Genomic DNA, 72089 nt, shown 5'->3' on the forward strand with positions numbered 1-72089 from the left:
TCGCTGCTGTCCGCTGGTGGAGAAAAGAAGTCTGGGGAAATCCAGGCTTTGTTCATCTTGATGAGTGTAAGCCTGTCGGCACTGTCAGTTGACAGGCGGGTACGCTTATCCGTGATGATTCCCCCAGCCGCACTAAACACCCTCTCTGACAAGACGCTAGCCGCAGGACAAGCAAGCACCTCCAGGGCATACAGCGCGAGTTCAGGCCACGTGTCCAGCTTCGACACCCAGTAGTTGTAGGGGGCAGAGGCGTCACCGAGGACGGTCGTGCGATCGGCTACGTACTCCCTCACCATCCTTTTACAGTGCTCCCGCCAACTCAGCCTTGACTGTGGAGCGGTGACACAGTCTTGCTGGGGAGCCATAAAGCTGGCAAAGGCCTTGGAGAATGTTTCCCTGCCTGCGCTGTACATGCTGCCTGATCTCTGCGCCTCCCCTGCTACCTGTCCCTCGGAACTGCACCTTCTGTCACTAGCGCTGTCGGATGGGAAGTTTACCATCAGTTTCTCTGCCATCTCCTGTGGTATAGCATCACTCTCGAACTCCTTTCCTCTTCGGGTAGTGGCCAGAATGCGTGTAACGCGAGGGTCTCGAGAAAGGCATCCTAACATGAAGTCAGCCATGTGTGCCAGGGTACCTGTACGCAACACATGGCTGTCCTCACTAGGAAGATCACTTTCAGGATCCTCCTCCTCCTCCTCCTCTGGCCATACACGCTGAAAGGATGACAGGCAAGCAGCATGGGTACCCTCAGCAGTGGGCCAAGCTGTCTCTTCCCCCTCCTCCTCATGCTCCTCCCCCTCCTCCTCAACGCGCTGAGATATAGACATGAAGGTGCTCTGAATATCCAGCAACATACTGTCTTCCCCCGCCTCCGTTTCCAAGCGCAAAGCGTCTGCCTTTATGCTTTGCAGGGAACTTCTCAAGAGGCATAGCAGAGGAATGGTGACGCTAATGATTGCAGCATCCCCGCTCACCATCTGGGTAGACTCCTCAAAGTTTCCAAGGACCTGGCAGATGGCTGCAAACCAGGCCCACTCTTCTGTAAAGAATTGAGGAGGCTGACTCCCACTACGCCGCCCATGTTGGAGTTGGTATTCCACTATAGCTCTACGCTGCTCATAGAGTCTGGCCAACATGAGGAGCGTAGAGTTCCACCGTGTGGGCACGTCGCACAGCAGTCGGTGCGCTGGCAGATTAAACCGATGTTCCAGGGTCCGCAGGGTGGCAGCGTCCGTCTTGGACTTGCGGAACTGTGCGCTGACCCGGCGCACCTTTCCGAGCAGGTATGACAAGTGTGGGTAGCTTTTCAGAAAGCGCTGAACCACCAAGTTAAAGACATGGGCCAGGCATGGCACGTGCGTGAGGCTGCCGAGCTGCAGAGCCACCACCAGGTTACGTCCGTTGTCACACACGAACATGCCCGGTTGGAGGCTCAGCGGCGAAAGCCAGCGGTCGGTCTGCTCTGTCAGACCCTGCAGCAGTTTGTGGCCCATGTGCCTCATCTCTCCTAAGCTGAGTAGTTTCAGCACGGCCTGCTGACGCTTGCCCACCGCTGTGCTGCCACGCCGCGCGACACCGACTGCTGGCGACGTGCTGCTGCTGCTGACACATCTTGATTGTGAGACAGAGGTTGCGTTGGAGGAGGAGGAGGGTGGTTTAGTGGAGGAAGCATACACCGCCGCAGATACCACCACCGAGCTGGGGCACGCAATTCTGGGGGTGGGTAGGACGTGAGCGGTCCCAGGCTCTGACTCTGTCCCAGCCTCCACTAAATTCACCCAATGTGCCGTCAGGGAGATATAGTGGCCCTGCCCGCCTGTGCTTGTCCACGTGTCCGTTGCTAAGTGGACCTTGGCAGTAATCGCGTTGGTGAGGGCGCGTACAATGTTGCGGGAGACGTGGTCGTGCAGGGCTGGGATGGCACATCGGGAAAAGTAGTGGCGACTGGGAACCGAGTAGCGCGGGGCCGCTGCCACCATCATGCTTTTGAAAGCCTCCGTTTCCACAAGCCTATACGGCAGCATCTCCAGGCTGATCAATTTGGCTATGTGCACGTTTAACACTTGAGCGTGCGGGTGCGTGGCGGCGTACTTGCGCTTGCGCTCAAACAGTTGCGCTAGCGACGTCTGGACGCTGCGCTGAGAGACATTGCTGGATGGGGCCGAGGACAGCGGAGGTGAGGGTGTGGGTGCAGGCCGGTAGGCACTCGTGCCTGTGTCCTCAGAGGGGGGTTGGATCTCAGTGGCAGGTTGGGGCACAGGGGGAGAGGCAGTGGTGCAAACCGGAGGCGGTGAACGGCCTTCGTCCCACCTTGTGGGGTGCTTGGCCATCATATGTCTGCACATGCTGGTGGTGGTGGCTCCCCAGCTGATCTTGGCGCGACAAAGGTTGCACACCACTGTTCGTCGGTCGTCAGGCGTCTCTGTGAAAAACTGCCACACCTTAGAGCTCCTTGGCCTCTGCAGGGTGGCATGGCGCGAGGGGGCGCTTTGGGAAACAGTTGGTGGATTATTCGGTCTGGCCCTGCCTCTACCCCTGGCCACCGCACTGGCTCGGCCTGTGCCCACACCCTGACTTGGGCCTCCGCGTCCTCGCCCGCGTCCACCTCCTCTAGGCCTACCCCTCAGCATGCTGTATTACCAGTAGTGCAGAAACAGAACGCTATAATTAAATGTGCCGCTTATTGGCCTGTGGTTGGAGGCTGACTTTGCTTACGGAACGCACAGCAGAGGCAGGAAAGAATTTTGCGCAAGCCTGCTGTAACACTTAGCTGGCTGCGTATGAATTAGGACAACTACCCCCAGCAGAGACCCAGTACACTGAGGACGGTCACAGGCAGCCCAAATAGATTTTTTTTCCCAAATGTTTTTGGAAAGGCCCACTGCCTATATACACTAAATATGTCTTCTGTCCCTGCCTCACCACTACTGGCCCTGGACAATGTAAAATTACTGCAGGACGCAATGCTCTGCACGACCAATATACAAAAAAAAAAAATGTGCAACACTGCAAAAAGCAGCCTCCACACTACTGCAAACGGTTAGATGTGGCCCTAAGAAGGACGGCTCCATTGAAAGCAATGGGCTGCAGGCGATCTCACGATGAATTTTCGGGAAGGGCTTAAAAATATAAGCCCTTCCCGGAAATTCATCCAGAAATGTGTAAAAATAAAAAAAATATATATACTCACCTGGTCCCGGCAGACGGAGTTCAGTCGCGGCGGCCGGCAGTTCTCCTGAACTGCTCTGAGTAGTATTCAGTAGCCGGGCCTTTAAAATCCCCGCCTGCTGAATGAGCTGCCTCTGATTGGTCAAAGCCTCACCAATCAGAGGCAGCTCTCACTCACACCCATTTATGAATTCATGAATGGGTGAGTGAGTGCTGCCTCTGATTGGCTAAGCGCTGTATTGCCGACTCCATTGAATTCAATGGGCAAACATCATTCTTCTCTGCCACAGCTGTTAAAGCTGTGGCAGAGGAGAATGATTTGTCTACTATATGTTCTCAATGGGGTCGGCGCTGCTGCCGCCGGCCCCATTGAGCACATATAGAGAAGAGAACAGGAATCGCAGATCGCAGATAAGAGCGATCTGCGATTTCTGTTCTATAATTTATCGGACGAGCGCATAAAAAGCGCTCATGTGTCCGATACCATTGCAAAGCAATGGTTTTATAAAATCGCCGGACGCATGCGCATGCGCAAATCGCGCAAAAAAACGCCCATCTGACTGAGCCCTTAAGGGGAAAAAGCTGAGGTTTTGACTTTCTTTTGTATTTTTTACTATTTTAAACCCTTTAAAAAGAGCTTTTTACTTTATTTCCACTAGGAGACTTAAACTTCACATCTTTAGATTTTTTATATAATGCACTATAATACTTCAGTATTGCAGTTTATGATATTGTCTATGAAGCTCAGCCAAAGGCTAAAGGCCCATTTACACGCAACATTTATCACTCAAAATTTGTTCAAACAATGGCAAATGAGCGATGATTGTTGCGTCTTAATGCGGCCATTATTCACTTTTCATCTGAATGATGATTTTAAGGTGAGTTTAAAATCCATTGTTCAGCCGGAGAGAGATAACACAGACCACACACTGTGCTCTGATAGGGTGCCACTGGATTACTTTGTATTCTGCCTACAGCTCGTGTGAGAACAATGCAGCTTTGTGCAGAGCCCAGCTCACATGCTGGGCTCTGCAAACAACTCCCGGAGGGCCTTTTACATGCAAATGAAGGTGATAAAGTGTTAATGGATATTAGTGTCCATTCACACTTTATGCAAAATGATCGCTAAAACTGTCAATCTTTCAATTGTTTGAAAGATTGCCTTTGCGTATAAATGGGCCTTAAGGCTCATAGGCCAACAGAGATGACCGATCCGCAGCCATCCTCAAGTTTCCAGGTGCCATAGCAACCCATCAGGACCCATGGGTGATAGAGGGAGCCCCTTTGTTTGTCAGCATTTTATATGCCACGGTCACCTTGACCAAGGCATTTAAAGGGTTAAATAGCTGGGATTGGTAGGTTTGCCAGTCCTCGCTGTTACAGCTGGACCCAGGCTGCAATCAAACAGCAAAATCCCTGCTTCCCCCTGGTTCGTGTCTTCCAATTTAGCACTCTATAAGGCCTCGGTCAGATGAGATTTTTTTCTGCTCACGAATAGGCGCGTGAAAAAGATTGCGTCTATTAGAATCCATGCCTTCCTATTAAAGTGTTCACATGTACGTTTTTTAGAGATGCAAAATACTCGCACCTGCCAAAGACAGGACCTGTCCTCTCTTTGGAGCATGCTTTTCATAGACTCCTATGGGAGCTGGAAAACACGCACCATACACCTCCGAATGTGTGAACAGGCTACTTCAAATAGCTGGAATTCACCTATTCACACAATTTTTTTCCAAATGCGAGAGGCGATCTTTTTGCGTGCCTATTCATGGGCAGAAAAAACGCTTGTCTGACCGAGGCCTCAAACAAAATAAAGTCCCCTAACGGTTATCATAAAAAGGCATATGAGCAGTTGTTAAGGTCTTAGGCCTCATGTCCACTAGCAAAATTGAATTGCGGATTTCCGCTGCGAAATCCGCATTCAATTTTGCCCATAGGGAATCATTGGCCATCCGCGGTCAATTAAATTGAATTTCGCACCCGCGGATGGCATTTTAATAGATTTGCATTTTTTATGCGAGAGAGAAAAAACGCGGCACGCTCCATTTTTCTGCGGATTCTGCTCGAATTGGCCACATTGCTATCCCAACGCCAGCAATAGGTACGGATATCCGCATTAAAAAAAATACCATTTAAAGCAAATCCGCGCGGAATCTGCTGCGGAAATCCACTGCAGATTCTGCTGCGGAAATCCGCTGCAGATTCTGCGCGAATTGTATCTTTCTAGTGGACATGAGGCCTTAAAGTGATGTGTGTGTGTATGTGTGTTTTTGAACATGAATATGTGTGCACTTGGGTGTGTGTCTACATATATGTAAATTTTTGCATATATAGGTCTTTTACTAATGTGTATGCGTGTATCTGTGTGTACACGTGTGTTTGTCTCGCTGTTCGGCTGTGTATTCCCATATACATTTATGAACATATCACAAATTTACAGCGCAATTTTTTTTGGTTATAAAACACGATAAATACAGTTCAACGGTGAAAGTTTTTCTCATTTCTAGAACTACTGCAGCAAAAGCCTATTTATTCACTGTATAGAAGTATTATAGACACCCTGATGCATTGGGACCACTGACAGTATCATATTATATCAGGAATTCTTTGTGCAATGATATAAACATGTTTACATAGTATTATCTATGTACCTTCCAATTCTTGTTCTGTAAAACAGTCTTTTGTCGCTTTTGCATGTATTCTGTCTTGTTTTCGTGGCCTCTATGACTCATGTACAATGCAATCTCCTAACATCGCGCAGCAATCTACAGGTCTCAGCCCTCTCATACAACCAGTTTATAATTTTCTACCCATAAAGGTTTGATCTCTATTCATTTGATTATTTAGAAAACCAAACACTTAAATCACAAAGAAATATAAAGATGCCTAATGTGTTTTTCAAGGCTGAGTCGCGGTATTGTTTTTCTGAATATATATTGGTGGTTTGGAAAGGGTCACACGAACAAATACATCCAGTTTGGAAGAAAGAACGCAATGTTCCTCTCTCTGTACGCATTTAAATGGAGGGAGACAATAACAAAGTAAAACTGATGTCATTTTGGCCACAAAAACCACATACATTACGTGACCAAGTAAGCTGAACTGAGTAAATGATGGAAGAATATGAACATCACAGTTAAAATGTAGTATATGTGCTACAGTCTACAGCTGTACGCGGGTTTTCGACTTTTTGTTAAACTAATCTTAACATATTCATCTGAGAATATTATATCAATGGTCATATGGTTTTACTGATGTAAGGTGGTAGACAATCCACTATCTTCAAGATGATGACTACCGGTATAGTTTTTATAGCCCCCGCGGTGATGTCAGGTTGGATGGAGTGGTGGTCGCACATGTGCAGTGCTGCTCCATTCATTTTAATAGGGCTGAATGAAATAGCAGAATACAAGTGCTTGGCTATCGCTATCAGTCCCATTGAAAATGAATGAAATAAGTACGCCGTTTCATTCAATCTCCTCCTCATTGCATGGGGTTCAGTGATCCAGCAGTGAGTTCTCAGGATCTGTGCTGGTCTCCTGGATGAAAGCCCTACTTATCAAACTTTTATTGCCTATCATATTGGTAGGTGACAGAAGTGATTTTGTGGTATAACTCCTTTAACTTAATAGCTGTAAGAGATAGCATAGAAAAGGATCTGAGAGCACTGAATGGTCAGTCAGCTAATGAGTTTGACACGGCTCAAGCTGTAGAGAAGTGGCAAAGACTGTTCTGAGGATAGGCACGGTGTAGGCTACATATGAAGCAGCATCCCTTGCCAAGGTTGTGGAAAGGTCTATCCCTGCGAATGCCTAGCAGGGTAAGAACAGAAAGAAGGTACTTTAATCCCTTAACGACTGCCCATACGCCTTTTGACAGCGACCGTGAAGTGGCCTTATTCTGATGCATATGCCTTTTTACGGTGCTGCATCAGAAGCCTGGCAAAGGTCTCCAATTCCAGGGGAAATTGGCGCTTGGCTGCCAGATGACAGCCTGGCTCTTGCTCTAACAGCAGGGACTGAAGAAACCACTAATCCCAGATTTTAATCTTTTACATGCTGTGCTCAATGTGAGCACTGCATGTAAAGGGCTGACAGAGGGAGCTCCCTCTGTCACCCATTGGAGCCCCACAATGTGATTGCAAGGTCCCAATGGGTTGCTATAGCACCCTGAGGCTTGAAGATGGCCTCCAGGTCTGCTTGGTATGATGGCCTATGAGGTTCCGACTCAAGCTGAGCTTTATAGGCTTCATAATACACTGCTATACTGAAGTATTGTTGTTTATTATAAGAACAATGAAAAGTGGTGACATTCAAATCCCTGAGTGGGGCAAAAGTAAAAATTAAAAAAAGGAAAAATAAAATAAAAAAAAATACATAAATCATCAAAACCCAGCCTTTTCCGCCTTAGTATATAAAAACACACACAATCATAATAAATGTGGTAAAGGATATTTTTCTTATACACTGAAGTCTCTGCTGGACATAGCAACCTAAGAAACCATATGTTTCAAGTGCATGCAAGTGCAGCTTGGTTGTTATGTTGTCTTGCCAGCACAAACTCTATCAGTGGCCTAATAGAGAACAGTAGGTCGTCTTTGAAATGGGTAAATTAATCTCAGCATAAGGGTGCCTTTCCACTTGCGATTGCGTTTTTTGTTAACGCGATTGTCAATGGGACTTTCTAATGTTAAAAACGCAACGCAATGCACCAAAAACGCAGTTGCGTTTTTTACAATAGAAAGTCCCATTGACAATTGCGTTAACAAAAAACGCAATCGCAAGTGGAAAGGAGCCCTAAGGGCGCCCACCCACTGGCGTTTTTTTTTCCCTGCGAAATTCGCAGCATTTTTTTTCTGCAGGGGTCTATGGGACTTGTAATGTTAAAATCGCGATCGCGCAAAATCGCAATTTACCGCGATTCGCGGTAAATTGCGATTTTGCGCGATCGCGATTTTAACATTACAAGTCCCATAGACCCCTGCAGAAAAAAAATGCTGCGAATTTCGCAGGGAAAAAAAAACGCCAGTGGGTGGGCGCCCTAAGGCTGGATTCACACGAACGTATATCTGCTCGGTTTTCACGCCGAGCCGATATACGTCGTCCTCATCTGCAGGGGGGGGGGGGATGGAAGAGCCAGGAGCAAGAACTGAGCTCCCACCCCCTCTCTGCCTCCTTTCCACCCCTCTGCACTATTTGCAATGAAAGGAGGCGAGGCTAATTTCTGGAAATTAGCCCCACCCCCGTCCCACCTCTCCCCATTGTAAATATTGCAGAGGGGCGGAGAAGAGGCAGAGAGGGGGCGGGAGCTCAGTTTCTGCTCCTGGCTCTTCCATCCCCCCCCCCCCCCCCCTGCAGATGAGGACGACGTATATCGGCTCGGTGTGAAAACCCAGCCGATATACGTTCGTGTGAATGCAGAATAATCTTGGAAGTTGTAGAGCTCCGTGGGATTAGTCGAAAACGTTTTTCATTTTTTGATAGGCGTTTCACCATAGACAGTTGCATATTGCATACCCAAGATGTAATATTTTAAGACGTGATATAGGTCAGGTTGCTATACTCTAACAGCTTCCAAAAAATAGAAGACACACTTTGTTTTTATTCAGAACATTTTTTTTTTTTGCATTTAGGGCATAGTTTTGTTTTTCTGTTTTCCAGATAGTTGTCAATTTCAAAACCCCACCCTAGGCCGGCATCACATGGGCGTATTTGTGCACACAAAATTTGCTGAGCAATAGGCAAAAATAGAAGCCTCTGATTTCATTGGGTTCATTTACATGACCAAATTTCAGAAAAAACCCAAATGCTATCTATTCTCCTGCGCATTTGTGCACCAAAAATCTCCATAGAAGTCAATGGCGATGCGCAAATGCACGCAAAACATGCTAGGTGAGGCGTAAAACACTGTGTAATTGTGGAGGAAAAACCAGCACATCTGAAACTCATTAGACTAATTAACCATTTCAATTGCTGTGTCTTTTTTGTCATGCTAAAATGCACATGCCTTGCATGCAGAAAAAGTACTGCAAAATAGGCCGATGCATGCGCAAGAAAACATTGGTCATTCCACAAAAATTCTGCGCTCATATGCTCGTGTAACACCGGCCTTAGGGCTTATTCACACGAGCGTATATCGGCCAGCGTTTTCACGGTCGGCCAATATTCGCTACCATCTGATGCATTGGATTCCAATGCATCAGATCACACAGGCATATTCCCGCGGTGTAAAAGCAACTGGCCAGGCGGTTTTACTTGAGGCAGGAAGCCATCTTTCTTGCCGGACTACGGCCACTGCCAATGACTCCTATGGGAGCCAATGAAAGCGACTGGAGAAGGGAGGTGAGAGGGTGTTTAGCAAATTCTGTTTAGTGACTTCTTTTTTCCTCTCGGGTCCTTGCCCCTGTTTGCAATGGAAGAGGGTCGGACAGGGGCGGAGCTAACCTCCACCACTTCGCCCCCTCCCGTTGCTGGCTGTGGACAAGGGGCTGGAGATTAGCTCCGCCCCTGCCCACTCCCATTGCAAACAGCTGAAGGGGGCGAGAGAGGAGGTGAGCCGGAGAGGGGGAGGGAAGGGGAAGACAGCTTAGCAGTGCTAAGCTGTCTACCTCCAACCCACGGCATATACGTTAAGCCCGTGCATTACATGCTAGTGTATATCAGACGACCGTGAAAGCGCCAGCCGATATACACTCATGTGAATAAGCCCTTAATATGTAAAAGAAAGCATAAAAAACCCACAAATTTGGTATTAATGTGTTCAGAATTTTTCCAAGTAAAAAAAGTTAGTTATTTAACCCACGCAGTGCAAACCACGAAATACAAGAAACATGAAGAAAATTGTTAATTTTGCCAGTTCACCTTACAAAAAAACAGAATAGAAAATGATCAAAAAGTCTTATTGATCAGAAAATGTTACTATTAATAAGTACAACTGGCCTACCAAGGAAAATGTATAGCACCTTTGATGTATTAGGCAAAAGAAAAAAGTGCACTTAAAATAAAAGGGTGAAAAATTGCAAAAAAAGCTATATAAATTTGGTATAGACATAATCATACAGACCCACAGAATTAATTGAACATATTATTTATACTGCAGAGTGTAAACCATAAACACCAAAAAATTGTCAGAACTACAGATTTTGTAATCTTCCCTCTAAAAAAATGGAATAAAAAATGAGTCAAAATGTTATATGTTTCCAAAAATGGCTAAATGAAGACTAGAGGTCATCCCTCACAAAACAAGCCTTCATAGAGCTCCATCTACGGAAAAATAAAAAATTTTATTGCTCTGGAATGCAGAGACACTAAAGCACATCTTAAAAAAACAAGTGTTTTTAGTGTACAAAAACAGAAAAACATAAAAACCTGTGTAAATCTAGTATCACTGGAATTGTGCTGACTCAGAGAATACTTACCACATTATTTCTTCTCTATGCCGAATGCTGTAAAATTGAAATCCAAAAAACAATGGCAGAGGTTTTTTTTTCAAATCCTTCTAAACAAAAATTAATAAAAGTAATACAATACATTATATGTATCCCAAAAAGTTATGCCTCTGTGATTTCAACAATGAGAAACAACTGAAAAATTGATTGCTCATTAGGGCACAAAATAGGCCTGTCAATAAGGGGTTACGAAAGGCCTACTGCTGTGGCAGAGGCCTGTAAGGAAAGCCAAAGGGGCCTCAAGAGGATGTGACCTGAGTGATGAGGTCTCAAGCAGACTTCTTTGGGGAGCATGTGATTCCCAGAGGACCAAGACGAAATTATGAGCACAGACGTATAAGTATCTAAAATGTTGATACTGGGCCCTAATTGGAGAACATGGCAGCCGCCCTAGAAGAAATGCCAAGTTCAAAGTTGGATACGTTTCAGAATATCTGTTGCAACTATTCTTGTTTTGCATGTACTTTACTTTTATTTATTAATCTGGCTTCTAGCACCAGTTTATATCTCCTCAGTTTAGTCTGCCTAAATTTGATGTGCCTTCACAAGTAAAAGGCTGCGGAAGCTGGATGTATTGTTGTCATTGTGGTACACTTGTGAGGTTCAGGCAGCCTGCTGGGCTGAATCTTGAGTGATGTCATGAATACGCTGTAGCCTCCATGGTGCACTACACGTATCAATCGGTCTGGCATCTTTTGTATGCCTTAGGCCTTAGTCAGACGGGCGTTTTGTCGCGTGATTTGCGCATGCGCATGCGTCCGGCGATTTTATAAAACCATTGCTTTGCAATGGTATCGGACACATGAGCGCTTTTTATGCGCTCATCCAATAAATTATAGAACAGAAATCGCAGATCGCACCTATCTGCGATCTGCGATTCCTGTTCTCTTCTCTATATGCGCTCAATGGGGCCGGCGGCAGCAGCGCCGACCCCATTGAGAACATATAGTAGACAAATCATTCTTCTCTGCCACAGCTGTAACAGCTATGGCAGAGAAGAACGATGTTTGCCCATTGAATTCAATGGAGTCGGCAATACAGCCGGCTCCATTGAAAGCAATGGGCTGCCGGTGATCGCGGGATGAATTTTCAGGAAGGGCTTAAATATATAAGCCCTTCCCTGCAATTCATCCAGAAATGTGTAAAAATAAAAAAAAATTATATACTCACCTTGTCCCAGCAGACGGAGTTCAGCCGCGGCCGGCGGCAGTTCTCCCGAACTGCTCTTTCTAGTATTCAGCAGCCGGGGATTTAAAATCCCCGCCTGCTGAATGAGCTGCCACTGATTGGTCACAGCCTGACCAATCAGAGGCAGCTCTCACTCACACCCATTGATGAATTCATGAATGGGTGAGTGAGTGCTGCCTCTGATTGGCTCAGCGCAGGGACCAATCAGGGGCAGCTCTCACTCACACCCATTCATGAATTCAAAAATTCATACGCAGCCAGCTAAGTGTTACAGCAGGCTTGCGCAAAATTATTTCCTGGCTCTGTGTTGGCTGTTACATCACCGCTGTATTCCAGTCCACAGTGCAACAGTCTGCAGTTATTTTACATACTCCAGGGCCAGTAGTGGTGACGCAGAGAGAGAAGACATATACAGTGTATATAGGCAGTGGGTCTTTCCAAAAACATTTGGGAAAAAAAATCTATTTGGGCTGCCTGTGACTGTCCTCAGTGTACTGGGTCTCTGCTGGGGGTAGTTGTCCTAATTCATACGCAGCCAGCTAAGTGTTACAGCAGGCTTGCGCAAAATTATTTCCTGGCTCTGTGTTGGCTGTTACATCACCGCTGTATTCCTGTCCACAGTGCAACAGTCTGCAGTTATTTTACATACTCCAGGGCCAGTAGTGGTGACGCAGAGAGAGAAGACATATACAGTGTATATAGGCAGTGGGCCTTTCCAAAAACATTTGGGAAAAAAATCTATTTGGGCTGCCTGTGACTGTCCTCAGTGTACTGGGTCTGTGCTGCGGGTAGTTGTCCTAATTCATACGCAGCCAGCTAAGTGTTACAGCAGGTTTGCGCAAAATTATTTCCCGGCTCTGTGTTGGCTGTTACATCACCGCTGTATTCCAGTCCACAGTGCAACAGTCTGCAGTTATTTTACATACTCCAGGGCCAGTAGTGGTGACGCAGAGAGAGAAGACATATACAGTGTTTATAGGCAGTGGGCCTTTCCAAAAACATTTGGGAAAAAAAATCTATTTGGGCTGCCTGTGACTGTCCTCAGTGTACTGGGTCTGTGCTGGGGATACTTGTCCTAATTCATACACAGCCAGCTAAGTGTTACAGCAGGCTTGCGCAAAATTATTTCCAGGCTCTGCTGTGCGTTCCGTAAGCGAAGTCAGCCTCCAACCACAGGCCAATAAGCGGCACATTTAATTACAGCGTTCTGTTTCTGCACTACTGGTAATACACCATGCTGAGGGGTAGGGGTAGGCCTATAGGACGTGGACGCGGGCAAGGACGCGGAGGCCCAAGTCAGGGTGTGGGCACAGGCCGAGCCAGTGCGGTGGCCAGGGGTAGAGGCAGGGCCAGACCGAATAATCCACCAACTGTTTCCCAAAGCGCCCCCTCGCGCCATGTCACCCTGCAGAGGCCAAGGTGCTCTAAGGTGTGGCAGTTTTTCACAGAGACGCCTGACGACCGACGAACAGTGGTGTGCAACCTTTGTCGCGCCAAGATCAGCTGGGGAGCCACCACCACCAGCATGCGCAGGCATATGATGGCCAAGCACCCCACAAGGTGGGACGAAGGCTGTTCACCGCCTCCGGTTTGCACCACTGCCTCTCCCCCTGTGCCCTAACCTGCCACTGAGATCCAACCCCCCTCTGAGGACACAGGCACTACCGTCTCCTGGCCTGCACCCACACCCTCACCTCCGCTGTCCTCGGCCCCATCCAGCAATGTCTCTCAGCGCAGCGTCCAGACGTCGCTAGCGCCACTGTTTGAGCGCAAGCGCAAGTACGCCACCACGCACCCGCACGCTCAAGCGTTAAACGTGCACATTGCCAAATTGATCAACCTGGAGATGCTGCCGTATAGGCTTGTGGAAACGGAGGCTTTCAAAAGCATGATGGTGGCGGCGGCCCCGCGCTACTCGGTTCCCAGTTGCCACTACTTTTCCTGATGTGCCGTCCCAGCCCTGCACGACCACGTCTCCCGCAACATTGTATGTGCCCTCAGCAACGCGGTTACTGCCAAGGTCCACTTAACAATGGACACGTGGACAAGCACAGGCGGGCAGGGCCACTATATCTCCCTGACGGCACATTGGGTGAATTTAGTGGAGGCTGGGACAGAGTCAGAGCCTGGGACCGCTCACGTCCTACCCACCCCCAGAATTGCGGGCCCCAGCTCGGTGCTGGTATCTGCGGCGGTGTATGCTTCCTCCACTAAACCACCCTCCTCCTCCTCCTCCTCCAACGCAACCTCTGTCTCACAATCAAGATGTGTCAGCAGCAGCAGCACGTCGCCAGCAGTCGCTGTCGCGCGGCGTGGCAGCACAGCGGTGGGCAAGCGTCAGCAGGCCGTGCTGAAACTACTCAGCTTAGGAGAGAAGAGGCACACGGCCCACGAACTGCTGCAGGGTCTGACAGAGCAGACCGACCGCTGGCTTTCGCCGCTGAGCCTCCAACCGGGCATGGTCGTGTGTGACAACGGCTGTAACCTGGTGGCGGCTCTGCAGCTCGGCAGCCTCACGCACGTGCCATGCCTGGCCCATGTCTTTAATTTGGTGGTTCAGCGCTTTCTGAAAAGCTACCCACACTTGTCATACCTACTCGGAAAGTTGCGCCGGGTCCGCGCACATTTCCGCAACTCCAAGACGGACGCTGCCACCCTGCGGACCCTGCAACATCGGTTTAATCTGCCAGTGCACCGACTGCTGTGCGACGTGCCCACATGGTGGAACTCTACGCTCCACATGTTGGCCAGACTCTATGAGCAGCGTAGAGCTATGGTGGAATACCAACTCCAACATGGGCGGCGTAGTGGGAGTCAGCCTCCTCAATTCTTTACAGAAGAGTGGGCCTGGTTGGCAGACATCTGCCAGGTCCTTGGAAACTTTGAGGAGTCTACCCAGATGGTGAGCGGCGATGCTGCAATCATTAGCGTCCCCTTTTCCTCTGCTATGCCTCTTGAGAAGTTCCCTGCAAAGCATAAAGGCAGACGCTTTGCACTCGGAAGCGGAGGCGGGGGAAGACAGTATGTCGCTGGATAGTCAGAGCACCCTCATGTCTATATCTCAGCACGTTGAGGAGGAGGGGGAGGAGCATGAGGAGGAGGGGGAAGACAGCTTGGCCCACTGCTGAGGGTACCCATGCTGCTTGCCTGTCATCCTTTCAGCGTGTATGGCCGGAGGAGGAGGAGGAGGAGGATCCTGAAAGTGATCTTCCTAGTGAGGACAGCCATGTGTTGCGTACAGGTACCCTGGCACACATGGCTGACTTCATGTTAGGATGCCTTTCTCGTGACCCTCGCGTTACACGCATTATGGCCACTACGGATTACTGGGTGTACACACTGCTCGACCCACGGTATAAGGAGAACCTTTCCACTCTCATTCCCGAAGAGGAAAAGGGTTCGAGAATGATGCTATACCACAGGGCCCTGGTGGACAAACTGATGGTAAACTTCCCATCCGACAGCGCTAGTGGCAGAAGGCGCGGTTCCGAGGGCCAGATAGCAGGGGAGGCGCAGAGATCAGGCAGCATGTACAGCGCAGGCATTCTCCAAGGCCTTTGCCAGCTTTCTGGCTCCCCAGCAAGACTGTGTCACCGGTCCCCAGTCAAGGCTGAGTTGGCGGGAGCACTGTAAAAGGATGGTGAGGGAGTACGTAGCCGATCGCACGACCGTCCTCGGTGACGCCTCTGCCCCCTACAACTACTGGGTGTCGAAGCTGGACACGTGGCCTGAACTCGCGCTGTATGCCCTGGAGGTGCTTGCTTGTCCTGCGGCTAGCGTCTTGTCAGAGAGGGTGTTTAGTGCGGCTGGGGGAATCATCACGGATAAGCGTACCCGCCTGTCAACCGACAGTGCCGACAGGCTTACACTCATCAAGATGAACAAAGCCTGGATTTCCCCAGACTTCTCTTCTTCACCAGCGGACAGCAGCGATACCTAAGCAATACATAGGCTGCACCCGTGGATGGAAGCATCGTTCTCTATCACCATCAAAAACGGGGACATTTTTGCTTCATCAATCTGTGTATAATATTCCTCCTCCTCCTCCTGCTCCTCCTCCTGAAACCTCACGTAATCACGCCGAACGGGCAATTTTTCTTAGGCCCACAAGGCTCAGTCATATAATTTTTCTAAACAATTTTTATACATTCAATGCTCATTAAAGCGTTGAAACTTGCACCTGAACCAATTTTTATTTTAACTGGGCTGCCTCCAGGCCTAGTTACCAACTAAGCCACATTAACCAAAGCGATTAATGGGTTTCACCTGCCCTCTTGGTTGCGCATGGGCAATTTTTCTGAGGTACATTAGTACTGTTGGTACACCAATTTTTTGGGGCCCTCGCCTACAGTGTAATCCAATTAATTTTTTGCCCACCTGTATTACAGCTGACGTTACATCAGCTGTGCTGGGCACTGCGATGGGATATATTTATGTACCGCCGGTGGGTTCCAGGGAGCCACCCATGCTTTCGGTCCACACGGAGTTGTAACTACATTTGTCCACTTCTAAAGAACCCCAGTCTGACTGGGGCATGCAGTGTGGGCTGAAGCCCACCTGCATTAAACATGACATTACCTCAGCTGTGATGGGCAATGCTATGGCATATATTTATGTGCCGCCGGTGGCTTCCTGGCACCCACCCATGCTGTCGGTCCACAGGGACTTCACAATAGGGAGTTGTACCTGCCTGTGTCTATGAATTAAAAAGCCCGGTCAGGTTGGGGCATGCAATGTGGGCCGAAGCCCACTTGCATTTAATCTGACGTTAGCTCTGCTGTCCAGGGCACTGCAATGGGATACATTTATGTACAGCCGGTGGGTTCCAGGGAGCCACCTATGCTTTGGGTGCACACGGAATTCCCATTGCGGAGTTGGGGATTCCCAGTTCTACCCGCCTGTGACTATTTATAAAAAAACGCGGTCTGACTGGGGCATGCAGACACCTTGACAGAATGAATAGTGTGTGTGACACATAGGTTCCCCATTGCTATGCCCACGTGTGCAGCTCCTGATGGCGGTGGCACAGGATTATATTTCTCATTGCTTCTGTACAGCATTGTGGGCTATCGCCCCGCCCCTTTTAAAGAGGGTCGCTGCCTGGCCGTGCCAACCCTCTGCAGTGTGTGCCTGCGGTTCCTCCTCATGGCAGACGCACTTATAAATAGACATGAGTGTGGCGTGGCATGAGGGCAGCTGAAGGCGGCGCAGGGACAATTTGGTGTGCGCTGTGGACACTGGGTCGTGCAGGGGGGGGGGTTGGGCAGCATGTAACCCAGGAGAAGTGGCAGCGGAGTGTCATGCAGGCAGTGATTGTGCTTTGTTGGAGGTAGTGTGGTGCTTAGCTAAGGTATGCATTGCTAATGAGGGTTTTTCAGAAGTAAAAGTTGTTGGGGGGGGGGCACTCTTGCCGCTATTGTGCCTTAATAGTGGGACCTGGGAACTTGAGATGCAGCCCAACATGTAGCCCCTCGCCTGCCCTATCCGTTGCTGTGTCGTTCCCATCACTTTCTTAAATTGCCCAGATTTTCACAAATGGAAACCTTAGCGAGCATCGGCGATATACAAAAATGCTCGGGTCGCCCATTGACTTCAATGGGGTTCGTTATTCTAAACGAACCCTCGAGCATCGCGAAATTTTTGTCCCGAATAACGAGCACCCGAGCATTTTGGTGCTCGCTCATCTCTAGACATGTCCTATCTTTGCGCACACCTCGGAGCCGACATGTAAATTTGCACTCGCATGTCCTATCTTTGTTAGTTGCATGGAGTTTCGTGCACCCAACAATCCTCCATGTGAACGCTTCTATAGGAACCTTGAAGCTTGTTCTGGGAGCTGCTGACAGCATGAAAACTACGTTCATCCGAATGAGCCCATATTAATATTCATAAATATGTTTCCAGTAAGCAGTCTGGTTTTAAAATGCTAGGGGAGCCCAGGGTGTCAGTGCCCGTGTAGTTGACTTGTAAGCTGTAGGGCAGTCCACCAGGCTGAATCACATATGGCTTCAGTAATAGTCTTTAAGTCTCCATGATGCGCCACACGTATCATTGGAATTGGCACCAATTGTATGCCTTATCTATGTACAAGTGTAATCCTAAGCAGCCAGTCCTTTAATATGTGGTAAGTGTGTAAGTGGTTGTTCATCAGTATCTTGCACATGTGTAATGCTCCTCCATATAGCAATTTGCCTGTCTTCATTCTGTTGGGAAGTGGCTTAGAGCTGCTCTTGTGCATCTTTGTTTAAGTATATTGGTAAGTATGGCTGTTGTCAGTAATCTTTGTCTTCACAAGTAATTTCAATTCAACTTTTCTGAGGTCCAAACTTACCATGATTCATATCTATTGTTGAGTTTATGCCAAATTTCAGCTGTAATTGCAGGTTATAAAGTCACGTCTAAAAGTGTACACATTTTTGGCCCAAAATTTGTCTTTTTCCAAAAAAAAAGGTGAGAAAAGTGGGTGTCGGGAGCTTTAATTTGGTATCCCATGCCATATTCATTAACAAGGCATGAACCTTGCTGTAGAACATAGTTACACTGAGGAAGAGACCAGTGCAGTGCTTGGATGGTGCAGCAGCTTTATTAAATATCCTCTAGTGTACTGTACATTTTTGTATTTTTTTTTTACGTTTATGTTACATTATATACTATGATATTATATCTAACATTATTTTGTCAAAAATATATAAAGCGCCTTCTTACGTTCCTTGAAGTTGAACACCTGTATGTTTCCGAATATTGCTACTATTTACTTAAAATGTTTCTCTAAATATCTAAATGTTCCTATTTGTTTATGTTATCAACCCAATGAATGAGATAATTAAAACAGTCATAATTTACAATTAAAAACAAAGACAGTTACATTTTCAAAGACTTTCCCTATCTTTTCTTAATCTTTTCCCAGACTCAGAATATGCATTTTTAGATTAAAGCTTTAAAGTTGCTAATTATGTTCTTAGAATTAACAATTATTTCTCTACCCTTTTACTACCTTCTTCTGGCAACAAAAAATGTCAGCACTGATTTAATTTTTTGTTATTATAGGATTAAAAGAAGTTTTGAAAATGCAATTATATATGCCCTATAGCTATAGTAACTTTCCTTGCTGGATCTTCATTTCTTTGCTAAAACAACAGTATAAAATGAAATTATATACACTTTCTGGAACAAGTTTTATAATCAGTCATTACATCTGTGCACAAACAAGCTATAGCGTTAGTATCCAGAACAATGGAATTTTAATATTGATGCAGTATTATTGACAGAATTCACAAAGCCATCAATAGAAAAGGTATTCATTATGGGGTCACTTGTGTTTTAGAATAAATTATGTGTTTTTGTGCATTTGGGTAAAGCACATATGGTTAATGAGAGTGAGTAAATTGCAAAATTTGAAGGTTTGAAAAGAACAAGTAGTTAAACGTATACCGCATACAGTTTACCTTTAGGCATAATATTGCACGTAAAACAAAAGCAATAGTCCATAATTTCCAATGAGACAGATGTGTATTTTCCCAGATTCTTTTAGTTTGGTTCTTTGTTCTTTGTAGCTTTAGAGAAGTGACAATCATGTTATGAAAACTCAACACCTAAGGATATTTTTTTTTTACATCTTACAAGACAGTACATATATGAATGCACCCTAATTCACTTTTATTTAGTATTTTTGTAAGTTAATATTTTCACGAAGACATTAGAGGGGCTTTCAGAGGCACCCGCTGTCAGTGCTGTGACTGCTGTAGCCCCTGTGTAGTGGAGAGAACTTGTAATCTCAAGTGCAGCTCCCACTGATTTCAATGAGAGCTGTACCTGTAGTTACGAGCGACGGCCACTACATAGGGGTCGGAGAGCAGCTTTCACTCTGACACCTCCTTGTCCTGGCACTGACAGAAGGCACTGCCTGGAAAATCACTTTAAAGAAGACCCCTGAAGGACACAAAACTCTTTAGATTCTACTGTAGAGTAGCCCTTCAACATCGCAACCTACTGAAAGTGAAAGCTGTTCTTGCTGAGACTGTGACCTGACAATTACAAAAAATCCTGCTGGATTTCTTATGAGCATTGGGATGCAGGAACATGTCAGTCACAAAGTGACCACATTAATTTAGATGTGATGTGACGCTGGCGAACCAAGCAGCTAGACACGCCTGAGCCCTGACAGTGGCGGAGAGGTAAGTATATGTTTTTTTTACACAAACCAGGGATGATTTTCAGGGAAGGTCTTATATTTAAAGCCCTTCCCCGAAAAATCACAGCAGGAGTTGCCGGCAGCCCATGGCTTTCAATGGAGAGGCAGGCAGCAGCAGCACCCTTATTGAATTCAATGGGAGAACATTGCAATCCTCTGCCACAGCTGTCAAAGCTGTGACAGCTGTGGCAGGGGATTCTTTACTCCCTGTGGGAAGTCCCCTCGTCACTGAACACTGTGACAGCGCTGTCACAGTGTTCAGTGACAAGCGGACTCCCCGTGGGGAATATTGACATGCACCATGGACCTATGCCTGCAAGCATGTCCTATGTTTTGCAGGTACGTGCGTTTGCACACCTGTAAAACATGGGCATGTGAACACAGCATAGGGAACCAATGGTTCTAAATAGATGCATGGTTTTATACCCACGTATGTACGCACATAAACATGCTCATGTGAATCAGGCCTTAGTTTGCAATGGCAATCATCATAGAAGTCTTCTAGAGAGACTGTGTTGAGCAGTCCATGGGTTAGTTGAGCAGAACTGTGTAATCAAGTGTTGGTGATTATGTATGTTCTGGAGTAGCATAAATATATCCCATTGTCTCAAGAGGAGACAGTGTCCCCGAATCCTAATTTTAGCTTTTGGTCTGCAACACTGTGCCTCCAGTGTTGTGGATTTTTCAGATGCCTTTATATTATGATTCAAGGGCCTACATGTTATCATTGGTGCATTAGTCACTCATACCATACTTGGCATGTTCTCTTCACAAGCAGATTAAATTTGTGATGCAAAATTCCCCACACAGATACATCACTTCCCACCAGAAGCCTACTTGATTAGAACATAATTTTTTGAACTAGCAAATTTGTCGGGCCACATGTCACATGATCACCGGTGATCGTATTACAGTCAATAGGAAGTTAAAAAAAAGTTAAAGTTTCAGCTCCCCTTACGGATCAAATCCGTCAGATTTCCAAAATTTGGCAAGGTCATTAAAGCGCAAACAGACTTGGTCAGTGAGGGGTTAATATTCAGGATCAATGATGGATGCACTCACAGTACCTTTAATGTGACCATTATATGGATGTTGCATCTCTCTAGATATATGATTTCATGGTTTGGGACTCAGATCACTTTGGCCTAACATCAGAAGATTCATACATAATTTGTAAGAATTGAGAAACTTTTTCCATACTAAAAAGTAGATGTATCTGTAAAGTTTGTGTTATCTTAAAAGTGTGAGAATCCATAATTGGCTCTGTGCTATTTCGCCTTTGAATGCACATTTTCTGTAAGCTTCTCCGTGTTTTACTATATTTTTGCTAGTGTTCTACAGGTATACTATTTGGAATTATCATAGATGTTACTTGGCAGTACCACTCTTTGGGGTTCACAATCACAATGTTCTGCTAGAGCAAATACTTAGATGTTTCTCTCATCTTTGCCTCTACTTGCAGAAATATTTTGCTTTGATTGAAACAGTTATTAGAAAATCTAAAGCAGCAGCAAAAATTCTAATTACGGGAAAAAACACAAAACACTGCGTTAGGGCTTGTGCAAGCAAGCCCTAACGCAGCTAGCAGCCAAAAAAGCTCACTGCTAACAGCGCTGTGAAGATCGGGCTGCTTCAAGCTCCATAGGGGCATATGGAAAGCACGCAGCAAAGATATGCCATGTCCTATCCTTGCCTGCACCTCACATGTCCTATCTTTTGTTAGGTGCGCAGAGTTTCACGCACCTAAGAACTGCCATGTGAACTCCTCAATAGGAACCTATTGGTTCCTATTAGAGATGAGCGAGCATACTCGTCCGAGCTTGATGCTCGTTCAAGTATTAGGGTGCTCGAGATGCTCATTACTCGAGACGAGCACCACGCGGTACTCATCTCGATTAAACGAGCACTGAACATTGAATTCAATGGAGCCGGCAATACAGCCGGCTCCATTGAAAGCAATGGGCTGCCAGCGATCGCGGAATGAATTGTCAAGAAGGGCTTAAATATATAAGCCCTTCCCTGCAATTCATCCAGAAATGTGTAAAAATAACAAACTATATATACTAACCTTGTCCCGGCAGAACGATGTTAGCCCATTGAATTCAATGGAGCCAGCAATACAGCCGGCTCCATTGAAAGCAATGGGCTGCCGGCGATCGCGGGATGAATTGTCGGGAAGGGCTTAAATATATAAGCCATTCCCTGCAATTCATCCAGAAATGTGTAAAAATAAAAAATATATATATAGTCTAGCAATTACACAAGCTTTGGTATGCCGATCTTAAAATGAGCTTGATTTATCACAGTGAGGCCTCTCACAAAGGCGATACGTTTTTACGCTGGCCGTATCGTGGTTGAAAAACACGTGCATGAAAAAATCCACGGCATAAATCCACAGAACTTCTTCTGATAGTTAAATAAAGCAAGCTGTCATATTTTCGCAACATTGGACACTGCTGAAGCCCCTCCCCCTCCCTTTTTCGGCAGCTCCAATAGAAGCCTACGGGAGCTGCCAGTGTCTATTGGCTCAAAAATAGGGCAAGGCCTATCTTTTTCAGCTGCATACAAAATCAGCTGACGATTTCGGTCGTAGATGTTCTATCTTTTACGTGGGTAAAAATCGCTCATCTGAATGAATGCATTAAATCCAATGCTTCAAATAATCACCATTTTTTATGCGGATAAATTAGCCACTTAAAGATGCTCATGTGAATAAGGTCCAACTCATGCTTAAATAAAATGGTATTAACTCTTTTCAGTCCAATTTTGGATTCAGGGCTTCCTAAAAGGATTTCTCTTTTTGCTGTTATATAACGGTGCCATCTGCTGGCTAAATCCAGTGTGTGTGCATAAGAGAGGCTCCGACAGCGAAGTGGCTGGCAATAGACGGTAAGAATACCCTGTCGGACGTCTTCTGACATTGGAGCTGTGCAAGCTTCAATCAGATTGGAAAGGGTTAATATGACCACAATAGTTGTATGAATTCGATTTTTAGTTTGCATTTGCTTCATATTTAATTTTTTTTCTATTTTCTATTTGAGGATGTATAACTTCGTGATTTAAAATACTAAAATTACTAAATTAAAACAATAGAGCAAATAAGATTGTTTGCTTTCATTCTGCTTTAATTGCTGTCAAATGTCAAAATATTTCCAAATTGTTTTACTAACATTCTCCCTCAAATAGTTTAATCTACTCCGAATAGGGATCTAAATTTTGCTATTTACATAAATGAACATGCATGGTGTTCGGAGCCGTCTCTATATAATATTATGGCTGGAATTACACAACTATGTGTACAACCCTCTTTTAATTGAAAAAAAAATGAAACGCGCATCTCGTTTGCCAGTTAGATGTAATCTTTGCATCCAAGCCTTCTAATATTGTATTAACATAAAAATTACTGGTTTAAATCAAGATGATTATGCACGGAAGCAGAAATTAAAAATAGTATGTGCCAGAAATGTGTAAAATGCAGGATTGTATTCTACTATTTATTTTATGTTTTCGTCTTAAGCATATTGAGATTGGCTGAGGTGAAATTGAAAAGATTTCATGCACTTTTTCCAAAGTGATTGAGTGGTTATTTTTTAGGACACTTCTGAAGGGCATAGTTTTCCTTGAAGGCTCATCATGTTAGATGTTGTCAGAGATTCTAAGCAATTAAACCCATCTTCTTTAGACAAGCCCCCCCACTGTGTCACTGCAAAATATGTAATAAACTTGGAGGATTAGAAAGCGAAATCCTTACATTAAACATATCGCTCTCTTTTATTTGTATTTTGTATTTTTTTATTTGTAAGAATACTTGTGCATTCTATATATTTTTGCTGCTAGTTTTTCCTCATTTTTTTTTTAAATTATGAGTTTCTCTTGTCTGCAATTCTTTTTCTCTGAATTACTTTAATTGAGGAGTGTTTTTCCAAAATGGGTTAAGTCTATTTTTAAGGATTTTGCACCTTATGATACGGTACAAATCCCTTTCCTTCTGTTTACATGTCTACAAGGTAGCATTTAAGCAAAGTGAGTTATTTCCCATTGTGTGAGGGATTCATGTTGTATCATAAGGCACAAAACGTTTAAAAAGGGACATGGCTCATATTGGAAAAAATGCTCTTCAGGCTTCATTTACATAAGCAGATATCAGCCGTGCTTTCACTGCTGGCCGATATATGCTGCCCACCTCATGCATTGGTTTACAATGCATCAGTTCAGATGGGCATATTCCTGTGGCGTAAAAGCACCCGGTCGGCCAAGATAGCGTATATAGTGCACATTACGGTCGGGCACTTTTACGCCGGCCAGGAAAGATAGTTCAGGAGCTATCGGTGGCAGCTCCCATGGGAGCCTATGGGAGCAGCCGGAGACGAGAGATGGGAGTTTAGCAGCGTTTCTGCTAAACTCCCACACCCTTCACTCCTCCTCTCCGACCCTTGCCAACTGTTTGTAATGGGAGGGGCAGGATAAGGCAGGAGCTAGTTGCTAAGCTCCCACCCCATCCCACTCCCTCCCATTGCTGGCAGCCGACAACGAGTGGAGTGGGGGGCAGGAGCTTAGCACAGTAGCTCCTGCCCTTTTAGAGAGCCGTCAAGAGGGACAGAAAGGGGGAGGCAGTTTAGCAGAGCTAAACTGTCTGCCCCCGCCCAACGGAATCCTGGGCTCAGCGTATATCTGCCTGACCTGGGCCATTTGTGCACACAATTTTGGTCGCACTGTGGCCCTGACATAGCCGACCGAAAGTCACTATGCTCGTGTGATAGAGCGCTCAATTGTATAAATACTAATCATGATAGTTATAATCATTTGGACTGATAACAACAAAAGAGTAATTCTATTTTCTCCAATTATTATACATAATATTTTCCATACCACAAAAATGTTGTATCAATTAATTAATGTTGTGTAAATATTTATCAATATTTATGCAAATTCAAATAAATGCTGTATGATATGATATGGTACACCGTCATTACTTATTATTAGTCATGCAATTAACTGAATGGACATTTAAAGACTTCTTAGAAATCCTTGATTGTTTTAAAACTTAATTATGCTAACAAGATGTTTTTTTCAATTATTCAATTATTTAAACATAATCAATAATTCATACCCCTTTTGATGCAGATGTTTCAGTTTTTGCAATCACTTAGGTTGCTAGGTAGTTTTTCTTAAAGATGTGCTGCATATATTTTTTTTTAATTACCAGCTGGAAAGACAATAGTTTGCTTTGTACTGATATTATGCTTTTTATTGACATTAGATAGAAATATAATATAGGAAGTCATATGAGAAAAATCTCAATGAAAAGAACAAATATAATTTTCTTTAATCCCTAATACATTAAACACGGATTTTTGAAGATAATAGATCTGTTGATAATGCTTAATATTCAATAGCATATTTCATCTGTAGAAATCCTGGATTGCAACATCTCTGTCATAAGATTCCTTGAAAACAAAGGACGTGTTACGTGTGAGCCTTTGCTTTTTGACATGTAAAATTGGTGATACACTTTAAATAGCTATTGACTGAACACTCAGTCAACAACTATTTTTATCAGCCATCCCCACCCTATTAAATTGCATTGTCAGCTGACCAGATTGTGCATGCCTTCTGAATATAGAAAGGGGAAGTAAGCTGCTGCCAGCACCTTTTAACAGAGATCAAAAGGATTGGGCATATTGAAATCCAGCAGCCTGATCCTTATACTTACTCCCTAACATCTGTGTCTGGGGGAAAGTTAGGACATCCTCATAGACGTTAAATATTTTTTTAGTCCCTCTGCAGATTCGGCCAGCATTAATCTAATATGTGTGGTCTCTCTGTACATACTTTTAATTTCCACAATGTGACAAAGTTTTAATCTGTGGAAAAGTGTTTTATCCAGTATTCCATGTTTTAATTCTAAATACCCTATGTCTAGTTACTCCAATCACTGTGTGTTGCTTCTTGGGTTTCGACTCTGTTTTTTTTCTAGTTTGTTGGACCATTAATTTTCCTTACTTGTTTTTAGTTTGACTTGGCACAATCCAACATTTTCTATTTAGCCTCATGTTCTACTCCCCCTTGGTCCTCATGGATAGTCTTTTAGACAGGATCATTCATAGAGACAACTTTGGGCTATTTTGGGACAGTGGTGTCTGGTGCTGAGGGCCAGTGTCGGGAGAGATTAGGGAGAACCAATGTATGGGTCAGCATTTCTCTGGTTCTTATTTTGGTTTCATGACATCTATATCTGTCTTTCAGTCTCTATTGCCAGTTTTATTGTGTTCATCATCTTCACTCAGTTACTAACATCCCCTGCCCCTCTTATCTACTCGTGAGTCCCTAGTTGAATTTGTGTTAAACTATGTGGATATGTGCTTCATTTCTATATTTCTTGTGGCCTTTGAGTGTTATGTTTTTCGGCTCTCCTGTAATGGCCCATTTACACGGGACGATTATCTATCTGAGTTGTTCAAATTCATGCGGGAATTTGAATGATAGTCGTCCTATGTAAATGCATACAGAGACTGAACAAGAGTTGTTCAGTCATTCAGATTCTGCATGCAGAAAGCTGAACGACTAGTTGTTCAGTGTAAACAGCAATCGTTCAGTTCTGAATGACTGTCTTTTTACAGTGAATGGAGGCGGGAGGGAGGAGAACATTCCTCAGCTGCCCTGCCTTCATGCTGGACACACTCTGAGTAATGCCAGTGGTACTCGTTCCTGTGTAATAGCACAGGAGCGAGCTTCACTGGAACCCTCTGTCGGGAATCGTTTGCCTGACAGTTCATCCTGTGTAAATGGGGCTTATGTCCTGGGGATATTTGAGTACTAGGAGACACTGTTAGTACTCAGGAAAGCTGATTGTTAATGGTAAAGCCCAGTTCTGCAATTTAGCATCAAGCTAGCATTGTTACAGTTGCCTAATTGTAGCCAACTGCTATTTGTCTAAATGATATATCGTGTATCTGATTATGACCTGACCTCAAATGCCATAGATGAACAGGAAAGACATTTACATTTAAACCCAAAAAAGAACCAAAAACAATACAAATGAAAAAAATAGAGGATGGGGCAACCCACCAAAAAAATGTCCCTTTAAGGAGCAGCCACACTAGGTGGTTCTTCCACAGCTCAACACCTTGGTAGTTCTTTTCAGAAATTACTGACTGCGGTCTAAACTGAGGCTTAGCAAAGAAAGCGCAGGTAGCCAGATTTCTACTAGTTAGCCAGAGTAGCTAGGCTAGCTGTCATTGAGCCACACAAGGCTAAAAACAGCTACATCTAGCTCATGGCAATCAGCTCCTTTGTTACTTCTAGTAAGTGCAGTATAGGGTGTCTACTGAGGTAATAAATAACCCTGGAACTTCTGGGTCTAACCCTCGCATTTCTACGTCAGATCTTGGCACCATTGAGTGATTCTCATATATTTGGAGGTGAAGGGTGATTCCCTTTTCCCTCAATTATATCATATTTGAGGTCTACGCTGTTATAAAGGTTACATCCCTATTAGGGCTCTTTCAAATGAGTGCTGTTTTCATGCACTATAGCGACTATAGTGTTGTAAAAGATTGTGTGAATGGGCTACTTCAAGCTACTTGAAGTAGCCCGTTCACGCAATCTGAGGTATGTGCTGCGTGCTATCAAGGCTCCCATAGCAGCCTATGGAAAGCGTGCAGCAAAGATTAGATATGTCCTATTTATACGCGCACCTCAGAGCCGACATACGAGTTTCCACTCACATGTCCTATCTTTTGTAGGTGCAAGCGTTTTGCACGTCTAAAATTCCTTTGTGTGAGGACCCTTGATGATACCATTAATATGGTTGGAAAGCGCATAAGGTCAAATAACGTTTTTTATTTTTAAAAAGTTGCGTCAATTAATGGACGTTTAAAAAAGGGTTTATCATTCATTATTTCACTAGATTAGTAATTATTAGGAAATTATAGTACCAGTGTTTCTGGTGCTGCAATTCACCACACTCTTGCGCTACATGTTACATCCATCCTGATTCCCAGACATTACACACACAGCTGCACTACATCCATCCTGAACCCAAGACATTACACACACAGCTGTAGTACATCATCCTCATTCCTACACATCACACAGCTCTACTACATCCATCGTCATTCCCAGACAATTACACACACAGCTGTACATCTCTCCTGATTCCCACACATTACACACACAGCTCTACTACAACCATGCTGGCCCCCACACATGACACACACAGCTATACTACAACCATCCTGATTTCCAGACATGAGACATACAGCTCTGAAACATCCATCCTTATTCCCACACATTACACACACAGCTGTACTACATCCATGTTGATGCACAGCCATTACACACACAACTGTACTACTTCCATGCTAACCCCACACATGACACACACAACTGTACTACATCCATCCTGATTCCCACACATGACACAAACAGCTCTGCTACATCATTGATAATTCCCACACATGACACACACATCTCTACTAGATTCATTCTGATTTACACACATCTCACACACAGCTGTGGTATATCCATCCTGATCTCCACATATTACACACACAGCTGTACTACATTCATGCTGGTGGCCAGACATTACACACACAGTTATGCTACATCCATGTTGATTCACACACATGACATAAACAGCTCTGCTATGCCCATGTTCATTTCCACACATGACACACACAGCTTTAGTACATTCATTTTGATTCACACACAGCACACATGCAGCTGTGATACATCCATGCTGATGGGCAGACATTACACACACAGTCCTACTACATCCATGTTGATGGTCAAACATTACACACACAGTTGTACTATATCCACGCTGACTCCCACACATAACATACACAGCTCTGCTATATCCATCCTGACCCTCCCCCCACACACACACACATTAAACACACAGCTGTTGTACATTCATGCTGATTTTCACACATTATGCAAACAGCTGTACTACACTCATGCTGATTCGCACAAATAACACACACAGCTCTACTACATCCATCCTGATTCACACACATTACACACACAGCTGTACTATATCCACGCTAACTTTCACACATTACATACACAGCTCTGCTATATCCATCCTGACCCACCCCCCCACACACACACATTAAACACACAGCTGTAGTACATTCATGCTGATTCCCACACATTATGCAAATAGCTCTACTACATTCATGCTTATTCGCACAAATAACACACACAGCTCTGCTACATCCATCCTGATTCACACACATTACAAACACAGCTGTACTACATCCATGCTGATGCCCCACAGACATTACACAGACAGCTCTGCTGCAACCATCCTGACCCCCCACACAAATTACACACATCTGTACTACATCCACGCTGACCCCCACACATGATACACACAGCTGTACTACATCCATCCTGATTCCCACATATGACACAAACAGCTCTGCTATATTCATGATGATTCTCACACATAATACACACGGCTCTGCTGCATTCATTCTGATTTACACACATCACACACACAGCTGTGGTACATCCATCCTGATTCCCACAAATTACACATACAGCTGTACTACATCCATGCTGGTGACCAGACATTACACACACAGCTGTACTACATACATGCTGATTCCAACACATGACATAAACAGCTCTGCTACATCCATGTTCATTTCCACACATGACACACACAGTTGTACTACATTAATTTTGATTCACACACATCACACACAGCTGTGGTACATCCATGCTGATGGCCAGACATTACACTCACAGCTGTACTACATCCATGCTGACTCCCACACATTAGACACACAGCTCTACTACATCCATGGTGATGGCTAGACATTACACACATAGCTGTACTACATCCGCTGACTCACACACATAACACTCACAGCTGTACTACATCCATGATGATTCCCACAAATGACACACACAGCTCTATTGGTTCTGGTAGCTGCTGTTGGCTTATCCAGTATAGAGTACTTTCTACGAAACTACAGAATGGCTCCCACCACAGCAGTGACATCACCGCAGGTCCTTCAGCCCTCGGGATCTCTGTGGTGGTGGTAGGTCAGTGGTCAGGACCGCTGAGTTGTGACTTAAGTGTTTTCTAATTTTGTTATTCCTGTCCTCCCCTTCCAAGAGTCCTAACTTTGTTCTTCTTCTGTAGGTCCGGCTCTGTGTTTTATATAGGTTGTAGGACCTTTGATGATGTCATCAGGGGGTGGAGCATGAGAAGCACCTACACATATACATACTAACAGACAAGTGATTGTTAGTAATTTGATGAGTACCACAATGAATGCGTGTTATGTCTATTGATATTGGTTTAATTACAACTATGCAACCAAATTTTTAACTATAGGACATTTAAGACGACCTTGTGATACGGGCTATGGGTGTTTTATCACCTATTAGGTTGCATTCGTACAGTGGCGTTTACCATTAAACAGTGTGCTCTTACCTCTATGAACAATCAGTGCAATGCCAAGGGCCCTGTAACTGTAACACACACAATTTAATAAATTAAGGATCGTGGTGTGTAGTGCACAAATTGTGCTTCAATATTCATTAGAGCCCATTTTTGTACACGTTTTTGGGGATAACCAATTACAGAGGGAGATCCAGCCATTTTTGGTGTGTTCCCCCACCCTCCCTTTTTTGTGTTGTTTTGGTTCTTTTTGGGGTTTATACTTTGCTTCACACTAATGTCATCACTATTGGCTTTGATCAGTTCCTGATTTTTAAGTAGAATTATTAAAACTTATATTTTATCCTTATCCTTTCAGTGATACCTTATTATTATTAGGAATACCCGTGACATCTATACTAGGTACGCCATTTTTCAGTGATAGTACATATTTCAATCCAGCGGGCTGCCCTGGACGATCCTGTTAAAGAAAAATAAACAATTTATCTTTATGTTTAAACTGATCGCCAACGCAAGCAGGCAAACTGTGTCATCATTTGCTTGTTCGCTCAAGTTATCACTATGGGTAAAACTACCCTTACTGCAACATAGGGTCTGGTAGTTGAATTATGTGATCTTACTTGGATTCTTTCTATTGGTATCTCTGGAGTACTTTAGTACTTTAAAGTCAACTGACAGAGAAATGTCATAGAGACATAGACTATTACAGTCCAAAGTATAGCCCACTTCTGTCTGGGAGGAGAGATGCATGCAGACATACATCATCTATGGGTACATTGTTGCTACCCTCTACCATTTCTAGGCCGCCATCAGTAATGTAGAGTTGTCATTTAATTCTGTACGCACTGCTCATCCTATATTAGTCTACACAGAAAACAGTATTTGTATTTCCTAATGTGGCAATTATTAAAATTGCAATATTTCAAAACTTTTCTTAGTAACAAAATCAACACCAAAAATGTAACAAAAATATGGTTATGATAAAACACATTTCAGGTAATATGTAATTTTCTGATGATTCACTCCCTGTAAGAAGCTAATTGAAAAAATGAAGTAATAATAGTAGAGTATTTATTCTCAGTTACTTAAAGGGGTTGTCTCACGCCGAAACAGTTTTTTTTTCAATAGCCCCCCCGTTCGGCGAGAGACAACCCCGATGCAGGGGTTAAAAAAGAAAACCGAATAGTGTTTACCTGAATCCCCGCGCTCCGGTGACTTCTTACTTACCTGGTGAAGATGGCCACCGGGATCTTCACCCTCGGTGGACCGCAGGTCTTCTGTGCGGTCCATTGCCGATTCCAGCCTCCTGATTGGCTGGAATCGGCACGTGACGGGGCGGAGCTACGAGGAGCCGCTCTCCGGCACGAGCGGCCCCATTCAGAAAAGAAGAAGACCGGACTGCGCAAGGGCGTCTAATCCGGCGATTAGACGCTGAAAATTAGACGGCACCATGGAGACGAGGACGCTAGCAACGGAACAGGTAAGTGAATAACTTCTGTATGGCTCATAATTAATGCACAATGTACATTACAAAGTGCATTAATATGGCCATACAGAAGTGTATACCCCCACTTGCTTTCGCGGGACAACCCCTTTAATATCACCATATTGGAGTGGATGACACCCATAGGATTCTTAGTGTTATCCAAACCTAGAAGTGGCAGGTAATAAGAAGCTTTAAATCTACCTGTCCGACTCAAACTTTATAAACAATAGTTCTAACTGCCAACTGGAGGGTTACTCCCTGCAGCCTTACCATGTAAGTAACATAAGTCCAATTGAAAGTTCTGTACTCACACAGGTTTTTAGAGCATTTCAGCTCCCACAGCTTTGAGTGTTTGAATCTCTATACAGAGAGAGAGAGTCCAGAACTGCAAACTCCCTCACCTTTTACATTCACCCACTGGAGCTTCTAATTAACTACCCTGTTTCCCCCAAATAAGCCCTACCCTGATTAGTTTTAACTTTTTGGAAAGGCTTGAAATATAATCCCTTCCCTGAAGATAAGCCCTCGCAGCATTACATTACAAAAAAAGTAATATATTACCTAGCTGACTCAGTTCACGTCCCTCCCGCTGCTCTCCGGTGCTCCGACAGACTTCCTGCAGCCCTCAGCTGCCCACAGAAGATCGCTTCCAGGAAGCGATGGCTCTGGTTGGTTCTTGAGCTCTGCATTGATTGGCTCATCAGCGCTCAAGAACCAATCACAGACTTCGCATTGTGGAGGCGGGTTTTATGAACTGTCTAATCAATGCCATGGGTCAGCCAATTCATAAATCCCACCCCCACAGCGTGGTGGCTATGATTGGCTCTCAAGCGCTGCTCAGCAGTGATTGGCAGGATTTATGAATCCCGTAGCCAGTAAGCGATCTTCTGTGGGTGAACTAGGACTGCAGCATGCATGGCGGAGCTCTGGAGAGCAGCAGGAGGGATGCAGACTGAGCCTTCTTGGTAAGTATAATAAAACATCCCCTGAAAATAAGACCTGTGTCACATAAATAGACATCAGTATTACAAATGGCACATGGTAGGTGGGGAGATCTAGTATTGAGGGACAGAGCTTAAAAATTAAAAGAATATATACATGAAAACTACTTATGTCAACTTTTCCTACATTAAGCCTATAGTAACTCAGTAACACATATTTTGATTATGGTATGGTAAAATTTCCTGCCATTATTTTTATTGTCTTTTTATTAGCTATGAGACATCATAGTTCATTACTTTATTAAAGTAAAATAGTCTAATAGTATAAAGGAGGAAAAAAAGTTGCTGAAACCAACTTCTTTGCTACTCACATGTATTACATTAGATGATTTAATATTGGCTTTGGGCCCAGAAAATCACACATTTATGCAAAAAATGGATACAAAGACAATTTGTCTTCATTTTGACAAATGTACTTTTCATAGAATATATTGAGTTTAAGCACTTGTCTTATACAAATGTTATACATTTTGTAAGCATTTTTCTGGAAATCATTTTGCCATACCTACCTGTACATTTTGGTTTATCTAATTATCTATTTATATTTTCAAATGTAAGAGAAAAAAGTATCAAGTTCTTGTCAAATATGCGGAGAATAACATGAATCATTGCCTTTGTCCATATTTAGATTTCAGTGGATATATACAACCCCAATTCCAAAAAAGTTGGGAAGCTGTCAAAAATGTAAATAAATGTAAATTTAAAAGGGAGATCATTTGGAAATCTCATCTAACCATGCATTATGCACAATAGAACATACAGCACATGTCAGAAGTTGAAAGGGTGTTTTTTCATTTAATTTAAGGAATTTAACTCATTTAGAAATTGATGGCAGCAACATATCTCAAAAAATTTGGATAGTGTTAACAAAAGTCTGGAACAGTAATGGATACTAATAAAAAACAGCTGGAGGGTCAACTTTCTACTAAGTCACATGACTGTATAAGAAGAGCATATTAGAAAGGTAGAAGCAAAGATGGTCATAGGTTCGCCAATATGTGAAAAACTGTGTTTAAAAATTGTGAAACAATTTCAGAAAAATATTCCTCAATGTAAAATTGCAAAGACTTTGAATATCCCATCATCTGCAACACATAATATCATCAAAAGATTTAGAGAATCTGCAGAAATTCATGTACACAAGGGACAAGGCTGACAGTCAATATTGGATGCTGGAGATCTACAGGCCCTCAGGGGTCACTGCATTGAAAACAGGCATGATTCTGTAAAGCAAATCACTGCATGGGATAAAGCATACTTCCAGAAAACATTGTCTGTGAATACAGTTCACTGTGCAGAACGCAAATGTAAGTTAGGGCCTCCCTCACACAAGAAAAAAATTGCTGCAATGCAGCATTGCCATGATCTAATTCCTTTCGGAATTAGCATTTCCTTGTCCATTCACATGAGCGCATCGCAAGAATGGAATCTCAGAGGCGGTTGGCAGAAGGGCTTCTATTTAGCTTTAATAGCAATTTTTTGCAACGAGCGCCAAACAGGTAAACTCCCTTCCCCTCCTTTTTTTTCAGCTCCCATAGTAATCTATGGAAGCTCCCGATGATTTCTGTCAAAAGATAGGACATAGCCTATGTTTTGCTGATGTGGGGAAAAATTGCAACTGAGGATTGCACAGAAATGTAGTGGGAGAAGGAGAAGTAGAGCAGCAGCAATTCCATCAACAACCATTACCACCAGCAACAGCACCACCACCAGCAACAGTACCTTGAGGGCACAGTGTGCTCCTTGTGAAAACATGAGACATGTAGTTCTGTATTTCCATATGGACATGTTTTCCATTTGGGGGGGAAGTAGGAGGAGGAAAAATTGCAGAAGCTAGAGAAGAAGAGCAGCAGAATCACCTCCAGCAACAGCGCGTTGAGGGCACAGTGTGGTCCTTGATATAAATCTATACTCAGCTATATGTGAGTAAAAATTGTCAGCATGCTAACTAATCAATTGAATCTTCAACAGGGGTACAGAAGTCAGGTGGAGTCCATGCCTGCCTCATTTTTATAAATATCATTTGATCCACATTGTCAGCGGACTGGCAGATAGCACAGTGGGGCAGTTAAGCACCTATAAAGCATGCTGTGCAAGCTCTAGCCACTTGTCAACCTTAGACACCCAGAAGACAAAGGGGCCAATGCCATGTCTGAGTACATTCACTCGGGAGCTGAAATACTCTTGGACCATTAAGGATAAGTAATTGCTGCTTGTGACTTTAAGTCCTACCCCGTGCATTTGCTGCAGGCTGCAACACACTGAAAAAACTATGCCATACCTCTGTTAGACTTCCACTGCCACTGGTGGAGGTGCTGCTGTGGCAGCTTCCTGTTATTCCACTATTACCAGCAAAACTGTGATCCATTGCAGATGTATCGCCATGGCCATGGGGAAATGCTCTGCCTAAGCTGCTTAACAGACTTTCTTGATAGTAATACATTTTGAAGTCCCTGTTCACTGCTGGGATCTGATTTATCATTTTGGCCTTGTAAAAAAGATCAAGGAGCGTGGCCATCAATGATTTGATGTGGGCTATATAGCGGTCCTTCTGCAAGCACTGCAGCATAAAAGCATAAGGTCAGGTCTAAGAGTGTCCTCCGGCTAGTCCGACCATCCATGTAGAATAGCTGGGGTTAGTGATGGATGGAAGGAACATTGTGTAGCCCCCTCCTCTGACTCTGGACCTACATAATATCTCTCTTTTTCTTACTCTTTCTGCTCTTTCTCCTCCATACTTCTCCTATGGGTGAAGAAATGTGTTGGATAAGACACATTCTTTCTTGCCTAAAGCTACCCGCTCTGCAGGGTTGAGTAATGGCGAACTGGCCAGACAGTTCGGAGACTGGTGTCATTTCCTACTCCTCATGGACAACACATCACTGTCCGTGAGGCCCTGTAGCAACTGTTCCAGCAGGCAAACAACAGGGATGGTCATACTGATCAATGATCATCACAACTGGCCATTTTGATTGCTTCGCCACAGGCATCAAGTGACCACCCTCCATACAGCTAAAGCATACACCATCTGGTACTCCAAGATCGCTCTCTGCTGCTGGTTTAGGGTCTGCAATACATGCAATGTGGAACTCAACAATATAGGCACGTTACAGAAAAGGCAGTTGGGAGGTGGGTCACACTGTTGCTGCATCTCCACCAGATGTGAGACAGCTTGGTGTAAACACTGAAACTGTGATCACTGCTTCCTGGCCTTTTCCAGCAGTGGATGTAACCTGGGTAATTGTCCAGGAACCGCTTTACTACCAGTTTAATCACATGGGCCAAGGAAGGTACATGTGTGAGATTTACAAGGCAAAGGGCTGCAAGCAGGTTTACCCTATTGTCACACATAACCATGCCTGGCTGCAGATTGTGCAGTGTCAGTCATGTGTCAGTCTGGGTCTGCAGAGCCATCAACAGCTCTTTGCCCATGTGGCTCCACTCCCCTAGATATATAAGTTTTAGGACAGAATGTTGGTGTTTGACACATACAGCACTTTATTGAGGCTGGATTTTGTAACATACAGATATTTTAACTGATGTGGAGGGTGTTGAAAGGTGGTACTAAGAAGTGGAGGAAGACAAAGTGGAGGTGGGAGTGAGGAGGGCACACACATGGATGAATGTCCTGAAAGTCTTGAGAGTACAATGAAACATGGACCTCTACTTTCGGCTTCATGTCTCACCTGCAGTACATTGACCCAGTGTGCTATCAACGATATGTGTCGGGAGGGGTATTATCTCTCCTTAGGGAGAGCACCAAGAAAGTGAGTGAGGAGACTTATAAGACGATCCATGCTCCTCTAGGTAATATGCAAATTCTCCTAATTCACCGTCTTGGTGCTCTTCCTTAGGAGAGATGATACCCCTCCCCACCCACGTCACAGGCCTCTCACTAGCCAAGCCAGGACCCTACAGCTATCTGTGTATGGATTCTGACTTGGTTTTCAATTCCCAATCATTGCTGTACAGACCTGTATAAAGGGTCAAGCTCTTAGGTTGTACTGCTAGGACCTGTAGTATTATGGGTTTCCAGGTGCACACCTTCACAGGTTATGGATAATTGAGCTGGCTAGGTGTGGATTTCTCCAGCCTGTCAATTACCTCTGGTCTGCTGCACATAAATACCAGGCCCTCTGGCTAGAGGGAAATGTTTTTCCAGAGCGTCATCCCGACGGCCCCATTACATATGGAGGTTGCCCTCTGACCCAGGTAGGGACAGGAAGAGTTTAAAAGCACCTCCCTTTCCTCCCGTGCTTCAGTGTCTTCCTGTCCCTACGGTGGGACAGAGGAGCAGCTCCAGAGCTGCAGGAGATAGGAAGCTGCGGAGGCAAGAAGACTTACCGCAAAGAAATACTTACCGCACGCTGTGCGGCCCCCCTGGAGGGGTAGAGGTCGGGGCCGCACACTCAAGAGTCCCTGCATCCCCGACCTGCGCCGCCGACGGAGCCGTCAGTCGCCTAGTAGCGCTGGTCTCCCTCGCGCGGATCGCATGTTCGGGCCGCCGCTGCTGTGATGGGATAGTTCCTCCTGGCAGGGGAACGGCAGCGGCGGCCTCCCTGGACCTCGGGCGCATAGCGGTGACGTCATCCGGCGTGGTGACGTCACGCGCACAACGTAGGGGGCGTGGCTACCGGCGAAAACCCGGAAATGGCGCCAAATTCGAAAATCCTCCCCATAAAAGCAGGCTAAACTCCATGGAGGTTCCTGCTGACTGCCAGACAAGTGTATGTGAGTATATCTACCCGCGACAGCTCAGCACGTGAGGGAGAGATTGACACCCTACCAACTGTAAGTAGGCTATACGCCAAAACATGCGCAAATGGTCACTTGTACAGCGGATGCATATATGTTTCCTTTCTTGTCTCCCCTCTCCCCCACTTTCATGGGTAGATGGATAAGGAGGGTCCAAAGAAAATGGACCCGAGGAAAAAATCGAAAAAATGCGTCCTCTGCAACAAAAGGCTCGAGGAGAGCTATAAAAAACCCCTATGCGAGGAGTGAGTGTATTACCGCAAGTAATGCTCCTGAATCCAACGCTTGCACTGCTATAACAGTGAATTGCTCTGCCTTCACAGATGCACGGGGAAAATTCTCGCAGAGGAGAAAGCAGCATTCAAATCCGATATCCGCTGCATGATAAGGGAAGAGCTGCAGGCTTCCATGGCGTCCCTTCCCCAGGCCCAGCCAGGTCCGTCACGGGTCCCTAAAAGACCTAGACAGACCGAGTCGGCGAGTTCGATCTCCGGTGAATCGCTGGAGCTCCTATCCGAAGGGGAATTAGAGGACCCACCGGTTCCCATAGAAGACGAGAAGAAATATTACTTCTCATCAAGCGACATTGCGCACCTCATCAAGGCGGTGAGGGAAACAATGCAAATTGAGGAAGATAACCCGCCGAGAACAATCCAGGATGAGATGTTTGGCGGCCTCCGATCTAGAAGAAAGATCATGTTCCCAGTCAACCAGACGCTGCAACAAGTGATCACAGATGAATGGCAGGAACCGGAAAAAAGGATCACTGTTCCAAAAGAGATCCGAAACCGGCTCGCATTCGCTACCGAGGACGTCCGCCTGTACAGGGAAACCCCCAAGGTGGACATCCAGATCGCAAAAGTGGCCAAGAAGACCCTCTTGCCCTTCGAGGACACCTCCCAGCTATCCGATCCGATGGATAAAAAAATCGACGGATTAATGAAGAAAGCCTGGGAGGCAACATCCCTCACCATCGAGGCTAACATAGCCTCAACCTCAGTGGCTAGATCCATGACGCTCTGGCTAAACAGGCTAGAAGCCTCCATAAAGGATCGGGCCCCCAGAGAGGAGTTGGCCAGCTGTCTCCCCCTCTTAAAAATGGCTACCGCCTTCCTGGCTGACGCATCAGCGGAGACGGTAAGATACGGGGCAAAAACCGGAGTCCTCAGCAACTCAGCGAGAAGGGCACTATGGCTGAAGACTTGGGCCGCAGACATTACATCCAAAAATAAGCTCTGCGCCATCCCCTTCCAAGGGGAATATATGTTTGGGCCCGTCCTGGACAAAATCCTGGAAAAAGTCGGCGACAAGAGTAAAACCCTGCCTGACAGACAACCTTTCAGGAAACCATCCTTCCCGAAGAGGACGCGCCAGCCTCCTCCCGAAGTAAAGGGAAAGGGAAGACTGGAAGATGGTCGTACCCCAAGGGAGGTCGGGGTAAGGAAGTCCAACCCTCCCCTGAACAAACAGGGGGTAGATTAGCGGGCTATCTAAGCCAGTGGCAAGGGGTAACGTCTAACCCCTGGGTACTCCGAATAATCGAAGTAGGGTACCAAATTGAATTCCACTCGCTACCCCCTAGGAGATTCCTTATAACCTCCCCGGGGTCCCTACAGGAACAAGGGAACCTCATAAAAGGCGTTCAGGAACTTAAGGACCTAGGGGTCATTGCGCAAGTCCCCGATCATGAAAGGGGTGAGGGATTCTATTCCCCCCTATTTCTAATAAAAAAACCGAATGGTTCCATTAGGACTATATTTAATCTTAAAGCCCTAAATAAATTTATCTCGTACAAAAAATTCAAGATGGAAACAGTAAGATCCATCGTCCCACTAATAGATCGAGATAGTGTAATGTGCACCATAGATCTTAAAGATGCATATTACCATGTCCCAATAACGGCAGCCCATCACAAGTACCTGAGGTTTGCTCTGCGGGAGGGAGACAAGATCCAACATTACCAATTCACGGCCCTTCCATTCGGAATCTCCACCGCCCCTCGGGTATTCACGAAAATCGTAATAGAGATGGTAGCCTACTTCAGGCGGAATCAGATCCGCATATTTCCGTATCTGGATGACTTTTTGTTGGTGTCAAGGACGGAAAAGACCATGCGTATAGACCTATCCATGGTCTTATCCACCCTAAACAGTTTAGGGTGGATAGTTAACAAGCAGAAGTCCGACTTGAACCCTGGTACACAAAAGGTGTACCTGGGAGTATTACTAGACTCCCACATCCAGGAATCCCGGCTTCCATCATCTAGGAAGGAAGACCTCACCCAAAGAGTAAAATCCTTCTGTCAGACTACGGCGGTTTCCATTAGAGAAACAATGAAGGTGCTGGGCATCCTGACGGCTTGCATTCAGATAGTCCCATGGGCTCAAGCCCATACCCGGCAATTACAAGGATTTATCCTTGCCAACTGGGACAAACGGCAGACATCCCTGGATAAGAAGGTGAGCCTGTCCGTCCGAGTCAAAGAGTCCCTACGCTGGTGGACCTCACAGAGGAACCTAAGCAAAGGTACCTCTTGGTCACAAGAATCTACCGTACCCATCACAACAGATGCCAGCAAAACGGGATGGGGAGCCCAAGTAGCCGACCAAAATCTACAGGGGATTTGGGACCCCCAAGTAGCTAAACGCTCATCCAATTTCAGAGAACTAAGGGCAATCTGGGAAGCCCTTCAGGCGGCAGAACCCCTTATAAAAGGAAGGCATGTCAAAATCCTAACCGATAATATGACAGCTCTGTCATTTGTTCGTCACCAGGGGGGAACGCGACACCCGCACCTGCAACGACTGGCAACAGAGATACTCCGCTGGGCGGAATCCAACGTGCTGTCCCTCTCAGCGATCCACTTAAAAGGGTCCACAAACGTCGCTGCCGACTTCCTGAGCAGACAGAGCATCCATCCAGGAGAATGGGGACTGAATCAGCGAGTCTTCGACCAACTAATCTGCCAGTGGGGAGAACCACAGATAGACCTGTTCGCCACGAAGAGAAATTCAAAGTGCCAGGACTTTTACTCGCTGAACCCCAGAGACAATCCACGCGGGGTAGACGCCCTGTCCCAAAGCTGGGACATGGACCTAGCCTACGCCTTTCCTCCCTTCCCACTGATCCCCCGCACCCTCAGGAAAATCCAAACCAGCCGGGCGTCAGTCATACTAGTTGCCCCTATGTGGGACAAAAGGCCCTGGTATCCCCTGCTAAAAGCCTTGGCGATCCGGGGTCCATTCCTACTACCAGCCGTAAAAGATCTTCTCCTCCAGGGCCCACTAACATACCCAGGGGTCGAGAAATTGAAGCTAGCAGCATGGATGCTGAAAGCATGATACTGCGTGGGAAGGGACTCTCCCATAATGTAATTACTACCCTAACAAAAAGCCGTAAACCTATCACGATAGCTATCTACGATAGGATATGGAAAAAATTCACAGAGTTCTGTAAAATAGAGCCAGGGAAAATCCCAGGAATTGACATTCCCGTAATCCTGGAATTTTTGCAGGCAGGCCTAGAAAAAGGCCTTAGTCCTAGAACCCTTAAAGTCCATACAGCAGCACTAGGGTCCTATCTAGATTTTCCCTTGGCAGAACACCGCTGGGTGCGTAGGTTTCTCAAAGGGGCAGAACGGCTTCGACCCTTTGTTAGAGAAACCTTTCCTACCTGGGACCTAAATATAGTCTTAACTAGCTTTTGCCAATCCCCCTTCGAACCCCTCTCACAACTCCCCTTGAGGATGCTCACACTAAAAGTTACCCTTTTAGTTGCCATAACATCGGCTCGGAGAATAGGGGAATTGCAAGCATTACATTGTATTGAACCATACATGGTAATACAAGACGACAGGATTACCTTCAAACTAGACCCAGCCTTCCTTCCGAAGGTAGTGTCAAAATTTCATAGGGAGCAGACGATCACTCTGCCCTCCTTCTGTCAAAATCCCCGTAACGAGAAAGAGAGAAAATTTCATAACCTAGACGTTAGGAGAGCTGTTCTAGCGTACCTAGAGGCCACCCGCTCTTTCCGTAAAAATAATAACCTCTTCATTCAATTTCAGGGGCTGGCAAAAGGAAAGACGGCAACTAAGAGCACCATCGCGAGGTGGATCAAGACCGCCATCCAAGAGGCATATAAAGCCAGGGGTCTCGACCCTCCGGGAAAAATTAGAGCTCACTCCACTCGCTCTCTTTCCTCCTCTTGGGCAGAAAAAGGCCAGGCGTCTGCCGAGCAGATCTGCAAGGCGGCGACCTGGTCGAGTATACATACATTTACCCGACATTACAGGGTTAACGTCCAGTCGGACAAAGACCTGAGTTACGGACGTAAAGTCCTTCAGACAGTGGTCCCACCCTAGGGCCACGTATAATTTGGTATACTCCATATGTAATGGGGCCGTCGGGATGACGCTCTGGAAAGACACGGATTACTTACCGGTAGTCCCTTTTCCAGGAGTCATCACGACGGCCCATAGTTCCCTCCCCTTTAAGAATAATTTATGTTCTTTAAATGTAAATATGACCGAATAAAGGTAAAATTTGGTTTAGTAAACATTGTCCACCGTAATGATTTATAAGTCACTGAAGCACGGGTGGAAAGGGAGGTGCTTTTAAACTCTTCCTGTCCCTACCTGGGTCAGAGGGCAACCTCCATATGTAATGGGGCCGTCGTGATGACTCCTGGAAAAGGGACTACCGGTAAGTAATCCGTGTCTTTCCTCATTCCTCCTTGTGTTTGCATTTATGCTTCTTTTTTGGCGAGTGTGAGCTGCGATATGTTGTGTGTGTCTGTGCGGGTTGCCAGACATGTGGTTTGAACAGTCCTGTTCCATTTTGTATGCATTCCATGCTGTGTTGGTGTGAACTGTGTCCTGTGATTCTTAGATCGTTTACCAACTAGGACGCGTTAGTCCATAGGTTCCAGCGTGGGGCCGTTCTTATTGGGATGATCACCCTGCTTGCAGCCAGGTTTCATGTGGAAGTTGTTTTGTTAGAGTAGGGACCCATGAGAAAATGAGGACCACTTATTGGGCTTATGGGCTTAAGTATCTTGTCCAAAATACAAACTAATACCTCATACTTTTATAGTTATTCCATCTGGCTATGCATGCATGTATGCTTGGTTCATATTTTATGCATTTGTGAGTCTGTGTGTTATGTCTGTCCGCTCACTCCGCTCACGGTTTCTGAGTTTCACCAGATTTTTGCTAGATCATGAGTGAACTAGACGTATCACAAGTTTTGATTTGAAGGAATGCTGCCATCCAATAGGTGGCACTGCAGAAGTATTGTCCTATTTTCCTTATTTGCATTATTGATATGTAAAACCTTTGACCATGCTTGTTCGGCCACATGTCCGTGGTCAGGTGCACCATGCCACTGATCGTGTTCTACAATGCCATGGGCATGTTATTACTCACGTGGTGGTGCAGGGCAGGGACAGCTTTTTTGGCAAAGAAATGGTGGCTAGGCCTCTGGTACTGTGAGTTAGCATGTAGTATCACATTGCGGAAGGCATCTTTGTCCACTATCCTGAAGGACAGAATTTCTATTGTAAGTAGCTGTGCAATGCTTGTATTCGGGCTCTATATTTGTAGATGGTTGTGGTGGGGTTTTTTTTACGCTCCTATAGCTGGGGGTTGGAGGGCTGGCTGCTGACTTAGGATATGATGGAATAAGGGGTAGATGTTAATGTCAGAGAAGGTGGTAGTTATAATGGCAGCTCAACTTCTGCTCTTCATTTTCCCCTTCTGGCTCTGAATTGTGAAGAAGAGGCCTAAAGTATGCATGCTACTGGCTCTACACAAAACTGCGTCTGTGCTTAGAGGCTACTGTATGAACAGGGAGGCAGATGGAGGAAGAGGCACCTAGAGCAGTGAAAGAGGGCGACTCTTCGCCCGCTGATCCCGGTGGGCTCTCCAAGGCAGTGGGTGGTTAGAGTTTATGCAGCTGTTCATACACATTGTGTTGAGGAAATTTACCAGCTTGCCACATTTTACACACCTCAGATTTTACAGATTACCACTAGTCTGTTATCACCTGCAGTTTCAAATAATGCACAGCCTGCTGAAGTCCTGTGAGCAGATCTATCTGTGGGCCTGATATTGATGCAACCTCTTCCTTTCCTCTCTGAAATTTGTTATAATGACTCTCTCTGCCAGTCTGTGCTGGGTTGAGAACCTTATTATCTTCCAACTCCTGTACCTCTTCATTGTCACTATCTCCTGAGTGGACTCTATATTGCAATGAGCACCAAGAACTGGCACCTCCATTTCCACATCTTCTGAGTACACATTGCCTGTGGGGGGAACTTACCCACCCATATCTTACTCATCTTCCTCTTCAGAGGAAAAAACAGTTTGGCATTAATGCATTTAATGCCTTGGTCTTCTCCCTCAGTTTTTTGTACTACCAAGCTGACATCCATGACACTGAATAACTAAACAGCTTCTTATACTGATCCATGGGGAATTTGGCATGGGGTGAAGCAGAGGAAGATGGTTATGGCCAACTGGTGAAGACTGATTGCTCTGAGCCTGTTACTGAGAGGAAGAACAGGGGTGGTAGTCGAGGCATGCTGGGACATTCATTCTATGACCTGTTCTGCTTGCTACATATGTAATTCATGGCAGAGGCGTAATTTGAAGCTTCTGGGCCCCAATGCAAAATTTGTAACAGGGCACCCAACTATAATGCTTTATTCATACTACTAGGCTCCCTATATAGAGAAGATAGGCCTTATGGGCCCCCTAAGGGTCCTGGGCCCGGGAGCAACCGCATCCCTTGAATCCCCTATAGTTACACCCCTGATGCATGGGCAAAACCACTTCTAAGGAATGGCAGTGGGCTTGCCTCATCTCTTACAGAAAATAGAGCTCTTGCTTCAGTGAGAACTGAATAAAGTTTCAACTTGGTCCATCATCTACTAATTCCACCACCACTATTACCGACAAGTTCACTACCCCTTTCTATCTTTGTTTTTCAATTTTAATTTTTTTCCTTTTTTCCTATTTAGTTTATTTTTTTTATTCCCTTTTTAGTGTAATTTTAAGTAACATTTCAGCTAACTTTGTAGTTTTCAAAAAACCACAGGTAGCTGCATAAGGTCTGCAAATAATTTGCAATGACCAGACTCATGACTTTGAACAGCATTTGAGGTCGCTGATACGCACTATGTGTATTTGCTTTTCCCCTGTTTGGAATTCTTTTTGTTTATAGTCACCGAAAACCAATTAAAATGAATCGGGACACAATCCCTGGACGGCACGATACATGAAGACAGAAAGCCACAGAGTATAGCTTATATCTTTTACGAACTGTCCCTATTTTGCCCTGCATTACTTAATTCAGGTCACCCCACTGTTAGGCAAAAGGCCTGCTGATAATTTGTAGTAGCTGAACTTGCAACTTTGAACAATGCACAATGTGTATTTGCCTTTTCCCTGTTAAGAAAAACAAATGAACCCCGCCTAGTACTTGGCAACATTTGATTGTTATTTTCATTCAAGGTGTAAATGAAAGCGACTCACCTGGTGCCTGGCAGAGGTTCCTTGTAAAAGGGCAACCCGCCGGCACCTCCTTGTCCCGTTTTGCCTTGTATATGGAGCAGCCGTGCTTCTGATCCCATCCTAATTCAGGTGGTCTGGAGAGTCATCCAGGAGAATATGCCGACTAGTGCTTAGAGGGCATACATGCATAAAATTCCAAAGTGAAGAGAAGAAAAAAATCTCCGCGCTCAGTGGATTGAAAAGAAATCTGGCGGTTTGGACTAATAGCTTATATTTTCCGTCATTTATTAAGGGAAAAAAGGGGGGTGAATGTAATATGCAATGGGTTTCAGCACTACAGTGCGCTTTTCTCAAGCATACAAATGTACATCATATTCTGTAGTATATATACAAATACATACGCATTAACAGATTTACTCATCAGTAGTTCCACCATTCCGCTTCGGACGCCGATCCCTGTAGACATGACGTCATTTACGGGATGGGCATGTAAGCAGGAGTTCCTAAGGATTGACCTAGGACGTTCTGGATGGAACACAATGTGCATTTCAGAGGGGTAAAGACCAGGAGCCGTGGAGCACAACATGCGCTTCATTGATACGTAGTGATGTCACTTTTCCCTCTTAGGGATTCTTCTTGATTCATATTCACCAAAAATGAGCAACAACTGACTGGGCTGCAATCCCTGGGTGGCAGGGATATATATGTGAAATGGAGGATATATTTGGTGACATCATCAAGGCGTCCTTGCTGCTGATTGGCTGCACTGTAGCCTCTGTAGCAGGAATTTTAGGAATTTTGATTTTCCCATGATTTCTAAATTCTGCCCGGGCCGATCATACTATATATCATGTAATAAATATATATATATATAATACTTGCATATATTCTTTTTTAAAACATGTGCACTTTCCTGTTTTCCAAAACATTTCCACATGAATGTAATGTGATGTCATTTTGGACAATACAGCTACTGTACTGTTTGTTAAAATGCTGTATGAAGTAATAAGGAATATATGCAGTATATACATGTGAATATTCATTGACTTGCTTTATAAGTAGTGGCAAAAAAAAAAATACAAAAAAGCCCTTCCATTCTGGAAAACCCCAGATGATTAGTTATGAGGATCCAATATTTAAGAAAATGTTATACTATGCTAGTAGTGCTCTTTAGATCTGCTTCTAATGCAGCGATAACTATGGGTTGGTACTAAGTCTATACTTAATCCTTCACTGTCTTGTTCCTTTACTATTGAAGTTCAAGCTCATTAAATGCAGACCTTTGCAATGTTTTATCTTTAAATGAAGCCCTTGCTCCACCAGCCTTAATACGGTACTATCCATTCTAAATGTGAACACCGCATAAGAAATATTCATAGTGATGTGAAGTCTACAATTATCAGGAAGTCTCTGTGTTCAACTGTACCCGAGAGCAACTCATAATAGCCAAATATAGGATGATATATTCATGCAAGTTTGATTCAGTCCAAGGAGAGACATAGAGGGAAATTGTTAAAATTGACATTTGAAATTGCAGTCTTAATATTTGTATCCAGGTGCAGGATTCGCCTAATTTATAAAGAGGCGCACACCTCTTCTAGTATTAAGTGCAACTCGGCATCTCCATGCAACTGTACAGAAATGTATGTCAGTTCCAATCTGGTGTACATTTCTGGTATAATATATGCCAGCTTCTGGCATAAAGTATACATATGCCTCATTCCGGGCAGCCATGCCCATCCTTGGAAAGCCACACCCCTTTTAGGAAAGTGGTGGATGGTGGCGAAGATAGGCAAAGGTTTAAAAACTCTTGCACAAGCAAAACTTTTGCAAACTTTTTTGACTTTTTTCAGACCATGAACTGGTATAAAATGTTATATGAATGTCCTCCTGAGTATGCAGACACTTCTGTAATGCTTGTCTTACTATAATTAAGCAGGGTGTAATAGGCACATCTATTATATTTGCTTACTCATCTATGGGGTTAGTTTTTGAGTCACTTCTTTATGTACTTGAAACAGTAGTAATAAAGACCGGCACCATAAGTGGCTAAAGTTTTGGTATTTATTGAAACTTGATAAAAAGCAATGTGTTATCCACCTGGATGCCATCTCACTTTTTATCAGGCTTCAATAAATTTTGACGTTTTAGCTGTTGATGGTGTCAGTCTTCATTACTACTGGTTCAAGTTCATATTTAGCACGTAGTAACTTCCTATCTGATATAAAAATTTAAGTGATTCTTTGGACAAATTTTTGTCTCGGGACCAAAGGAGGAGGTCGTACATTACCTGCAGATGTTATTCTCTTCTGTGTCTTTAATACGCTGATCCTGGGTCCCCTTTTCAGCCATCCAAGATGGCCGATGCAATCTTCTGACTACCTAATCCCCACAATGTATTCGTATTGTTAGACTACCGATTCACTGAATCTGCTGTCTCATTGGCCAGAGCTGCTTACATGATCAGCACTGGTCAACCAGAGAGCATTGTGCATCAGGTAGATAGAAAATTGCTGTAGCCAGCTTAGACAGCTGTAAACGGAGCCCAGAACCAGCGAATTGGAGAGATGGTAGAGAAGAACAGCTGCAAATAATATACCCACCTCCTGCCCTGGGACAGAATTTTTTGCTGAAACTAAAGGGTCAGTTTAACCCATTCCCGCTGCAGGGCGTAAGTTTACGTCCTGGGAGCGGGGTACTTCCCGCAACAGGGCGTAAACTTACGTCCTGGAGATAGCGCTGGATCATATGTGATCCAGCGCTATCCCGCAGCGGGAGCCGGCTGTCAGTCACAGCCGGCGTCTCGCTGCAGCAGCGGGGGGACATCAGAGATGCGCCCGCCACTGTTAACCCCTTCCCTGCCGCGATCTAAGTAGATCGCGGCAGGGAAAGAGTTCACAGCGGGAGCGCGGCTCCCTCTGTGTCTCCGGCCAGAACTCGCGATGTCATCGCGAGAGCCCGGCCTGTCACCATGGCAACAGGACGCCAGACACTGGCGTCCTGTATTGCCTATGCCTGAGATCGCTGTATGAGCGATAAGGCATGGGAGAGCAGTAGCTCTGCCATGCCTTACGACAGCGATCATCAGGGCAGTGATTAAAGTCCCTCAGAGGGACACAAACAGTGTAAAAAAAAGAAAGATTTAAAAAATGAATTAAAAAAAATGTAAAAAAAAGAGTAAAAAAACCATTTTTTATGCTTTTTCTCAGATTAGCATAAAAAAAGGTAAAAAAAAAAAAACCCCCACATATTTGGTATTGTCGCGTCCGTAACGATGCGTACAATAAGTTGCACATGCTTTTGACTGTGCACCGAAAAAAACGCTAAAAAAAAAGCTAAAAAACTGAGGCAAAATGCTCATTTTTAGCATTTTGCCTCACTAAAAACGCAATAAAAGTGATCAAAAAAGTCGTATGTACGCCAAAATGGTACCAATAAAATCTACAGCTCGTCTCGCAAAAAATAAGCCCTCATAGAGCTCTGTACATCAAAAAATAAAAAAGTTACGTGACTTTGAATGCAGCAATTTAGAATAGAAAAAAGATTTCCAAAAAAAAGGGTTTTTATTGCAGAAAAGTGGGAAAACCTAAAAAAAATGTTAGAATTTTGGTATCGTTGTAACCGTACCGGTCTGCAGAAAAAATGGAAAGTCTCATTTATGCTGCATGATATACGGTGTAAAAAAAAAAAAAAAAAATCTATGGCAGAATTGATGCGTTTTCTCTCTCTGCTATCATTAAAAAAAAAATAAAAAATTTTACAATATAGTCTATGTACCCAAAATTGGCATCGATAAAAACTACAGTTCGCCACGCAAAAAACAAGCACTTATACAGCCGCGTCCACGGAAAAATAAAAAAGTTATGGCTTTTGAAAAATGGAGATGGAAAAATACCAAAAAATCGCTTGGTCCTCAATGCCAAAATAGGCCATGTCATGAAGGGGTTAAACTTGCAGAATAAAAAAATATTCATAGAATCATATTCAATGCATTCAGGTTTTGTCTAAAGAAGATTTGCTTCCCATCATATTATCCTACTGCACACAATCTTATTCTAGAGTTACAATAAGATACATGTATTCACTCAAGTACCAACTTCATCAATAGATCTTAGAGATAGATGAGCTTTGAACATCATTAGGTCTTTAGGTCTCCAACACACTTCCTGTATGTGCGAGTTGAACCCAAGGGGCCCAGACACAGCTTGCATTGAAAGCACACATAGAGCATTGGTCCATGTGAAAAAATCTCAGTGTGCATGTCCTCATAGCCCTATAATAGAGCAGTCTGCTGTCCACGGATTAACACGGACAGCAAACGACCCCAAATACAGTAGTATTCCGGGGCTTTGGTATAAATTTTTTTTGTTTCCAATTTTTTAGGGTTTCTGCATTCCCTCACAAAAATAAAGAAATATGGCATGGGTATGTTTACAAACAGATTTCAAAATGATGGACACAATCATAATTTAATTTTTTACATAGCTCCGGGACGGGTGCATTAGGGCATTGGACCCTCCAGAGGCTTCCAGGCTTGCTGACTGTTAACAGGACTGGTTTTATGTTGTAGAGAGACATAAAGGTATAGACAAGGAAGTTTTACTATATACAGTACACAAGTGGTTGGAGTCCAGAGAGGAAGCAAATATACAATAACTTCTGGTTCAGGGAAGTCCTTTATTTGTTATTGTGTAATGAATGGAACATGAGACAATTATCTTTATGGCAATTTCAGGAAATAAGGAATACTACATGGGAATATTACGCCTGGCAACATTGGAGGCTAGGAAATAAAGAGCCTGTGGTTAAATATGCAAGAAAGTGACAATTATGCAACCAGCTGCATTGCTACAATAAAAGATTATTACAAGAATGAATCTTTAAGTAGCTAAGAAAGGATTAGGTATTATAAGTTCCGCAAGGGCATTATTTCCAATCGTCACAAATTCTGAAGGAATGCCTTATAATCTTCAGCACTGAAGAAGACCCTGACTACCCATAAGCATTAGCAAAGATATATTTTCTTACTTATTTCCCTAACAGTCCTCCCAACCTGGCACACAGTGTGCTTACCATTCAGTACTAGCAAACTGGGCCAAGACAAGGAAAAGTTGGAAGGGATGTTCATGTAGTATATAACAGCAAGCACTAATGGGTTCGGGCATTTACAGAACAATATTTATTTGAAAACCAATGAGGTTTGTCCGTAGACATAAGGGAAAATTTCATACAAATCATGGCTCTTCTGATGTTGAATGGAAGGCTGGTCTGAGTGGAGCATTTGACTGTAACTTTCCACTCACAGAAATTGTACTTGTAGCAATTTTTCCCTTCGCTATAATCAAACTGTTTCCCAGACCCCTGAAGACGCCATGGGAGCAACAAAACATGTCGGGGAGTTGTAGTCACCTCGAGTTACTGTTAATAAAATAAGCACATGTAAATAGTGAAATAAATGATGGGCTTGAGAAGTCCGGCCCTCTGACCACCTAATAATTTTATATGTGATGTGATATGATATGCAAATCCAATCGTAATACTTTGGATTTATTCCATTCACAGCACTTCATTTGTTTGATTTTGAACCCAAAAAGTAAACACGCCTCCAGTCTACCATCAAGGCTAGGGGTTACGCTACCTGACCTGTCTCTTTTTCTTTTATTTTGATTTCTTGTTTTTGGTGTTATCATTCACCGTTTCTATGAAGCAATTCTTGCTTTAGTGTTTGGGTGGCCCTCTGCTTTACCGGCTATTAGAAGCAGTTTTCTAACTTCGTTAGCTGTTACTAATACCGGACTATTTCTTGTCGTACTAGGGATCTATCTTAGGGGATACCTCAGCTTAGGCATATTTAACCCTTTTAGAGGGTCGGATAGCTAAGTCCATCTTTATTGTAAGGTGTGCTAACTTTCTTGACACGGGTAGAGTACATGCCGTGATTTTTTATCCTGGCATAGTTGCAGCTTGGTCTGTGAATTATATATCAGCACTAGAGATGAGCGAACGTACTCGTCTGAGCTTGATACTCGTTCGAGTATTAGCGTGTTCGAGATGCTCGTTACTAGAGGCGAGTACCACGCGATGTTCGGGTTACTTTCACTTTCATCTCTGAGACGTGAGCGCGCTTTTCTGGCCAATAGAAAGACAGGGAAGGCATTACAACTTCCCCCTGCGACGTTCAAGCCCTATACCACCCCCCTGCAGTGAGTGGCTGGCGAGATCAGGTGTCACCCGAGTATATAAATCGGCCCCTCCCGCGGCTCGCCACAGATGCATTCTGACATAGCTCAGGGAAAGTGCTGCTGATGCTGGAGCTGCTATAGGGAGAGCGTTAGGAGTGATTTTAGGCTTCAAGAACCCCAACGGTCCTTCTTAGGGCCACATCTGACCGTGTGCAGTACTGTTGAGGCTGCTTTTAGCAGTGTTGCACAATTTATTCTTTTTGTATATCGGCCGTGCAGAGCATTGCGTCCGCAGTCTGTAGTCATTGTACAGAGTATAGGGCCAGTACTGGTGAGGCAGGGAAAGAGATATTCAGGCTATATAGGCAGTGGGCTTTTTCAAAAAAATTGGGGAAAAATACTATATTTGGGCTGCCTGTGACCATCTTCAGTTTACTGCGTCTGCTGGGGGTAGTAGTCCTAATTAATACGCAGCTAAGCGTTACAGCAGGCTTGCGCAAAATTGTTTCCTGGATCTGCTGTCTCTGTTACATCAGCGCTGTCATCCCGCCAGAGGGAAAGAGTATACATAATATTATACGCTGCCTACAGTATCTATCTGCTGGGGGTAGTAGTCCTAATTAATACGCAGCTAAGCGTTACAGCAGGCTTGCGCAAAATTGTTTCCTGGATCTGCTGTCTCTGTTACATGATCGCCGTCATCCCGCCAGAGGGAAACAGTATACATAATATTATACGCTGCCTACCTTATCTATCTGCTGGGGGTAGTAGTCCTAATTAATACGCAGCTAAGCGTTACAGCAGGCTTGCGCAAAATTGTTTCCTGGATCTGCTGTCTCTGTTACATGATCGCCGTCATCCCGCCAGAGGGAAAGAGTATACATAATATTATACGCTGCCTACAGTATCTATCTGCTGGGGGTAGTAGTCCTAATTAATATGCAGCTAAGCGTTACAGCAGGCTTGCGCAAAATTGTTTCCTGGATCTGCTGTCTCTGTTACATGACCGCCGTCATCCCGCCAGAGGGAAACAGTATACATAATATTATACGCTGCCTACAGTATCTGTCTGCTGGGGGTAGTAGTCCTAATTAATATGCAGCTAAGCGTTACAGCAGGCTTGCGCAAAATTGTTTCCTGGATCTGCTGTCTCTGTTACATGACCGCCGTCATCCCGCCAGAGGGAAACAGTATACATAATATTATACGCTGCCTACAGTATCTGTCTGCTGGGGGTAGTAGTCCTAATTAATACGCAGCTAAGCGTTACAGCAGGCTTGCGCAAAATTGTTTCCTGGATCTGCTGTCTCTGTTACATGATCGCCGTCATCCCGCCAGAGGGAAACAGTATGCATAATATTATACGCTGCCTACAGTATCTATCTGCTGGGGGTAGTAGTCCTAATTAATATGCAGCTAAGCGTTACAGCAGGCTTGTGCAAAATTGTTTCCTGGATCTGCTGTCTCTGTTACATGATCGCCATCATCCCGCCAGAGGGAAAGAGTATACATAATATTATACGCTGCCTACAGTATCTATCTGCTGGGGGTAGTAGTCCTAATTAATACGCAGCTAAGCGTTACAGCAGGCTTGCGCAAAATTGTTTCCTGGATCTGCTGTCTCTGTTACATGATCGCCGTCATCCCGCCAGAGGGAAACAGTATACATAATATTATACGCTGCCTACCTTATCTATCTGCTGGGGGTAGTAGTCCTAATTAATACGCAGCTAAGCGTTACAGCAGGCTTGCGCAAAATTGTTTCCTGGATCTGCTGTCTCTGTTACATGATCGCCGTCATCCCGCCAGAGGGAAAGAGTATACATAATATTATACGCTGCCTACAGTATCTATCTGCTGGGGGTAGTAGTCCTAATTAATATGCAGCTAAGCGTTACAGCAGGCTTGCGCAAAATTGTTTCCTGGATCTGCTGTCTCTGTTACATGACCGCCGTCATCCCGCCAGAGGGAAACAGTATACATAATATTATACGCTGCCTACAGTATCTGTCTGCTGGGGGTAGTAGTCCTAATTAATATGCAGCTAAGCGTTACAGCAGGCTTGCGCAAAATTGTTTCCTGGATCTGCTGTCTCTGTTACATGACCGCCGTCATCCCGCCAGAGGGAAACAGTATACATAATATTATACGCTGCCTACAGTATCTGTCTGCTGGGGGTAGTAGTCCTAATTAATACGCAGCTAAGCGTTACAGCAGGCTTGCGCAAAATTGTTTCCTGGATCTGCTGTCTCTGTTACATGATCGCCATCATCCCGCCAGAGGGAAAGAGTATACATAATATTATACGCTGCCTACAGTATCTATCTGCTGGGGGTAGTAGTCCTAATTAATATGCAGCTAAGCGTTACAGCAGGCTTGTGCAAAATTGTTTCCTGGATCTGCTGTCTCTGTTACATGATCGCCATCATCCCGCCAGAGGGAAAGAGTATACATAATATTATACGCTGCCTACAGTATCTATCTGCTGGGGGTAGTAGTCCTAATTAATACGCAGCTAAGCGTTACAGCAGGCTTGCGCAAAATTGTTTCCTGGATCTGCTGTCTCTGTTACATGATCGCCGTCATCCCGCCAGAGGGAAAGAGTATACATAATATTATACGCTGCCTACAGTATCTATCTGCTGGGGGTAGTAGTCCTAATTAATACGCAGCTAAGTGTTACAGCAGGCTTGCGCAAAATTGTTTCCTGGATCTGCTGTCTCTGTTACATGATCGCCGTCATCCCGCCAGAGGGAAACAGTATGCATAATATTATACGCTGCCTACCTTATCTATCTGCTGGGGGTAGTAGTCCTAATTAATACGCAGATAAGCGTTACAGCAGGCTTGTGCAAAATTGTTTCCTGGATCTGCTGTCTCTGTTACATGATCGCCGTCATCCCGCCAGAGGGAAAGAGTATACATAATATTATACGCTGCCTACAGAATCTATCTGCTGGGGGTAGTAGTCCTAATTAATACGCAGCTAAGCGTTACAGCAGGCTTGCGCAAAATTGTTTCCTGGATCTGCTGTCTCTGTTACATGATCGCCGTCATCCCGCCAGAGGGAAAGAGTATACATAATATTATACGCTGCCTACAGTATCTATCTGCTGGGGGTAGTAGTCCTAATTAATACGCAGCTAAGCGTTACAGCAGGCTTGTGCAAAATTGTTTCCTGGATCTGCTGTCTCTGTTACATGATCGCCGTCATCCCGCCAGAGGGAAAGAGTATGCATAATATTATACGCTGCCTACAGTATCTGTCTGCTGTATCAGCTCAGCATTTTAAAAAAATAGAAGCAAAATACGTAAGGCCTACTACTGGCCTTTGGCCACTTGACTGCTTCTGCGCTGTGAATTCCACTAGCTCAGTCATACGCACCTATGTCTCACTACAGGCGTGCGCAAAATTGTTTACTGGCTCTGCTGTGCGTTCTGTAAGGGAAGTCAGCCTCCAACCACAGGCCAATAAGTGGCACATTTAATTACAGCGTTCTGCTTCTGCACTACTGGTAATACAGCATGCTGAGGGGTAGGGGTAGGCCTAGAGGACGTGGACGCGGGCGAGGACGCGGAGGCCCAAGTCAGGGTGTGGGCACAGGCCGAGCTCCTGATCCAGGTGTATCGCAGCCAACTGCTGCGGGATTAGGAGAGAGGCACGTTTCTGGCGTCCCCACATTCATCTCACAATTAATGGGTCCACGCGGTAGACCTTTATTAGAAAATGAGCAGTGTGAGCAGGTCCTGTCGTGGATGGCAGAAAGTGCATCCAGCAATCTATCGACCACCCAGAATTCTGCGCCGTCCACTGCTGCAACTCTGAATCCTCTGGCTGCTGCTCCTCCTTCCTCCCAGCCTCCTCACTCCATTACAATGACACATTCTGAGGAGCAGGCAGACTCCCAGGAACTGTTCCCGGGCCCCTGCCCAGAATGGCCAGCAATGGTTCCTCTCCCACCGGAGGAGTTTGTCGTGACCGATGCCCAACCTTTGAAAAGTTCCCGGGGTCCGGGGGATAAGGCTGGGGACTTCCGGCAACTGTCTCAAGAGCCTTCAGTGGGTGAGGAGGACGATGACGATGAGACACAGTTGTTTATCACTCAGGTAGTAGTAATTGGAGTAAGTACGAGGGAGGAGCGCACAGAGGATTCGGAGGAAGAGCAGCAGGACGATGAGGTGACTGACCCCACCTGGTTTGCTACGCCTACTGAGGACAGGTCTTCAGAGGGGGAGGCAAGTGCAGCAGCAGGGCAGGTTGGAAGAGGCAGTGCGGTGGCCAGGGGTAGAGGCAGGGCCAGACCGAATAATCCACCAACTGTTTCCCAAAGGGCCCCCTCGCGCCATGCCACCCTGCAGAGGCCGAGGTGCTCAAAGGTCTGGCAGTTTTTCACTGAGAGTGGAGACGACCGACGAACAGTGGTGTGCAACCTTTGTCGTGCCAAGATCTGCTGGGGAGCCACCACCACCAGCCTCACCACCACCAGCATGCGCAGACATATGATGGCCAAGCACCCCACAAGGTGGGACGAAGGCCGTTCACTGCCTCCGGTTTGCACCGCTGCCTCTCCCCCTGTGCCCCAACCTGCCACTGAGATCCAACCCCCCTCTCAGGACACAGGCACTACCGTCTCCTGGCCTGCACCCACACCCTCACCTCCGCTGTGCTCGGCTCCATCCACCAATGTCTCTCAGCGCACTGTCCAGCCGTCGCTAGCGCAAGTGTTGGAGTGCAAGCGCAAGTACGCCGCCACGCACCCGCACGCTCAAGCGTTAAACGTGCACATAGCCAAATTTATCAGCCTGGAGATGCTGCCGTATAGGCTTGCGGAAACGGAGGCTTTCAAAGGTATGATGGCGGCGGCAGCCCCGCGCTACCCAGTTCCCAGTCGCCACTACTTTTCCCGATGTGCCGTCCCAGCCCTGCATGACCACGTCTCCCGCAACATTGTACGCGCCCTCACCAACGCGGTTACTGGCAAGGTCCACTTAACAACGGACACGTGGACAAGCACAGGCGGACAGGGCCACTATATCTCCCTGACGGCACATTGGGTGAATTTAGTGGAGGCTGGGACAGAGTCAGAGCCTGGGACCGCTCACGTCCTACCCACCCCCTGAATTGCGGGCCCCAGCTCGGTGGTGGTATCTGCGGCGGTGTATGCTTCCTCCACTAAACCACCCTCCTCCTCCTACGCAACCTCTGTCTCGCAATCAAGATGTGTCAGCAGCAGCACGTTGCCAGCAGTCGGTGTCGCGCGGCGTGGCAGCACAGCGATGGGCAAGCGTCAGCAGGCCGTGCTGAAACTACTCAGCTTAGGAGCAAAGAGGCACACGGCCCACAAACTGCTGCAGGGTCTGACAGAGCAGACCGACTGCTGGCTTGCGCCGCTGAGCCTCCAACCGGGCATGGTCGTGTGTGACAACGGCCGTAACCTGGTGGCGGCTCTGCAGCTCCACAGCCTCACGCACGTGCCATGCCTGGCCGACGTCTTTAATTTGGTGGTTCAGCGCTTTCTGAAAAGCTACCCACGCTTGTCAGACCTGCTCGGAAAGGTGCGCCGACACTGCGCACATTTCCGCAAGTCCCACACGGACGCTGCCACCCTGCGCACCCTGCAACATCGGTTTAATCTGCCAGTGCACCGACTGCTGTGCGACGTGCCCACACGGTGGAACTCTACGCTCCACATGTTGGCCAGGCTCTATGAGCAGCGTAGAGCTATAGTGGAATACCAACTCCAACATGGGCGGCGTAGTGGGAGTCAGCCTCCTTAATTCTTTACAGAAGAGTGGGCCTGGTTGGCAGACATCTGCCAGTTCCTTGGAAACTTTGAGGAGTCTACCCAGATGGTGAGCGGCGATGCTGCAATCATTAGCGTCACCATTCCTCTGCTATGCCTCTTGAGAAGTTCCCTGCAAAGCATAAAGGCAGACGCTTTGCGCTCGGAAACAGAGGCGGGGGAAGACAGTATGTCGCTGGATAGTCCGAGCACCCTCCTGTCTATATCTCAGAGCGTTGAGGAGGAGGAGGAGGAGCATGAGGATGAGGAGGAGGGGGAAGAGACAGCTTGGCTCAATGCTGAGGGTACCCATGCTGCTTGCCTGTCAACCTTTCAGCGTGTATGGCCTGAGGAGGAGGAGGAGGATCCTGAAAGTGATCTTCCTAGTGAGGACAGCCATGTGTTGCGTACAGGTACCCTGGCACACATGGCTGACTTCATGTTAGGATGCCTTTCTCGTGACCCTCGCGTTACACGCATTCTGGCCACAATGGATTACTGGGTGTACACACTGCTCGACCCACGGTATAAGGAGAACCTTTCCACTCTCATACCCGAAGAGGAAAGCGGGTGATGCTATACCACAGGACCCTGGCGGACAAACTGATGGTAAAATTACCATCCGACAGCGCTAGTGGCCGAAGGCGCAGTTCCGAGGGCAAGGTAGCAGGGGAGGCGCAGAGATCAGGCAGCATGTACAGCACAGGCAGGGGAACACTCTCTAAGGCTTTTGACAGCTTTCTGGCTCCCCAGCAAGACTGTGTCACCGCTCCCCAGTCAAGGCTGAGTCGGCAGGAGCACTGTAAAAAGATGGTGAGGGAGTATGTAGCCGATCGCACAACCGTCCTCCGTGACGCCTCTGCCCTCTACAACTACTGGGTGTTGAAGCTGGACACGTGGCCTGAACTCGCGCTGTATGCCCTGGAGGTGCTTGCTTGTCCTGCGGCTAGCGTCTTGTCAGAGACGGTGTTTAGTGCGGCTGGGGGAATCATCACGGATAAGCGTACCCGCCTGTCAACCGACAGTGCCGACAGGCTTACACTCATCAAGATGAACAAAGCCTGGATTTCCCCAGACTTCTCTTCTCCACCAGCGGACAGCAGCGATACCTAAACAATACGTAGGCTGCACCCGCAGATGGAAGCATTGTTCTCTATCACCATCAAAAACGTGGACCTTTTAGCTTCATCAATCTGTGTATAATATTCATCCTCCTCCTCCTGCTCCTCCTACTGAAACCTGACGTAATCAGGCCGAACGGGCAGTTTTTCTTAGGCCCACAAGGCTCAGTCATATAATTTTTGTAAACAATTTTTATACGTTTCAATGCTCATTAAAGCGTTGAAACTTTCACCTCAACCAATTTTTATTTTAACTGGGCTGCCTCCAGGCCTAGTTACAAATTAAGCCACATTAACCAAAGCGATTAATGGGTTTCACCTGCCCTCTTAGTTGGGCATGGGCAATTTTTCGGACGTACATTAGTACTGTTGGTACACCAATTTTTTGGGCCCTCGCCTACAGTGTAATCCAATTAATTTTTTGCCCACCTGCATTAAAGCTGACGTTACATCAGCTGTGCTGGGCAATGCAATGGGATATATTTATGTACCGCCGGTGGGTTCCAGGGAGCCACCCATGTTGTGGGTCCAAAGGGAGTTGTAACTGCATGTGTCTACTTCTAAAGAACCCCAGTCTGACTGGGGCATGCAGTGTGGGCCGAAGCCCACCTGCATTTAATCGGACATTACCTCAGCTGTGATGGGTCAGCTGTGATGGGCACTGCAATGGGATACATTTATGTACAGCCGGTGGGTTCCAGGGACCCACCCATGCTGTGGGTGCACACGGAATTCCCATTGCGGAGTTGTACCTGCCTGTGACTATTTATAAAAACACGCGGTCTGACTGGGGCATGCAGACACCTTGACAGAATGAATAGTGTGTGGCACATAGGTTCCCCATTGCTATGCCCACGTGTGCAGCTCCTGATGGCGGTGGCACAGGATTATATTTCTCATTGCTTCTGTACAGCATTGAGGGCTTTTGTGAGGGTATATGTATATATTGCCATATGTTCTTTATACTTTTATACCTGTATGCAAGTTCTATTCAATTCCAAATGAGAAAAACTTATATGTCGCCTTACATCAGATATGCCAAGAGGCCTTGCAAGGCGAAGACAAAATGTATCTTGAACACAAGAAGAATCGGACAAGGTCGCGTGTACTTGGCTGTTTTCCCAGAAGCCCATATCAAGATGTTCAACTATGCATCTGAATTTTCACTGTCTCAGGCCGGAAATCCGGACTTCCCATATATGGAGAATGCATGCTTGGCCGCTTTCTTAGAATTGAGTGGGTGATTCTTTGCACTGGAGTTAATTGAATACGTGATTTTCTGTACATAAGCCAGAGGCGCCATATCAAGATAACGACTGTTTTCACTGTCTCAGGCCGGAAATCCGGACTTCCCATATATGGTTATGAGCCCATCACCCATTCCTGGTGATGAGACAAAAGGGTATAAGATCTCATGTAATCTGTAATAAAGGGGGAAGCGCAGTCATGTCCCGTGTGAGAAACTATACCAGACCTCTGTGTGGTGTTTTTTTTCTTTCCGCCGGCAGCGGGGCAAGTGGGGTGGGCCTGATTGGTGCTGTACTTAGAATTACCCTGACAATTTGGCGCCCGAACGTGGGGCGGTAAAACACCGGAGCTTACAACGCATTCCACCCGGATCCACGCCACGGAGAAACCGTCCTGCTGCAAACCGAGCCTGATCAACTCACAGAACTCCAGGTAAGACCAGCATATATTTATGTTGTGTTTTACGCTGAGAGTCTTGCAGCGGGACTGACTATCTGTGGTTTGTGACCGGACGGGTTGGGTTAAGAGTTCTACACGGTAACTCGTGTGGGCTCCGGGTTTGCCGTCATGGACCACTGACCGTGATTTGCGCACCAATAGGTCACCCAGAAACTAGTCTGTAGTTTATTTGTACTTTGAAGTTTTAACGTTTTAATAATAGTGGAGATTGTTGTATCTGCAGAAGTTTTTTTTTCTCTTTCTTTTCATTTAGTCTCACAAGAGAAGAGACCCTCGGTTGTTTTTCCAGTATATAAGGGACTAACAATTTGAAAATTAAGAGGGATGCATTTTATGAGACAGGCTTCATAGGAGAAGGGACTCTCGGTTGTTTTGCCTTATATATGGGGCTAACGATTTGATTTCAGAGAGATGCATTCTGTGAGGCTGGTTCCATAGGAGAAGGGACCCTCGGTTGTTTTGCCGGTATATAAGGGGCTGACAATTTGAAAAGTAAGAGGAATGCATTCTATGGAGGGTGTTATTATTATTATTGTTGTTGTTGTTCTAATATGCGTAAGACCTTATTAAAGAAGACAGAGCCCCTCAAGGGCTGCCGCCGTGCGGCTGAATTGGTGGAGGAGAGTTACAATCTGTAGAATGTAAGAAAACTTATGAAAATGTGTGACAAGGACCCGCACGGTAGATTACAAAAATGGTGTCTGGGAGGAGGTCTTTAGGACCAAGAAGCGTGCCTTGGAAGATCAAGGTTTGCTAGAAAGTGCTGGAGGAGGAGGAGAGAGAGACAGTCAGAGAAAGTTAAGTATGTACACATTATTTGTTTAAGAAAGTATCCGTAAGTGAAATGTTGAAAAGTACAGTAAGTGATCAACAGGGCGTCAGTAGAGTGTCTATTGAAGGTTATATTGGCAGCTAGGTAAGGAGAAAGTGCTGAAGGAACAAGCAAAGTCGAGAAGAAAGTTATAAAGCATGTGATTTGTTGGTAGAGAGAAAGAAGAAAATGTGTATAATACAAGATAGATAATAGATATATATATGTATGTATATATGTATATACTGTATGTGCAAATAGTTAACTGAGCTTGCTTTTAGAAGAGAAGGTTTTGTTGACGTGTAGCTGCGAGTCTGTGTAAGCTTTTCAAGGTCAAGAAGATAACAAAGCGAGAGAAAATGCAATAACAACCCTGGATAATATCTCTGCTTGCTTAAATGGAATGGAGGCTTGAAATGAATTTAATTAATTATACTGTCTTAGTAGGCAGGAAATATAGCAATTTCTAAGGTATATTCTTACTTATACAGGGGTTGAAAATGAATGTTGCAAGGTCCCAGCATATGTGTTAATTATGAGTTCAAATGCAGGGAATAGTTAAGCTAAAACAATTCAGTCTGTGTTTCATATTCGTAGAGAGATAAGAGATGTTTTGAAAAGGTGGGGGCTTTCAGACTTGACTCTCAGCTCAGGGTCAAATACAGAGAAAGAAAGACAAGGGGGGCTGAAAAATACCCACGCATTCTAAAATACTTCAGCGTTTAATACAGCATATAATAGCTTAAGTAGATAAGAAATATAGAATGTCTCAGTCACTCAGCAAACTTTTTTTCACATAATTTGTCATAAATAGCGCTCATTCACAATCTCATCTCAATAGAATCATGTACTTTATAACATTATAGCACTCACCTCAATGTTTTTCAACTGATGTATGTATGTTTGTCAAACTTTTTTTGTCTGTGCATCTGTATGTACTGGTACACCTTCAAAGGGGGTGACGGAGCAGACTTGAGAGCATGGATGGATGAGAGTTAGTGACCCGTGTTCGGGCTGTGGTGAATGTGTGATGCAGGTAATGACTGGGGATAAAAGTCCTCCCCATGCATGGGACTTTGCTTGGTTGAGATGTGGACGTGTAGGCTGTTAAGCTGAAATGAGCTGAGAAGAAAGACGCAAGGAGCCAATATCGAAGGGGTGGAGCTAGATGATGTAATAGTACGTAATGTTTCATCCCTCTTCTCGACAAGGGAGGGGGTGAGGATCTTGAGCAGCTAGTAAAAGTTTTTGTTTTGTTTTTTCTCCTGTCTCAAATTTGATAAGACATTGCAGGCAGGATCAGACTAATAATGAATTTGCTTAAAGGAATATCACATTTCCAATATTAATAGATGTTTGTAGATTATTCTGCCCTGATGTAACTTATGTCTCTGTTATTAGTGCTAACATCTTACAGGCCTTATCTGCATCCATCAAATCTTTTTACAATGTTGTACTACTTAAACACGGCTACTATTTCTTCCAATTGCGTACCTGGGTTCAAAGGGGGAGGAGGAGAAGGCATAGGTGATCTAGGTATGGCAAATCAGCCATTTTTAAATTTTTTGCAAGCTATTTTTAAATTTTTAAATTTTTTGCAACAAGATTCTGATCTTTTTGAAATAAAATACCAGCCTGATTGTCTAGCATTGATGCAACAAGAAAATTTAAGTTTTAAAAAGTTACTGAAAGCCCTTGTTAACAATGCATATTTTGAGTTGTTTTTTATAGATGGTACCCAGGGTGATTGACGACTCCACACTGGATATACAGTGGTTACACAACATGACACGGTAAAAGCAGAATGCCTCCGCATGTCTCAGTACAAGAAGCGGAATTAAAAAGGCCCTCACTGAGGCGTGTAGAGTGGTGGAAGGTAAGACGGCAAACATTTACACTGACTTCCGGTATGCATTTGGCATAGCTCATGATTACGGCCCAACATGGAAGGCCAGACAGTTTTTTACCTCAGCAGGACAGCCAATTAAGAATGATGCAGCGGTGCAGGGTCTCATGGAGGCCCTACTTCTACCTGACAGTGGAAAGCTCACACCAATTCCTACACCAAAGAAGCAAGAGGCAATGCCATCACAGGCCACACAGCAAAAGCAGCGGCCCTCAAGCCGTGGAAGAAAAGAAGAATTTGACAATAACTTTGGACTTTGACTAAACCTTGGACTTTGATATGAACTTGGACTTTGATAATAACTTTGGACTTTGATAAAAATTTGGACTTTGATATGCTAAAGACTTTACAGTTACAAGCCAGCAAGGAAGAAAAGGAAAAATGGACTAAAAAGGGACGGTGTATGGCGAACAGTCAACAGCACTTGCCTACCACGATCCCTGTGCCCCATGATGGCCCAGCTGATGCACAGAAAGACGCACCTCTCAAAGCAGCAATGATGTCAACACTTGAACAAGGACGGGTGGCTCCTTGGTTTTCTGTAGCTGCTGCATCATTTGTCCAATTTTGCATGATCTTTGCCGTAAGCAACAGGGCAGAAGTAAATTTGCCACATCACACTTGCCGGGGCCACTCTACCCATTTCAGGGATTGCAAATTGGCTACACTCAGCTCCTACTTGTTGGGAAGCATGAATATGTGCTTGTTGTTGTTGATGTTTTTCAGGTTGGAGACCTACTCTGTTACCAAAGTAAATAAGCAGGTAACCGCACAGAAGCTCATGAATGAGGTAATCTGCAGATATGGGGCGCCGGAAGTGATTGAGTCAAACAAAGGTACACACTTCACAGGTGAAATAATGCAACACATCATGTCTGCTTTGGGTATATTCCAGGCTTTTCACACACCCTACCATCCGCGAAGTAGTTGGAAAGTAGATCCAAAAGGCAATGAAGAAAATGGTCAAATTTTGAATTGAGTGTCTTCTATTAGTTTTTCTTTTTCTCCGGAGGGTACATGCCACAGTAGCTGAGCTTGGGGAATGATTTTCTTGTTAATGTTGTCATAGGCCTCCCCAAGGAATTGTCAATAATGCATTCTGTAGTCTCTGCTTTTCTCCCAGGTCCTACAGATGAGTGTCACAATCTGAAACCAGGTGACAGGGTCTATGTGAAAAAGTTTGAGAGAGAGACCCAGTTTAAAGGTCCTTACCAGATGTTGTTCACCACCCCAACTGCAGTCAAGCTCGAAGGAAAGCCCACTTGGATCCACACTTCGCACTGCAAAAACTCATGATCCTGTATATCCTTTACATGCTATAATGTGGTACAATTCCTCTAACACACACCTTTGACTACTGTACACTAGCCCCCTGTTTCAGGGATCAGAACAAATTAATACAATTAAACATGCAGTATGAAGACTACACTGAGGGTGAGAATCCAACACCGCATTGTGCTAAGAGAGAAGTTGACACTCAAGGTGGTAACTTTGATCCACATGTATACATAGATGCAATAGGAGTGCCAAGGGGGGTGCCAGATTAATTTAATTCTAGAGATCAGGTTAAAGCAGGTTTTGAGTCCTTATTTGCTATTGTCACTGTTAATAATAATGTCGATTGGATGAATTATATCTATTACAATCAGCAGAGGTTTGTAAACTACACCAGAGATGTTTTGCAAGGGTTAGCGGACCAGTTAGGGCCCACTGCATCCATGGCGTTCCAAAATAGAGTGGCCCTGGATATGTAATTTCCTGTATGTGTATTATCCCTTTGATCAAAAAGAGTATGAGTAAGGGACTGGACAATGTGACACCAACGTTTCCCTTGTTTGAAAAAGATGAAGAGCCAGTTCCGATAATGCCAACCAGATACGTTACCAGAAGAATGGAGAGATGTACTAGTACTGCGCCTGTCCTGGTCTCATAAGATGTACTGTCAGTGGACTTCCCATTTGCCTAGGGACGGTGCAGAAGACCTTAGGTTCCGGCGAGGGCACACCCTGTGGGGTGTTAACTCGTACAGATAGAGGGTATGGATGCCCGGAAATAAGCCCAGGGAATCCATGGCCTCCTTCTGAGGTGAGGTAGGGATCCCTCCCTTTTAGGAGTAGGGACTTACGGGCAGTGGAGAAACCCTGACGCAAGGGAGAGACGACCGAGGAAGAGTGCAAGGTCAGATGCTTGATCTCCATATAAGTTTTTAGGGGGGTTTGTGAGGGTATATGTATATATTGCCATATGTTCTTTATACTTTTATACCTGTATGCAAGTTCTATTCAATTCCAAATGAGAAAAACTTATATGTCGCCTTACATCAGATATGCCAAGAGGCCTTGCAAGGCGAAGACAAAATGTATCTTGAACACAAGAAGAATCGGACAAGGCCGCGTGTACTTGGCTGTTTTCCCAGAAGCCCATATCAAGATGTTCAACTATGCATCTGAATTTTCACTGTCTCAGGCCGGAAATCCGGACTTCCCATATATGGAGAATGCATGCTTGGCCGCTTTCTTAGAATTGAGTGGGTGATTCTTTGCACTGGAGTTAATTGAATACGTGATTTTCTGTACATAAGCCAGAGGCGCCATATCAAGATAACGACTGTTTTCACTGTCTCAGGCCGGAAATCCGGACTTCCCATATATGGTTATGAGCCCATCACCCATTCCTGGTGATGAGACAAAAGGGTATAAGATCTCATGTAACCTGTAATAAAGGGGGAAGCGCAGTCATGTCCCGTGTGAGAAACTATACCAGACCTCTGTGTGGTGTTTTTTTTCTTTCCGCCGGCAGCGGGGCAAGTGGGGTGGGCCTGATTGGTGCTGTACTTAGAATTACCCTGACACTATCGCCCTGCCCCTTTTAAAGAGGGTCGCTGCCTAGCTGTGCCAACCCTCTGCAGTGTGTGCCTGCGGTTCCTCCTCATGGCAGACGCACTTATAAATAGACATGAGGGTGGTGTGGCATGAGTGCAGCTGAAGGCTGCGCAGGGACACTTTGGTGTGCGCTGTGGACACTGCGTCGTGCGGGGGGGGGTTTGGCAGCATGTAACCCAGGAGAAGTGGCAGCGGAGTGTCATGCAAGCAGTGATTGTGCTTTGTTGGAGGTAGTGTGGTGCTTAGCTAAGGTATGCATTGCTAATGAGGGCTTTTCAGAAGTAAAAGTTGTTGGGAGGGGGGGGCCCCTCTTGCCGCTATTGTGGCTTAATAGTGGGACTTGGGAACTTGAGATGCAGCCCAACATGTAGCCCCTCGCCTGCCCTATCCATTGCTGTGTCGTTCCCATCACTTTCTTGAATTGCCCAGATTTTCACAAATGGAAACCTTAGCGAGCATCGGCAATATACAAAAATGCTCGAGTCGCCCATTGACTTCAATGGGGTTCGTTACTCGAAACGAACCCTCGAGCATCGCGATAATTTCGTCCCGAGTAACGAGCACCCGAGCATTTTGGTGCTCGCTCATCTCTAATCAGCACACATCATTTGGTTTTGCATAAAGTGCCTAGTTATATCTAAATTCTAGGCTCTGTAGTGCATGTTAAAACCACACCAGTTGAAGTGCTCAGGGGGTGACAATTGATTGCAGTGGACAGTTTCCTTTTTTGTGTTTGTTTGTCTTTTGGCCTTCCTTATTTTAATTGTAGCTATTAAAAGTTATATTTTAGAATCTTACCTGTGAAATAGACATGCAATTTAAAGATAAGAATCTTTTAATTGTGCTGTTATAGAGGGTAGAGGTCACTAATGGGTTGAACTGAGGTTGGACATTTTGGTAAATTTTGTAGTTATGTGAAGGTCAACATATCTTGAGTGGATCACCAACTCATAGTGGTGATACCAAAAACCTCCTTTATTACATAAAGTGACCATATAGTGGTAGATACTAGTTCTACACGGGAGCTCTGCAGACTGTACATATAAGTGATTAGAATTGTGAAAAATCCTTTGACTCACAGGTGACTTCCTCTCTGACAGCAGTCTTTAACTTTTCCTATATTCCCCATTCAGGTCAGATCAGCATGACTTCTTCCAGCAATGACTTGTCTCTGTAAAATTTGAAACACAGATATATTTTGCTCCTCACTTTTCTGGCCTTTAACTCCACCAACCTTTTAATGATCTACATAAACTCACTATTCTTCTGCTACACCCAATTCTGTGTCTGTTGCTGCCACTATTACTGTGCCTATCGTGTGGTATGGGACACTTGAACACTGTGCTTCTAAAATATCGTTGGCATGACTAGAATGTCTCTCCAAAATAGTGCTATACAGAAAGTACACGTGTAAGCAATGGTGTCCTATAGATAGGGTGCAACAGATGGGGCCCCATACTGCACCACAGTAAAAGTGCAAACTTTTGTACCCCAAACTGTAATAGTGCCATCTTTTATACTCTACAGAGGATTAGTGAACTTCTCAGTGCCCCACAAAGTAATAGTGGTTCTATTATTGCTCCAAACAGTAATATTGCCCCTGTTTTGCTAACATGTAGTAATAAAGCCCTCCTTTACAGAGTGCAGCGTACAAAATTATAATGACCTTTTTTGCCTCCTAGAATGGAATAATGCTCATTAGAGATGAGCGAACGTACTCGTCCGAGCTTGACGCTCGGGCGAATATTAGGGTGTTCGGGATGCTCGTTACTCGTAACGAGTACCATGCGATGTTCGGGTTACTTTCACTTTCCTCTCTGAGACGTTAGCGCGCTTTTCTGGCCAATTGAAAGACAGGGAAGGCATTACAACTTCCCCCTGCGTCGTTCAAGCCCTATACCACCCCCCTGCAGTGAGTGGCTGGGGAGATCAGGTGTCACCCGAGTATAAAAATCGGCCCCTCCCGCGGCTCGCCTCAGATGCGTTGTGACAGAGATCAGGGACAGTGGTATCGTGTTGGAGCTGCTGTAGGGAGAGTGTTAGGAGTTAGTGTAGGCTTCAAGAACCCCAACGGTCCTTCTTAGGGCCACATCTAACCGTGTGCAGTAGTGTGGAGGCTGCTGTTAGCAGTGTTGCACTTTTTTTTTTTTTTTCAAAATCGGCCGTGCAGAGCATTGCGCCCTGCAGTAATACTACAGGGACAGAATTGTCTAGGCAGGGCCAGAAGACATATTTTATTGATTGAATATAGTCAGTGGGCCTTTCCTTTAAAAAAAAAAGGGAAAAAATTCTATTTGGCCTGCCTCTGACAGTCCTCAGCGTTCTGGGTACGTGTGTGCTGGGTGGAGAACTTTAAAAAAAATCATACGCAGCCAGCTAAGTTTAACAGCAGGCTTGCGCCAATTTATTTCCTGGCTGGGAAATCACCGCTCTGCTGCAGTTAATAACAGTGCAAGACTGCAGTTCTGTGACACACTGCAGGGCCACAACACATTTATTATTGATTGAATATAGTCAGTGGGCCTTTCCTTTAAAAAAAAAAAGGGAAAAAATTCTATTTGGCCTGCAGGCTTGCGCCAATTTATTTCCTGGCTGGGAAATCACCGCTCTGCTGCAGTTAATAACAGTGCAAGACTGCAGTTCTGTGACACACTGCAGGGCCACAACACATTTATTATTGATTGAATATAGGCAGTGGGCCTATCCTTTAAAAAAAAGGGAAAAAATTCTATTTGGCCTGCAGGCTTGCGCCAATTTATTTCCTGGCTGGGAAATCAAATCACTGGTAATACACCATGCTGAAGGGTAGGGGTAGGCCTATAGGACGTGGACGCGGGCGAGGACGCGGAGGCCCAAGTCAGGGTGTGGGCACAGGCCGAGCCAGTGCGGTGGCCAGGGGTAGAGGCAGGGCCAGACCGAATAATCCACCAACTGGTTCCCAAAGCGCCCCCTCGCGCCATGCCACCCTGCAGAGGTCAAGGTGCTCAAAGGTCTGGCAGTTTTTCACAGAGACGCCTGACGACCGACGAACAGTGGTGTGCAACCTTTGTCGCGCCAAGATCAGCTGGGGAGGCACCACCACCAGCATGCGCAGGCATATGATGGCCAAGCACCCCACAAGGTGGGACGATGCCCGTTCACCGCCTCCGGTTTGCACCACTGCCTCTCCCCCTGTGCCCCAACCTGCCACTGAGATCCAACACCCCTCTCAGGACACAGGCAGTACCGTCTCCTGGCCTGCACCCACACCCTCACCTCCGCTGTCCTCGGCCCCATCCAGCAATGTCTCTCAGCGTAGCGTCCAGACGTCGCTAGCACCACAGTTTGAGCGCAAGCGCAAGTACGACGCCACGCACCCGCCCCCTCAAGCGTTAAACGTGCACATTGCAAAATTGATTAGCCTAGAGATGCTGCCGTATAGGCTTGTGGAAACGGAGGCTTTCAAAAGCATGATGGCGGCGGCGGCCCCGCGCTACTCGGTTCCCAGTCGCCACTACTTTTCCCGATGTGCCGTCCCAGGCCTGCACGACCTCGTCTCCCGCAACATTGTACGCGCCCTCACCAACGCGGTTACTGCCAAGGTCCACTTAACAACAGACACGTGGACAAGCACAGGCGGGCAGGGCCACTATATCTCCCTGACGGCACATTGGGTGAATTTAGTGGAGGCTGGGACAGAGTCAGAGCCTGGGACCGTTCACGTCCTACCCACCCCCCGAATTGCGTGCCCCAGCTCGGTGGTGGTATCTGCAGGGGTGTATGCTTCCTCCACTAAACCACCCTCCTCCTCCTCCAACGCAACCTCTGTCTCGCAAACAAGATGTGTCAGCAGCAGCAGCACGTCGCCAGCAGTCGGTGTCACGCGGCGTGGCTGCACAGCGGTGGCCAAGCGTCAGCAGGCCGTGCTGAAACTACTCAGCTTAGGAGAGAAGAGGCACATGGCCCACGAACTGCTGCAGGGTCTGACAGAACAGACCGACCACTGGCTTGCGCCACTGAGCCTCAAACCGGGCATGGTCGCGTGTGACAACGGCCGTAACCTGGTGGCGGCTCTGCAGCTCCACAGCCTCACGCACGTGCCATGCCTGGCCCATGTCTTTAATTTGGTGGTTCAGCGCTTTCTGAAAAGCTACCCCCACTTGTCATACCTGCTCGGAACGGTGCGCCAGCTCTGCGCACATTTCCACAAATCCCACACGCACGCTGCCACCCTGCGGACCCTGCAACATCAGTTTAATCTGCCAGTGCACCGACTGCTGTGCGACGTGCCCACACAGTGGAACTCTACGCTCCACATGTTGGCCAGACTCTATGAGCAGCGTAGAGCTATAGTGGAATACCAACTCCAACTTGCGCGGCGCAGTGGGAGTCAGCCTCCTCAATTCTTTACAGAAGAGTGGGCCTGGTTGGCAGCCATCTGCCAGGTCCTTGGAAAATTTGAGGAGTCTACCCAGATGGTGAGCGGGGATGCTGCAATCATTAGCGTCACCATTCCTCTGCTATGCCTCTTGAGAAGTTCCCTGCAAAGCATAAAGGCAGACGCTTTGCGCTCGGAAACGGAGGCGGGGGAAGACAGTATGTCGCTGGATAGTCAGAGCACCCTCCTGTCTATATCTCAGCGCGTTCAGGAGGAGGAGGAGCATGAGGAGGATGAGGAGGAGGGGGAAGAGACAGCTTGGCCCACTGCTGACGGTACCCATGCTGCTTGCCTGTCATCCTTTCAGCGTGTATGGCCTGAGGAGGAGGAGGAGGAGGAGGAGGAGGAGGAGGATCCTGAAAGTGATCTTCCTAGTGAAGACAGCCATGTGTTGCGTACAGGTACCCTGGCACACATGGCTGACTTCATGTTAGGAAGTTCCCTGCAAAGCATAAAGGCAGACGCTTTGGAATCAGAAACGGAGGTGGGGGAAGACAGTATGTCGCTGGATAGTCAGAGCAACTTCATGTCTATATCTCAGCGCATTGAGGAGGAGGGGGAGGAGCATGAGGAGGAGGGGGAAGAGACAGCTTGGCCCACTGCTGAGGGGACAGATGCTGCTTGCCTGTCATCCTTTCAGCGTGTATGGCCAGAGGAGGAGGAGGAGGAGGAGGAGGGGGAGGAGCATGAGGAGGAGGGGGAAGAGACAGCTTGGCCCACTGCTGAGGGTACAGATGCAGCTTGCCTGTCATCCTTTCAGCGTGTATGGCTAGAGGAGGAGGAGGAGGAGGAGGAGGATCCTGAAAGTGATCTTCCGAGTGAGGACAGCCATGTGTTGCGTACAGGTACCCTGGCACACATGGCTGACTTCATGTTAGGATGCCTTTCTCGTGACCCTCGCGTTACACGCATTCTGGCCACTACGGATTACTGGGTGTACACACTGCTCGATCCACGGTATAAGGAGAGCCTTTGCACTCTCATTCCCGAAGAGGAAAGGGGTTCGAGAATGATGCTATACCACAGGGCGCTGGTGGACAAACTGATGGTAAACTTCCCATCGGACAGCGCTAGTGGCCGAAGGCGCATTTCCGCGGCCCAGGTAGCAGGGGAGGCGCAGAGATCAGGCAGCATGTACAGCGCAGGCAGGGGAACACTCTCTAAGGCCTTTGACAGCTTTATGGCTCCCCAGCAAGACTGTGTCACCGGTCCCCAGTCAAGGCTGAGTTGGCGGGAGCACTGTAAAAGGATGGTGAGGGAGTACGTAGCCGATTGCAGCACCGTCCTCGGTGACGCCTCTGCCCCCCACAACTACTGGGTGTTGAAGCTGGACACGTGGCCTGAACTCGCGCTGTATGCCCTGGAGGTGCTTGCTTGTCCTGCGGCTAGCGTCTTGTCAGAGAGTGTGTTTAGTGTGGCTGAGGGAATCATCACGGATAAGCATACCCACCTGTCAACCGACAGTGCCGACAGGCTTACACTCATCAAGATGAACAAAGCCTGGATTTCCCCAGACTTCTCTTCTCCACCAGCGGACAGCAGCGATACCTAAGCAATACGTAGGCTGCACCCGCGGATAGAGGCATCGTTCTCTCTCACCATCCAAAACGGGGACATTTCTGCTTCATCAATCTGTGTATAATATTCCTCCTCCTCCTCCTGCTCCTCCTCCTGAAACCTCACGTAATCACGCTGAACGGGCAATTTTTCTTAGGGCCACAAGGCTCACTCATATAATTTTTCTAAACAATTTTTATACGTTTCAATGCTCTTGAAAGCATTGAAACTTTAAATTGAACCAATTTTTCGTTCAACTGGGCTGCCTCCAGGCCTAGTTACAACTTAAGCCACGTTAACCAAAGCGATTAATGGGTTTCACCTGCCATCTTGGTTGGGCATGGCCAATTTTTTCTGAGGTACATTAGTACTGTTGGTACACCAATTTTTTTGGGCCCTCACCTACAGTGTAATCATAGTAATTTCTATGTTCTTCGCCTGCACTCATGGTACAGAAAGGTGTGTGGGGTTGGCCTACACTTTAGCTACATAAATGTAACTGGGGCCTTGTCTATACTGCAGCTACTGAAATGTGAAAGAGACTGTTATCT

The sequence above is a fragment of the Eleutherodactylus coqui genome, chromosome 3 (genome assembly GCF_035609145.1).
Source record: "Eleutherodactylus coqui strain aEleCoq1 chromosome 3, aEleCoq1.hap1, whole genome shotgun sequence".
In the NCBI taxonomy this organism is placed as follows: Eukaryota; Metazoa; Chordata; class Amphibia; order Anura; family Eleutherodactylidae; genus Eleutherodactylus; species Eleutherodactylus coqui.